The sequence below is a fragment of the Diplotaxodon limnothrissa genome, linkage group LG14 (assembly GCF_057381915.1).
Source record: "Diplotaxodon limnothrissa isolate DT_005_m linkage group LG14, D_limnothrissa_male_GT1.1, whole genome shotgun sequence".
Taxonomy (NCBI): Eukaryota; Metazoa; Chordata; class Actinopteri; order Cichliformes; family Cichlidae; genus Diplotaxodon; species Diplotaxodon limnothrissa.
Genome location: NC_140609.1, coordinates 36,760,551 through 36,832,639, shown reverse-complemented (window position 1 = coordinate 36,832,639; position 72,089 = coordinate 36,760,551). Strand labels below are relative to the sequence as shown.

The window sequence follows — 72,089 nt, the reverse complement described above, 5'->3', positions numbered from 1 at the left end:
TGTACATGGGCAGAGTGTTTAGCTGGTAGGAGCCTTAGTATCAGCATCCAAAGACATATGGGATAGCCTCCAAGCTACCCCGTGACACTGAACTGGATACCCAGTTAAGAAAATGGATAAATGGGCATTCATGGGACACCATATCTGTTTTGAGTTATGCAGAACTGAGCTCCAGTTCAGCTCCCCAGGTTACCACGACTCAACACATACCCATGTACCACTTTACACCACAGGTAAACGCGGTTGAATTAGACATTTTGTCCTCACAACCCATTGATTTCTTTTTCTATCACTTTAACAAATTACAGCTGCAAGAAGGCACTTGTCTGAACAACCAGTATCACTTGTCTGCTGTCAGTGTGTGACTGATAGCTGTGATTCCTCGCACTAGTTTGGACATCCATCATGAATTGTGATGATGTGATGTCAGCTGAATCGTTTTTGTTGTCCCGCAGTGCCTTAAAGACGAAGCCTCATGAAACTGACCCTGCTGCTCTAATCCTGTTCAGCGGCTGCTTTAAGCCTATTAAAGATGGACAAGTTAATGATGTTATAGTTGGCTCAATGACGGCTGGACTTGAGCATCAGGTGTCAACGCAAAGAAAACAAGTCTGCCCTTTAAAAAGTTGATAACATGTCTTTGACGTAACACATTACATAGCGCCTGACAAACAGCTGAGGATGTGTTTGTGATTTATTTCTAGAGAGGAGTATTATCAGCACAGGTCACATATACTCTAGATAAAAATATTTTTTCTCCTCACACACTTACGCAAGAGTTCACACACAGAGGAAATACCGCCATACCGCCACACTTTTTTACAATTGGTGGGAGACTGAGCAGATAACACAAAACTTACTGGGTCTAAATTTAGGACAGAGAGCAAAGGAAGGAAGCTGTTTCTATTCCAGTCCCCAGACTGACTGTAAATACTTCAAAAAACATCAGCTCTTAAAAAAAGGAAAACAATGAAATCTGTGATTCAGCATCACTGGTTTGTTCTGACACAGTCTGTTCACGGACCTGATGTATGAAGTTGAAGTGGATCTACTTAGTCTAAACCAGGGGTGGGCAATCTCAGTCCACGAGGGCCGGTGTCCCTGCAGGTTTTAGATGTGTCCTCGAACCAACACAGCTGATTTAAATGGCTAAATTAGCTCCTCAACATGTCCTGAAGTTCTCCAGAGGCCTGGTAACGAACTAATTATGTGATTCAGGTGTGTTGACCCAAGGTGAGATCTAAAACCTGCAGGGACACCGGCCCTCGTGGACTGAGATTGTTTAGACCAGGGGTGGGCAATTTCTTTCAAATGTTTAATAACCATAAGGCACAACAGATTATAAGGCGCATTAAGCGAAACAAAACAGTCAGATAATTCAAACTTTACTTAACTCATTCTTCTTGCTTCTTTTACTTCTGTACCATTGATTCATTGATGTTGAATTCTCTCGCAGCTGCTCTATTCCCAGGTTCTGAACCTGAAACCAGGGTTTGATCTTTGGTTTCATTCTATAATACTGGACTTATTTTTCTACAAAGGTTTGAACTTTGAGAGTGTTCAAACAAGAGAGAAAAGTGTGAAAATGTTCATGCCTGTCTGAGAAAGTGTAGTGAGGGGTTTTACAGCCTTAAAGCATCTATAATAATTCACCTAGTATTTTATTATTTTTAGAGCCTAACTCCTGTGGTAAACGAGGGACCACTGTATGTGCTTTAAAAAATTGTTCTTGTCACCACTGGAAATGCCAACCTGCTAATGGACATGTAGAAAAACATTCACTAGAACATTACCGTCCACACGAATGAACAGAAAGAAAACAAAACACTGTTTTGTCTCATGTCATAGCGTTTGCTCTGAATCTACAAGCCACTTTGCAACCCACCTCTGATACAGCTCCTTCGTGTCTGATGCCACTGATGTTTGCTTTATTTTGTCCTCACTATTTTTCTGCACATGTGAACGAAGAATCTGAGATGTCCCAGAACAGCACCATGGTGCCAAATGTAAATTACTGCAGATGGAAATAATCTTCATTCGATTGTTTTTAGGGAAATGGATGTTTGTCTTGGGGAGTGATAACAAACCTTCCGTTTGCCTGTATCATGACTTATGTACTGGACTCTAATACCGAGTTGACTCTACTGGTATGTTGGAACTGCAGGTGGAAAATCAGAAGAATTACTCACTTACATCATGCATTTAAGTATTAGCAAAGAGTACAAGTTCTCCCTGACATGTTTAACAATAATTTAAAACAAATGCCATACTTTTTGTTCAGGGTGTGTTACATACAATGTTTTTCATATATCTTTTTTCCCATAATATCTAACTCCCTTCATCTATGGCAAGGACTCCAGACCATTACAGACTACAGGACCACCAAACCCTCCCCCGCATCCTCTGATGTCTCCTTCCTCGACGAGCTCAACAACTTTTATGCTCGTTTTGAGCGAGGGAACCCCACAACCACAACCAAAGCAGACATGACGCCAGACCACCAACCTCTGACTCTCTCCCCCACCGATGTAGGAGCGGTGCTGAGCAGGATCAATGTCCACAAGGCTGCAGGTCCAGATGGCATCCCCGGGCGTGTTCTCAGAGCGTGTTCTGGGGAGCTTGCAGGAGTGCTCACAGACATATTCAATCTGTCCTTGGCCCACGCTGTGGTACCGGCCTGCTTCAAATCCACCTCCATCGTCCCGATACCCAAAAACTCCAACCCATCTTGCCTCAATGACTACCGCCCAGTAGCACTCACCCCCATCATCACTAAGTGCTTAGAGCAGCTGGTCCTAGCACACTTCAAATCCTGTCTCCCCCCCACCCTGGACCCCCACCAATTCGCATACCGCCAGAACAGGAGCACAGAGGATGCAGTCTCCATCGCACTGCACTCTGTCCTCTCACACCTGGACAACAACAACACCTACGCCAGAATGCTGTTTATAGACTTCAGTTCAGCATTCAACACAATCCACCCCTCACAACTCATCAGGAAACTGACAGACCTGGGCATCAGTTCCCTCATCTGCAAATGGTTACTGGACTTCCTGACCAACCGCCCCCAACATGTCCGGCTGGATAACCACTGCTCATCTACCATCACAATGAACACCGGTGTACCACAAGGCTGTGTGATGAGCCCTTTCCTCTACTCCCTCTTCACCCACGACTGCAGACCTGCTGATGGTTCCAACACCATCATTAAGTTTGCAGATGACACCACGGTGATTGGCCTCATCAGTGACAACGATGAGGCCGCCTACAGGGAGGAGGTGGATCGTCTGGCTGAGTGGTGCGACACAAACAACCTGCTGCTTAACACCGAGAAGACCAAGGAGCTCATCGTGGACTACAGGAGGAATGCTGACCCACATCCACCCATCCACATTAAGGGGACGGCTGTGGAGCGTGTGAGCAGCTTCAAGTTCCTGGGAGTCCACATCTCCGAGGATCTCACCTGGACGACCAACTGCTCCAAGCTGGTCAAGAAGGCTCACCAGCGCCTCTTCTTCTTGAGGACCCTGAGGAAGAACCACCTGTCCTCAGACATCCTGGTGAACTTCTATCGTTGCACCATCGAGAGCATCCTGACCAACTGTATAACAGTCTGGTACGGGAACTGCTCTGCCTCGGACCGGAAGGCGTTGCAGAGGGTCGTGAAAACTGCCCAGCGCATCGCCGGAGCACCACTTCCTGCCATAAAAGACATCTACAGGAAGCGGTGTCTGAAAAGGGCTGGGAAAATCATCAGAGACCCCAGTCACCCATCACATGGACTCTTCACCCTCCTGCCCTCTGGGAGGCGCCACAGGAGCCTCCGGACTAAGACCACCAGGTACCGGAACAGCTTCTTCCCCACAGCTGTCAGACTCCTGAACTCTGCCTCCTGACATCTGACCCACGTTAAACTCATGGACTGAACATACACACACCCACAATGGACAACTGTACCCTCAAACACACAATAATAACATGGACTGAACCACCACTCACAACCACTAGCACTTTATATAGCCTCTGTAGAAACTATCTACACCCTCACTTACCTTAACTGCACTACTGTATAGCTCTGTGTAAATAATCATTCTGTACATTCAATAATCTTTAATCCTACAACTGTTTACAACTTGCATAGTTCCCATTTCTGTATAGCTGTATATCTCAGATTTCTGTAAAGTTATTTATTTCATATTCTGTATAGTTTTTCATATTTATATCCTGTTCATAGCCTGTACATAGCTTGTACTCACTACAGCCTTTACATACTTAGTTATAGAATATTCACAACATACTTCATACCGTGTACATTATAACATACCATAATAGACCCATTTCTGTAGTATACTTACATATCTATACTATTGCTAATATATATATTGTAATATATCTATATCACTAAAGCACTTCTGGATGGATGCAAACTGCATTTCGTTGCCCTGTACCTGTGCATGTGCAATGACAATAAAGTTGAATTCTATTCTATTCTATGATGCTTATACTGAATGTCATCTGCATACACCGTAAATTCCTCATTTTGAAACAAATGGTATGTGAAAATGGAATATATCAGAAATTCAAAATATGACAATTTAGAAGTGATGCAACAAACAGACAAAGGGGAGTGATGTGACGCTCATACATTAGCGCTATATCATGCAAGCCCACACTGCGTTGATTTTATTTCAACTTGCACGCAAGCCAGTGAAGCACTGTCCCAGAAACACATATTGGCAACAAACAGTGAACAGTGAACAGTATTAAACAGATTATTGTCATGGTTGGCTGTGTGGCAGGCAGGCAAGCAGGAGTGGTGGATCCAAAATGCAGGACTCAGACACAGAAGTTCAACTTAAAGCGCAGCTTTATTGCTGGGAAAACCTCTTACTAAACTAAACTCACCAAAGGACAACAAAAACGCTGGTGGACAAAACACTGAAGCAGAAATACTGAACTGGAGCTAGAGCTGGAAACAAAACACTGGTAACACGGAGGCAAAACACACACAGCTTGTTGAGGGTACGACGCAACACTGACTCAGAGAAACACAGGGACTAAATACACTGGGAAGTAACGAGGAGAATGAGACACAGAAGGAGAGCACAGCTGGGGGAAATTAGAACTGATGAGACAAGCAAAGCAGGACACATTCACATAAGACACGGACCTACAAAGTAAAACAGGAAGGATCACACAGAGACGCAAACTTGACACAGTGGAGACAGCAACTAGGAAACACAGAGACATAAACCATAAGGCAGAGGACTCTAAGAACCGAGAGGCACAGAGGGGAACTCAAACATGCAGACAGACTTACACAGAACAGAGGGGACATAGAGAAACATGAAGGGCAAGGGATCGAAACTAGAAACTCACACCAAGTACAATAATACAAAAATCACAAAGAACTAAAACGCTGGGTCAGGAGACCCAGGACCCTGACAATTATAGTGAGAGGGTCACTTCAACCACATTCAAAACAAAAGTTTCCCACCTAAAATATCAGCACTTGTACATGCAGAGAGTTTTGATGCTTGGATATGTGCAGCTCTGTGTTTTTATGAGGGACTCTGGATTAGTACCTGCAGTATAATACACACTGGAGTGTTTATAATGAGGCTTGTCATCATTCAATCTAATAAGGACATTGTTTTAGGAAAGATGCTCCACTGGTTTTAATTTACAGATAAAGGTTAGTTTACAGCTTAGCTATTTTATCGCCTGTCTAAATGTTACATAATATCTTTTCCACTGGAAGTCTGCAGAATACGTCAGTGGTGGACTTTGCTACTGGTAACAATATGGAAAATGTACAATTTAGCATTTTAACACCCAAGAAATGCTCCAGCTTTTTTTGTCCTGTTGGATATTGAACATTGATTGTAAAAAGACTGATTACCTGAATCTTAAACCTGTAATTCGTTACAACAATCTGGAGCCAAAAGGGAAAATGGTCTTCAACAGGTAAATTTAAATGCACTGTGATTGGGTGACTATGTGCTGTCCTGTTTGAATAAGAAGACAGAAACTGTGGAGCTCAGTGGCCTCTAAACCACGGGTGGCCCCGAATCCCACCGGGTCTTTTCCAACTGCAAATTTCGGAAGTGTTGCCGCCGTGCGCCACTTTAGATAAAAGCACCAAGCAAACAGCATCATGTCCAAACCATTGAAGATGAGAGAGATAGATCCCAGTGTGTTTCCTGCCCCTTTGAGACATCAGATGGGCAAAACAAGGCACACCCGGAGGCGTTAGCCTCTGGACAGGAAATGCCTCTTATAAACAGAAGTTTGTTTTTATTTTAAACGATTGAATTTTCACATAGTGAAAGACAGTCACGGCTCAGGTTAGCTTAGGATAAAACACACAAACTATAAGCATCTTATAATTTGAACAAACTGACACAGTTTAAAAAGACGTAAAATAGTAGAGGTAGTTTTTGCAGGGAAGGAAGGAACAAAGAAAGGTTTTGATTGGATGTCTCACCAATTATTTATACTTATTTTCTATTTTTGATTTTTTTTATGTATATATAGATGCATGTGCATGTATATGTATTTATAAGTGTGCGTATCTATGCATACCTATTTCTATCTGTGCGTCTTTTTGGTGTGTTATTGGGCTTATACAATAAATTTATAGAAAGAAGAATGTAAACAAGGATTTATGAGCGAGAAGGAAAAAAACAGGAAGTAAAGTTACTAAATATTGAAGATGGGGTGTGATTAAATAACCTTGTGCTTCTCCCCACTCCTTCCTTATGTTTTATTGTGTTATTTTACCATGTTTAAAATAAAGCCTCAAAGAAAAGCAAAGCAAAGCAAAACAAGTGTACTTTCAGGTCTTTTGTTTACAGGAGTCTTCCTTCCTGTAACATCCTCTCAGCTCTCTGCGTGCACCAGAGGAAGTTCACCCTGCATGTACGTCAAGTGGTGTTTCCTCATGAGGTCTCCCCCATGAACTACCCCGTCAGCTCTTAACCCCACTTGACCCCTTAAATGCCGGTCTAAAACTGACCCCACCCATAACTGCAACCACCACCCAAAATCTGTCGCCAGGAAACTGCTATCATCATCCATCATTTCATTTCTGACGTCATTTATTCTCAGTTCAGTGTGGACACACACATCCACACACAGTAAATGTGTTCACCTAAACCAGTGGAAAAATGAAACCATTTTAACCTTTAACCTTTAGGGCGCTGGTGCAAATGTTGCTGGAAAGAAGAATCTGCCTTCTGGTTTCGCTGGTCTATTTTGGTGTTGTTGTCAAAGATGTAGCTTTTATCGTCTAAAAATGTCCAGTGCATGCATTATGTAATCCAGAGGGACTTATTTGTTTGTGATCTTCAATCACAGAGTGGGTGTGCTTTGGCTGTGATACCTCTGTACCCACTTTAAGCCAGCGTACATACCAGGCTGGTAAGCGGTGAAGTTGGACCTGGGGGCCAAACAGATCCTGTGACCGTCACACTGCAGCTGTCACTGTGTGTAACATTAAGACAGGGACTACTGGAAATGACTGCGTGCTCTGCAGCAGACGTACTAGTGCGTACACCAGGAGCTTGGTCACTTGGTGTTTTTACAAAAAAACCTTGCTGGGACATGAGTAGTTTACTGACAGTTGTTTAAAAGAGCAGTAAACTACTTACAATGTTGAGTGGTTTATTTATGATGAGGGCACTCTGTTATGTGGGCTGAACAAATGGCACTGCCAGATACACGGTTAAAATAAGTGCTCTGATTAATTTTCAAGTGTTATTTCTCTTGGGTCTCTTGACAAAACTCCCTTATAAACTTGGAGCATAACGACATGTCATGCTGCAAATAGTTACCATAAACCTCAGTGAATACTCGAGTGTTTGTAACCAGCAACTGGCATGTTGGAATAAACACTAGCAGCAGCTGTCTTACTAAAACTGTCTTTGCATTTAAACAGCACACTATTGTTATGCTCTCCAATGTCAGCAAACTGGAGTCTGCAGGCAGCTCCATAAACTATTCTGCCCAGCTCTCAGCAGCTCCTGAGCTGCCAAATGTTAAACCAACCTTTCAGAAAGACAACAATGTGTTTTCAGGCAGATTTATAGCTAAATTATACAGACGCAGAGCAAAAAAAAGGGAAAAAAAACACTGCTGCTATTCCATAACACAGAGTATCAGGAACACATGCTTTCATATTTGCTCTAACCAGCAAAAATCTTCCCCATCTTTTAGCACATTTTCCTACACAGCAACAGACTGGTATCCACAGACTGCAGTGTTGCATGAGCACAGACTTTATTAAACCACATCCACACAGCCTACCTTAATTTTCAACCTCAGCGTGTCCTCAAAGGTGACAGGCCCTCCACCTGCAGCAGCAGCAGCAGCAACAGAAGCAGAGCTTCACTCTCAGGCTCGTCCTCTTCTCTTGTTCTTATGACTCTTTCACACTCACTTCGTGTTGGTCGGCTGCTGTCATTAATTTGTTGTTGGTACTTTTTTCTCTTTTCCCCCTCTCTTTGCTTTAAACATTTGCCCCTTGTCACCAGCCAGCCTGTTGCTCCCCTCACTGAAAGCTCAGGCCTGGCCAGTGCCCCATCTCGAGGAGGGATGCATGCAGCCACCCGATTGGCTGGAGGGTAGAGATATGCCCCCATATTAGGGCACCTGGAGGTGGGGCTGAACGACCATAGTAATAAAGGAGGGAGGAGAAGAAGATAACAAAGTTTGTGTCATAGTAGACTGCAGGAGCAGCGAGTGTTTCTCTGTCTCTCAGTGCCTGCTGCAAGCTATTAAGACAGTGAATGAGAAGAATTGGAAAGATGAACTTTATCATCTTAAATCTAAAAATGAGAACTTGTTAAAGCTTGCAGAATACATGATGCCAATTATTTATAATTATGATGCCAAGGAGATAAGCAGACTTAACTCTTAGCTTCTATAGAGAGACCCCTTTACTTGTTTTAAAGAGGAATGTAAATAATGCCTATAACAATACTGAGTTAATGATATATCATTTCTGAAACACAGACAACAGGCTATAAAACAAAAGCTCAAAGGTCACTCTTTTTACTTTGAAAACGCTCCTCCTACTCATCTGCTATCCAACTGCACATTGCTGAGCTTACAAAATATGCCAGAGTCATTGATCTTCCAATAAGTTATAATGACTTAATATGCAAGAAAAACGGGACTGTTTCCAAAGAAAAGTGTATTGAGTTTGTGTAAACGCCTGCTGTGTGACATCTGAAAGGTGGATTTTCTTTCCAGCAAGACGCCAACTGTTGGTTGCTTCGGTGTTTCAGCTGAGCCAATATAAACAAGAAAACAGCTCTAATAAAAACTCAGCTCGTCTTTGCTTCCAGTAAGTATCAGGATGAATTTATCAGTGAGTGATGTTTCTCCCTAGAAGCTATTTTTATCCCAAGTGGCTGAAAATAGGAACAGCAGGCCTTGGATCTTGTTTTAGAGAAAGTGTGATGTATTTCAAGGAAGCAGCTGCTGTTGTGAGCTGGATGTTGTGTGTGTATTTATATATGCTTGTCTCTGTGTATTCCTGCCTGAATTTGAGCATTGCCGTGTGTGTATCAGAATCAGAATCAGAATACTTTATTGATCCCTGGGGGAAATTATTTTTTGTTACAGTGCTCCATTTTAAACCAACATTAAGACAAGACAGACAATACGCTAACTAAGAATAGTACAATATATACATATATATACATACATACATACATAAGTCACTTATAAATAAATATTTGGAAAAGAAACATGTGTAGTTGTAGCAGCAAACAGTGTGTTAAGTGGATGCGTTGTACAGGGAGATGGCCACAGGCAGGAATGATTTCCTGTGTCGTTCAGTGGTGCTTTTCGGTAATCTCAGTCTCTCACTGAACGAGCTCCTGTGACTGACCAACATGTCATGGAGTGGGTGGGAGGTGTTATCCAACATTGTCTTTATCTTGGACAGCATCCGCCTCTCCGACACCACCTTGAGGGAGTCCAGCTCCATCCCCACAACATTGCTGGCCTTACGGATCAGTTTATTAAGTCTGTTGGCATCTGCTACCCTCAGCCTGCTCCCCCAGCATGCAACAGCATAGAGGATCGCACTGGCCACAACAGACTCATAGAAAATCCTCAGCATTTTCTGGCAGATGTTGAAGGACCTCAGTCGCCTCAAAAAATAGAGACGACTCTGGCCCTTCCTGTAAAGTGCTGTGGTGTTTTTAGCCCAGTCCAGTTTATTGTCAATGTGAACTCCAAGGTATTTATAGTCCTCCACAATGTCAACACTGACCCCCTGGATTGAAACAGGGGTCAAGTGTTTCCTGGTCTTCCTGAAGTCCACGATCAGTTCCTTGGTCTTTGCCACGTTGAGCTGCAGATGATTCTGCTCACACCACGTGACAAAGGAGTCGACCACAGCCCGGTACTCTGTCTCATCATCCCTGCTGATGCATCCAACCACCGCAGAGTCATCAGAAAACTTCTGAAGATGGCAGGTCTCTGTGCAGTGGCTGAAGTCTGTGGTGTAGAGGGTGAAGAGGAAGGGGGAGAGGACAGTCCCCTGTGGTGCCCCTGTGTTGCTAATCACCTTGTCAGACACACACTGTGGGAGACGTACATATTGTGGTCTTCCTGTCAGGTAATCAACAATCCAGGACACCAGAGAAGCATCCACCTGCATCGCTGCTAACTTATCACCCAGGAGGGTGATATGTCTGTGTATTTGTGTATGTCTCTGTATGCTTCCTTGAATTCACTGATGATTTGCAGTAATCCAGCTGGTTGCAGAATTTATACATGCCAGCTGGCGAGCCAAAGTCCTCTCAACTGTCATCTAGAAACCAAAAGATTACCTGCTGCTAAACTCTCTTTTCCTTTACACCCACTGAGCTGTTTGGGATTCAAGGATCTTCAACACTGTGGATGTTGTCCAAATATTAATGCAGTGGCACTGGGAATGTTTTTCTCCTCTCCTTTCAGAAGCATTAAAACATCTACATCTACACTGACATTTTCTAAATAAATCATTAACAGTATTATATAAAAAAGTTCATATTCACTCCATATTTCCTTCCCTTGACATCCCCACTCATTTGAGAACTTGCATGTTAGTGTATACAAACTCATACTTGGCAGCTGCCACTTACAGAAGAGATCCAAGGTGGCACTCGTGCAAACCAAAACACAACCAACAACTTCACACTCACTGAGGTGAAACGAAGTGGAGAGGCGCTCACTCCAGTGGAAGTAACTCAGCTGCATAAAAGGAATTTGATCCTGGAAAGTAAACAACTTCATCAACCATAGCTGCAGGTTCCACTCCTAAATGCTTAGCGGTATGTAGGATAATTATGCAGATCATCACAGCTAAACTCTCCAGAGAAGGTGCTCCTACCCAAAGCATTCATAGTGAATATATTAAATGGACTGGTTCTGATATGCGCTTTTGCACTCAAAGTGCTTTATGCAGCATGTTCATTAACCTATTCACACACATTCATTTGTAAGCAACTCCGATGAATGCATTGGGAGCAACTCAAGGTTCAACATCCAGTCCCATGAAGACTGGAGCAGCCAGGGATCGAACTGACAACCTTCCAATTAGAATATGACCTGCTTCCTGTGCCAAAGCCACCATATAATATTGTTTAGTCCAAAGATATGGGCTACTGAAAGAATGTGAAAAGGGATCACGTAGTGAATAGATGAAAAGTAAAAAAGTAAAAAGACATGCTCATGGTTTACTCACATGAAAAAGGAATTCATTTTCAGTAACTGCATGGCTAAATAACCCGAGGAGCAGAGAAGGAGGGATACTGTCCATACCAAATAATCAGCAATAACAAAGTATGTGAAGAAAACTTTGGATTTAATTTACAACATGTAGAAACAGGCATCTTGCTGTACCACCTCCAAAAACATTTCTTGCCAAGCCTTCTTTTGTCCCAGAAGGTGAATTAGTTTCACTTGTAAACAAAAGGGTCTCACCCTCTAGTGAACTTTGTATAGTAGAATTATTAATTGGAAATGCTAAAGGTGTCTTCAACCAAAGTTTATGTTTTCTCTGCCTATGCTCCTCCTCTTCACCAAGTTTCAAGAAATTTAGTTTAGTGATTTGTACAATTCTCTGCTTACACACAAAGACAAGCAAAAACACTGAGAGCATAATGCTCAGCCTTGGCTCAGGTGGAGCAATTTAAAAACGAAAATGTTTTGGTGAACCGATGAAGTTCATGGATACTTGAATAATACAGTCCCTGCACACCTGCAGGGCAGCTACACACCTCTGCTCTGGACTGTGGATATGACCACACAGCATTGGGCTGACATCTTTTTAATTAGCCAAAAAAACAAAATACAACTGAAAACACCTGCAGACCATTTAAACCTCCACTCAAAGCCCAGAGCTTTATAACCCATCACCTGCACACCAACCACGTAACCCCCATAGAGCCGACCCAACCAACCAGCCCATAGCCCTGCAGATGAGCAATAGCTATCTGCATTTCCAGTAAGCCAAGCAGAGGTGGGGTTGAGGGGGGGCTTGCTGTCAGCGCAGATCAGACAGCCAACACTGTGTCAGCTAACATGGTCATTGTTGCATTTCAGCTCCAACACAAAGCCAGGATTTAGATACAGAGAAGGCCGGGGATCCTGAATCAAGGGCAGGGCCAGACAATAGCGGGATGAAGGCTGAGAGAGAAAGAAAGTGGAAGGTATCTGTAGGTATTTTACTTTGTAGTAACCCGGTCTGAAGGATTACATAGTCCTATGTCAGAAGTATCACTGAGTAAAACACATATTTCTCCTAATTTCAGCAGAAGCTTTTCATAAAACAGCAACGATCTGCTGATATGATTTTATGTTATTTGGACTGAGGGATCAGATAGAGGAGAGCAAACACGGGAGTGAGGAGCGGTGCTTCTAGAGTGGGATGGGGGTGGAGGAGGCGAGACGGGGCGAGGTGTGGCACTGGGCACGAGGTCCCACCAGACCCACAGTTATGCCCTCGTCAGCGCTTAAATGGGCCAGGAAACTGGAGCAGGCAGTGTGTAGGTATGTGTGTGGGTCAGTGTGTGTCACGGTAAAAACATCGTCTAACAGCCTGTCTGCGTGCATGGGGGTGGGGTGCTGGGTGATATCATAGCTACCACTTCTCAGAGGTTATTACTTTTTAATTTATGCCTGCTGCGGCTGCTGAAAATACCAGTTTCTGATTGGCTGGAAGTCATCCATGCACATTATACATCTTATTGCCTTAAATACAGTTCTGTTTAGCAGTTCAGCTGCCATTAGAGCATAAAAACATGATATGGCTTGAAATTTAAGTAACAGTTTAAAAATACATTAACATATCAATACAAGTGAAAACTATTCTCAACAGACATTTCTGCTTGAGGTTAGATGTTCTTCCAGGTGGACACGATAAACATAACCCAACCTGACCTTCACAGTGAAGATGCAGTCTGACAACAAGAACATTTATTTTAGATACATTTTGCAGGACTTTCAGACAGATGTAGCTGTATGTGTTAGAAGATTGTTATTGCCTATTTCTATTTATATCTGCCACCGTGTCTCTTTCTTGGTATGTCCCATGGACAGTAGCAGAAAGTCCCCCACACAGAACAAAACAGGCATCAGTGACAACAGATATGACATCGATTAAGTCAGTTACAGCATGAAAAGAGGTGGCTTGCATATACAGAGCAAACGTGTGCTCAATGCGATACCCAACTGGATGAGAAGAAGGGTATCGTCTCAGTCTGCCTGGACTTACGTCATGCTGGATTATATGTCTTGGAAACACACAGAGGAAGCAGATTGTTGCTGTTCTCTCTCTCCTACATGTACACACTTCATCAGCATGAGCAGATAAACTAAACAGCAACTGGAAAATGTTATCAGTGACAAAATGCTCACTTCCTTCCCTCAGCTTCACCTTAACTTGTGACCTGATGACCTTTCACCGCACTGACCTGACCTGAGGGTATTAATAGAGATGGGTGTGAAGGATTCAGCAGCCTTTGAATTGCATTTTGACAAAGATTGATTGTTGGATGTTTTTATGACATTTTATGAATAGGTGGATCTGCAAAAAAAAAAAGAAGAAAGAAAAAGAAAAAAATAGAAATGTGTTTTTGTTGGAATGTTCATCTTCTGTGTTTACAGGTAAAACAAAAACTTGGTTGGGGCTGTTCAATGCACAAAGTATAAGCGGTAGTGGATACTTCATAGCCCAAAATTAATGTAATCATTTACAACTTTTATCATATGAAAATTGATAAAAGCAAGTAGTGTACAAACAAAATGGCAACTACATTACAAAAGAAAACTTGTCAAGTGACACAAAAATCTCAAACAACTGTTAGACTTCATTCATCAAATGCTTACATTACTGTGATCTTGGCACATATGAATGTATCAGGTTAAAGATATTGTTATTCTATTACTAGTTTCTTCTGCTTATCTTCCCTCTAATTTGTTATTATGTAAAAGAAAAAATACATCTGACTAAAATTTTTATTCTAATTAGGATAATTTTGCAAGTAAAGCAAAATCTGCTGATTGTGAAGATCCAAAAATGTAAAACAGTCTTGCGAGTCTAACTAGAAAGTACGTACGTAATTGTTTGTAACAAGGCTGATTCTAATAATGTGCAGAATACAGTGTGAATGAAACAGAGTTACATGTAACAGGATACATTTTGACTTGCTGCCTGGCAGATCTACTAACAGCCAATGAGTCACTATCAGCTTGTCAAGCTGACATCATTTTTGTTATTTTTACAGCGATTTACAATGGACAACAACAATTTTGTGACCAAGCTTTGGCCAAAGTATCACCAAATACTGAACAAGAACAAAGACCAAATCACCATGCAGCCCACATCTTACGACTAAAAATCCAGAAAGAGCGATTCCTGTTTCAAACAGCATGCAGCAGAGGCTTATAACTTGAAATCAACCCTCAATATTTTTAAAATTTAAGCCAAAGTACAATATTTTCATTAATCACAAACCAGTTCTGATGAACTTCAAGGTAGGTCCAAGATAAGATGAACTAAATTCATCCCAAAAGTGGTAAAAAATCTTATAAACAAAGACAATAAAAAAGCAGAAAAGTAAAACCACGGAAGAGGATGTTAATCCATGGTAATGAGCCTCAATTTCATTATCATAATTTACTCCAGATATTTCTTTAAACTAAAGTGAATGAAGTGGACAATTCTTTTTCCAAATGTAACTTTTTTATTTTAACCTACTCACAGCCGGAGATGGTCCTAAAGCTTAACAGAAACAGTAGAGAATCATTCCTTTGATGATGAGCAAATGTAATTTAGTATAAAATACATTTTTTGCATCAAATACAAAGTTTGCAAAATATTTCCAGGGAGCTTGTGTTTCTCTGGGCAGTAAAGCAACACATAACTGATTCATCCTGACCTGCATCGGAGGAAGGTGTCCAGGTGACTCTGAATATTCCACGCAGACACTCACACATGGTCCACAGTGGGAATCCGAAGGAGGAAACACACCGGTGGAGCAGCCCAAGCGCAGGCTGCGGGATTGGAAGAGCTGGGAGGCAGAGCTGGGGGAGGCAGGTGAATGTTGGAGTTTATCCAGGGGTCCTTTTGACTGTTTGGGCCCGAGGGAGACTGAGCTACACGCTCGGCATCGACCACAAACAGAAAGAGAGCAATTGAGAGAGGGTGGAGAGGTCTGAGGGCTGGGAGATGGATGGATGGGTGGAGAGATGGATGGATGAATCTATGGATGGATGGTAAATGGATAGATAGTGAATGGTGAATGGAGCTACAGGAGTATAGAGGGGCCATCTTAGTGTATGGACTTATAAATGTAACGATGGCTAAAATCCCTTTTTCTTCTGCAAACCACTGCAAAGATGGGAAATAGATGTTGAATATGCACATATGTGTAAGTGTGTGTGCATGTGTTTGTGAAGGAAGAGTGACACCACTGAGATAAGACAGAATAGGGGCGTATTAGCACTAGTGGACAGTCAGCAGTTTGCTTCGACCCATCATAAAGCCCTGCTCCATTGTTTGTGGTGCTGGAGGCTTTAGTTGTGGCCCAGCAGGGCCTTGTTACTGGGCTTAGAGGGGCTGGACACTGGATACCAGTCAGACACAACGACACACAGTCAGTTGGACAACATGACCTCTGCTTATAGCAGTTCATTACGGAGTGGTCAGGAAACTCACTTAAAAGCTAAAGGTAGTTATTGCATATTGCAGATATATACAAGATATATGGTAAGCGGGTGATGGGTTTATTTCTTAACTTATCATTAATAGCACTCTTTTGTATATTTATATACCAATACTAGCTTTATTTTTCTTAAGAGGACAGATACATAGAAGCTAATTGGGAAGATGTCCTCAGAGCGTCTTGTAATGACAAATGATACACAGGACACAGGAGACAATAATAAAATCCAAATCTTAAATAAAAAAGTTCATGGTGGTCGGGTGGCAAACTAACCAGCTGATGGACAGAGAAAAAAGACAGGCAGAAGGTTATTTGTGCAGAGAACATAATGAAGCAAAATAAACAAAAAAAGTATGGCCCAAAAAACATTGAAACTCAAGAAACTGCTGAAATACCTCAACATCTGGTTGTAACAACCCAATCTGGTCAGTGACAGGGAAACACCGAGGGGAGAATGTTTACTGGGGAGAGGGATTAACTGATTGGGAGCAGGTGGTGCAGAAGGTGGGAAAACTACCATAGCAAGGAAGGGAAATTGAAAGCAGTATGAAATAAAACAGGAACACTATTACCTTCAAAACAATTACATATATGTGTAACTACTCATAATGGTGCTTAAGGTGACACAAAGAGAATTACAGAGCAGTGAATGTGTTTGGATCAGAGGTAAAAACTCTCAAAGAAAATGAGTAAGATTGACTTATAGATAATTATAAACTACTTTTGATCCTAACATAATATGTTCAAGCTCGTTCTTTAGCCCTGCACCTGTCCAACATAGTCTCACACTGTAATCTGGAACACAACACTGCAAACTATCCAGTTTAACCTGCACTTAGTGTCTAGTCTGAATAACATGGAATTATCATTATTTAATTTCCTTAAAAAATAGATTAAGAAACATCCAGATGACTTCAGCAACACATCATGTACAGCTCTAACACCTTATTAGTGAATCTAAAATGAACTATAACATTAACTTACAGTGCCAGAATGCCATTCCGCCCACTTTAACCTCTGGCTATGGATTGCAAGTTATTAGGAAACCACTAATGAACAACGATTAAGCTGTTAAGCTGCTCCTGATTCCTTCCTCACTCACTCTTTATTAATATTAATCAATTTTGTGTTCCTACTAAGAAAGTGCAAGCATTCTTTTTTCTTTTCTGACTGAAAATGAGAGCGTCTCCTTCCACAGAGACCATCTCTCACTGAAGCAGTTGTTGATTCAACCTGTGAGACTCGTGATGAAATTCTTGCAAAGAACAAGAAGCTATGTTTTTGTCTGTAGTGGCTCCTCATCTGTGGAGCCTGTTAGTCCAAACATTGTTTCTAGGCCGAGTCATTACCTCTCTCCACTGTCTCTCCTGTCTCCTGCTTATTGTACAGTCCTGCCCGCCCTCTGACTAATCAGGGGAAGATCATTACTCAGTCTGAGCCTTCTCCAGCTCCCTGGCTGCAGCACTGCAAGCTCCTGCTGCTTGAGGGTATTTTATATTGATGATGTATCGTGAGCTCAAGAAGAGAAGTTTCTTCGTCATCTCAGCTTCAGACTTTATGTTAAAGTGATCTACAATCTATCCATATGTGTGATTTTAAAGTTTGGTCAAAGTCAGGTTTTCTTGCATATACTGTGCTGGCTGAACAACACACTTTAATGCTTTTTATGCTGTACCACTGGCACAAGTGTGTGCTGCACAACTGTCAAGTACAACGAAAAATACTGTTTGAACTTATCTAGTACGAGCTCCCCCCAACCCAATTTGAAAATCACTCCTTCAACAAGAAACCAGCCCCTAGTCTCCTGCTGTGGATTGATTGAGCACTTGAGAACATTTCTTGAATCTAAACCAGAACTCTTTTGTAGAATCTTCTGAAATGATTGAAGCTCTGTTTTTTTTCTCAGGTTTTTTTTTACCAGTATTGATCCCATAATTATTATGCATACTTTTGGCGGAGGTCATCACAGCTTTCGACCATCTGAGTGTTCTGTGTCTCATCCCAGCTTCACTTACATGCAAGGTGAATGTGTCAACCACTACACCAAGGAGATACTCGAAATACTAAGGACAACGGTGGCAGATATAAAAGGACAAATATACCAAATTTGATCCCCATCCCAGTTTGGACAAAGAGAAAGACACCTGAGCTACTCTATGTATTTTATAATAAATTTTTCAAATGCACCCCCCTCAGTCACTTTTTCGTACAAAGTCTGATTTTATTCACTACTTCAAACAATTTTTTGGTTGAGTGCTTCTTTTTGAAAGGTGGTCGACTGCAATTTAAGAAAATTGTGATTTCTGCCTCACAGAGAGTATGCAATGCTTGTCAGCTTTTAGGGTGATAAATGCAGTTTCCGTACTCATTAGAAACAACATTTGTCTGCCACATGCCTCGGTTAATCCCTACAAAGTGCAGAGCAGTTGAGAGCTGAGTCATGGAGTGGTGCACGCACACACTTTGACTTCACACAAAGCTGAGAATCCTGTGGGTTTAACCGAAAGCAACTCAGAAGGATCACACAGGTTTTCTCCTCCCCATTCCTACTCACAGCTCAGCTCTTTAATCTTAAGAATTCCACTGACAGCACTCCTTTGCTTTCCCACCATTCAGACAGAGGAATCATTTGTTTTGAGCCATGAATCCTTATTGTCTGCTGCTGTCAGAAGAGGAATAACAACACAAAGAAACCAGAGCACTGTTATTTAGTTCAGTCCAATTCCGTTGTATGTGCATAGTGTCTATTCACAACGAAATTGCTTCAAGGTTGTTGATATTGTAAGGACACAAAGAGAAAAGTCCAACAATTTATGAACCAAATTGGGTGTTTGTGGTTGTTTTTCTGACAGATCTTATAGAATGTGCTCCAATAATAATGCTACCATACTATTTAGCATGCCAGAATGCATAAAAATGCAGATTATGTATTCTGTCACATGCCAGAAATACAATTACTGCATCCAGTTGCATTTTGCAGGTATATAACTCTGCATGATTCTCTGGCATTTATGAGTCCAAATGCTCCTGTATCAGCCACAAACACAGCCAGAAGGTCAAAGTGCAGTATTTCCTGTTATTGCCCTCTGCAGCGCCTGCAGTGGTGCTGCAAGAGTCTTTAAGTGTTTACTTAACTGATTGCTGTTAACACTTGATAAGGTATGGAAAAAAGCAAGCTTGTGTTAGCCTGGGAAGGCTGACACTTTTTGCCACTCATAATGCTCTCCCGGCTCTTTTTTTTCCTTATACAAGTCCTCTTGGTTTTAACTTAAGATAGCTAGAAATTGAAATTAAGTTTCTTCTCTTGAATCCACCTGATAGCTGGGTTGCATGTCCTACCTGAACCTGTATGGTTCTCTCCATGTACTCCAGCTTCCATCCACATACCAAAGGCTAATTTGGGATTCTAAATTGGGTATGTGAATGTGTATTATTGTCCCCTCTGTGTTGGCTCTTGAATAGACTTGAAACCTGTCCAGGATGTACCTGCCTGGCATAGGCTCCAGCATCCCGTGACACTAAATTATATAAAGTAGAAGAAAATGATGAAAGGATGGAATGTTGGCTGAATGAATGGCTAAGAAAATGCAGAGGAGCACTGAAAGGAATGTGTATATGAATGTGTAAAAAAATCAAAGACTGTATCTCACCGTAACCGGTCACAGCAGATGGCCCCGCCCCTCCCTGAGCCTGGTTCTGCCAGAGGTTTCTTCCTGTTTAAAGGGAGTTTTTCCTTCCCGCTGTCGCCAAAGTGCTTGCTCATAGGGGGTCATATAATTGTTGGGTTTTCTCTGTATGTATTATTGTAGGGTCTACCTTACAATATAAAGTGCCTTGAGGTGACTGTTGTTGTGATTTGGTGCTATATAAATAAAATTGAATTGAAAATTCAATTGAACATAGAATAGATGGAGGAGTAAAACATGGACAGGATGCCAGTCTCTCACAGGGCTAACACAGTGACAGAACATCCCCTCCCACACTCATGACCAACTTATAATTATCAGTTATTCTCACATGTAAGTCTTTAGACTGTGTAAGAAAGATGGGGAACTGGAGGAAACACACAGGTGCATAAAGAAGATATAAGTTCAAGCTGTGAGGTGACCACAAGAAACTTACTTGCTGGAAAAACTGACACAGGCTGAACCAGAACTACATGTACATGCAGGTTAATGCTAAAAATGACCAAAAGGTGCCTTCCTATCATTTCAATGTCTTTAAACAGGTTTGTTTTTGATCTAAACAACATTATCCTAACACTTACGATGTAAGACGACAGCATTATTCTCAAAGCAAAATCCTGTACATACAGTTTCATAGAACTGCTAGTAGACGACCGCTATTCCCCTTCATCTGTCCTTTCCCCCCCTCATCCTCGCATTTTTCCTCATTGCTGTCAATCTATCCTTTACATTTGTTCTGTTACAGTGGAAAAAGATTTAAAATTCAAAGTTGCTGGGTAATTTTGGAGGTAATTGATTCTAAATTATTTAAAATTTGGCATTGAAATCCATCTGGTTGTCATCTTTAATTTTTATTTCAGTAAAAAAAGATTTTATTTTACATTGAGCTATTGCCAGCATCACCATGTGGGAACTGTGACAGATTTTCTGAAGAGGCGTTCTTCATGAAGCCCATCTTGCAAAACATGTTTTGGCAATCCATTTCAGCGCTTCAGGAAAGTATCCTGTACGAGTTAAAGACCTTTAATGAATCACACAAGAGACGCACTGAAACGGCTTGGCGTCAGCTTTCCAGACCCATTAATGACCAACTGAATTAGTCCAATCACACTGAAGAGATTTGAGAAATGATCTAAATCGCTTGATTACATTCAAAGGCACGCAGGGATGAGGAGAAGGGACTATATAGATACTCAGAAGGATAGTTTTCCTCGTCTATGCTCCCAGTCCTGCTGTGAAACCTGACCGGCTGAAAATGAAACACCGAGATAGTAAAAGTACTTAGAACTGGATTCATTTCTGCAATGATTCAGTAATGTTAGAAATGTGCAGCTGATACGCTACTGGATGAAAATTCGTTGGTCGTCGCTCCACTTCCACTGTATAGTCAGTGGTTATCGTTTAAGGTTATGCGTTTTCGGGGGGCCAACATGTTGACTGTTATTAGTGCATCACTTGTTGGTTTGAACATACTGAAACCTCAAAATAGCACGTTTAAGTACAAGTGTACAAGATTTTAGATATGGTATAAGACTTAATGGTGTTCACCTGCCAGTGTGAGTCTGGGCTTAGCCTTTAATCATAATGATAGCTCCAGAGTTGTGTCTGCACTCCTGGCACGCAGCGTTCAGACAAAAGAAGATCCACTCAGGCAGAGTGCAATTTCCACATCCCATGGGAGGATTTCTATACAGGCCAGAACATCCAGACTGGCCAACAGCCTGTATCCACAGGCTGTGAGGCTCCTGAACTCTCTGCCCCCCTCTCACGGACAATAACCATATCCAACTTCTTAATAGCAATGAACTGGTCTGCATTGGTGCATCATATCTTTATTCTCTTCCCCCTCCTGCCCCCCCCTCTTTCTTAAATAGATAACTATCATATCTGATATCATATCTCACAGTACAATAATATTGAATGGGTTGCATTGTTGTATTTTGTCATGTTTCTCAGGTCTTTGTCTGAATTTCTACGAACATTATTGCTAAGGATTGTCTTATTGCATTGGAGTCACACTGGGTTAAATATGTACACTTGGGTTTTAAGGGGTATTTATTATTTTCTTCTTTTTTTGGGGGGTTGTATGGAAGCCCCAAACGCAATTTCATTGTTCTTGACAATGACAATAAATAAATAAATACTAAATACTAAAATACTATACATTTACTTGTGTTAGCAAATACTAGTGGTGATTTTTCCAGTCTGTTTTATCAATAAACATGAGGATTAATAAAGACACAAAGTTTATGTCATATAACTGAACATAAATTGGGCTGCTATGTTGTGATTTTGAAACTAATGCGATATAAGAGACTATATGAGATATAGGAGAAAATATTATTTTGAACCACAGACTTTGGCTGATGTTATCTTTCTGTTGCTCATACTCAATTCTTTTTGTTATCTTGGAGCCTGAAAAAATACGACTTTCCCAGTTGGACGTTGACATGACTGCTAATTGGAAGTAGAAAACAAGTAATTAGTCACTCTGACATGACATGCATGCAGCATATCCTCCAAGACGGGCGAATGAAGGCTAGAACAAAGAAAGGAGTCAGACTCTTTCAAACGTCTGACTCCTCTTCTTCTAAGTGAGTGACATGTGAGCCTCTGACCCTTCAGCCTACTCTTTCAGACCATTTCCAGGTGGTGGCAGAAATTTCTCCCTGCACTTTCTTGCTCTAGTTAAGGTATCGACAACACCAGAGAACACAGCCACGCCTGTTGCTGACACTTCCACATGCTGGTATTGCTGTTTCCTCTACCCATTTGTGTGTTGCCTTATTTGAAGGCGATTCAATCAGAGGCGCACATCCTATAAAATAAACCTGTACTGTCACTGATCATCTTCTATAATCCCTTCACCAGTTTAGACACGCCTGCTTACACTTTTCACTGCAGCAGTACCCCACTGCCATCATTTTCCCTCTATAACCCAAGGTAGGGGGACCTGCAGACCTCTGCAGTTAATTCAGAAAGCTGCTACGTGCCTGGTATCCAGCCATCTCAAGAGTTCCCACACTACTCCTCCTCTCCGATGCTCAGTATAGGCAGAAGGCATTTACTCACAAATGCACGCCATTTATTCTTCTCTCACACTGTATTTGCTTCTGTGGTTAGTTCACAATGCCTATAAATTACACACATTTAGTTTTAATGATTTAATCAGCTTTAATCACACCTATCTCCACAGGAATTAGCAATGACTTCAGCACTCAAACATCACAATAAAGCTTTTTGAGGAAGTAATTAAAAATCTCTACCCCTATCTCACCCTGCCCTGCACCCTCCTCAGTGACAACAGCCATCTGCATGTCTTCTTCACTACATCAGTGAGTCTCTTCTGTAATCTTCCTCTTTTCCTCTCACCTCAAAGCTCCACCTTCACCATCCTTTGCCCAGTATATCCACTATTCTTCATGTTCTTTAACTTTGTCTCCCGGTACTCAGTCCGAGTTGTCCCTCTAATGCACAGGTGTCAAACTCCAGGCCTCAAGGGCCAGCGTCCTGTAGGTTTTAGATGTGTCCTTGTTCCAACACGGCTGATTTAAATGGCTAAAAGACCGCCTCAACATGTCTTAAAGTTCTCCAGAGGCCTGTTAATGAACTAATCATTTGACTCAGGTGTGTTGACCCAGGGTGAAATCTAAAACCTGCAGGACGCCGGCCCTCGAGGCCTGGAGTTCCGCCACCCCTGCTCTAATGTATTCATTTCTAATCTTGTCCATTCTGGTAACTCCAAATGATAATCTGAGCATCTCCAACTCTACTTTGCCCCGAGACTCATCTCCACCCACTCTACCCCGTCCACCCACTCTTCTTCACCTCTCTTGTACTACATCTGTCTCTTTGGATGGTTCACCCCAGGTATTTAAAACAATCCATCCTCACTACTCTTTCTTGCACCTTCACCTTCCCTCTTGCCTCCCCTGCAATAACAGTTATTCTGTCTTGCTTCTGCTTTTATGCCTCTTCTCTCCAGTGCATACCTCCACCTCTCCAGGCTGTCTTCCCCTTCTCCCCACCCTCCCTACAGATCACAACATCATCTGCAAACATCATAGCCCACAGAGACTGACCTCATCTATCAACCTCCAAACAAGAGCTGATCTCTGATGATCCCAATCCCTCTTTGAACTCATCTGTCAGTCCTACCGCACAGCTCACCACTATCTTGCTGTCCTCATACATATCCTGCACCAGCCTCACATACTTCTCTGGCCGTATAGTTGTTCCCTTTATAAAAACCGTGGTTACAGTTTCTCTCTCCATCTCCTTTTATCTTCCATTTATTCATTTTTTAAAATAAAATACTGAAGTACAAACCTGGATCACCAAACCTCTAACACCAAACCTTTTCCTCAGTTTTTAATTTCCCAAAGCAGCTTAGTATCTTCACAGAAAACACTTAGAGCAAGATCAACGTCACCTCAAACAATCTGGGGCATAAATATTTCACATACAGATGCCGTCTTCCCACTCAGGAGCAAATACTGTTGTTTAATTGTCATTCTCAAGATAAAAGCAAAATGTCACACACACACAATACTTATTATGTTAGTGTTCCCTGCGCGTCTAAGCACCTTGGCACTGAAACATCTGCACAAAGAGTAGCAAAAAGAGAAAAATATATCAATCTGTCACAGTGCAGCTAGTAAAAGAGTAATTTGGGTGGTCCTGAGGTTGGCACAAACAAACTGAAGTGGCCCCCTGGCAGCAGAGACTTTTTCCGTAACAGCATTTAGTGGGCGGTGCAGCTTGATGCTGCAGTGATAAGTGCTCCACAGATAAAGATATAAATTTTGTAAGCCTTTGTACCTTGAAAAAGTTTCAAGGTACAAATCTAATTTTACAACCTCACAAAGCGAAGATTACGGACCCAAACATTAAATTAGAGCACATCTTTTTAAATCCCATCCCATCACAGGTGCACCTGAACTCAATATTTTTGAGCAGCTCCATCAAGTGTCCACAGAAGACCTAAACCCAAGCTGCCTCTCCCACCACAGACACACTTCATGGGTCACTGAATGGGTGGAGACTGTGCGTTTTTGGATAGTTAGCCGAGGGACGGAAATAACCTCCTGGGTTGGGCTCTGCTGCGTTCCATGACCACGGACGACTGCATAGTTTACACACCGGGAAGCAACATGTTGCAGATACCTAAGAGGATATGTTTCGGGTTAAGATATATTTATAAGGAACACTACTTTGCAACCCACTATTCTTGTGGGTTTGAGCAGAGACAGGTATCAGCGTGAGGTATCAGGGATACAGTTTATTGTTGGGTATTCAGACCACGGCAAGAGGAGGGGGAACATGCTGTTTCAGGTGCTGGTGACACCATCAAATGATTCCTGAAGAAGAGCAAATGTACTGATCAGAGTTTTGAAGGCTCATCAGATACTTATCTGCTGTGTAGTTTTATAAGGCATTTGTATTTTAATGCACAGAGAGCAGCAGGACTCCTTTTGTATTGGATATCCGGTAGAACAAGGACAGTTAAATCAATTCAGGATGGTTTAAGCAGAGCTCATTGGATCCTGTGACTTACAGGCGTGTTGTTCAAGTGCAAAATAACATTGAAATCAGTCAGCAGATGTTGAGCTCAGCTGTGGGAGAAAACTGTGTGAGTTTAGTGTTTTGGTGCTATGAATAATCTTCAGAAAAAGAAATTTGGCATAGCTGTTTTGAAACAATTTTTGAAAGGACTGCAAATTGAGGGGCTAATATTATATAATAATATAATAATGTAAATTTTACTTCATTACAATTTCAGTTTTTCCAGTATATTGAAAACCCTCCAATTTAAAAATGACTGTTTTGTGGAGTTCATAAAAGGTTGTTCTTCAAGGACATGTAGTATTCACATGCCTGTATATTGTATATGTATATTAAGTTAAAAACATTGTAATTAATTTGAAAGTACAGGGATCATCTTACTGCACACAGCACTTTCACTGCTGGTGTTTGTAGTGTATTTGAGTTAACAACCACAAACCTACTCAGTAGGTATGTATTTATCAAACAGCACGTATCAGCCTGGTCTGCAGTCAGCAGAGACTGGGTGTGTTCGAGTCTCACATTTGAACCCACCCATAATCAGATCTGGACTCTGATTCACTTCAAAACATGAAAACAAAAACAACTACAACAACATAGCATTAAATACACAGGCTGTAAAAAGCACCGATACTAGGATTTCCTTTTATTTCATAGTAAAGTTCAGTATTTCCATCATATAGGAGCAGCACTAGGTTATCCCCCTTTGGTAAACTTTGATTTCATTGGTCATGAGACTTTTTAGTTTAGACGTTTTATCAGAAACAAATTTTAAAACAGAATCCTGAAATTGAATCTCACAGATCGGACAAGGCTCAAAACTGCACCAACACTGCCCCCCAGTGTTAGACATCTGATACTGCAGCATCACAAATGTGAACCTTCAGGTAGAGCAGCTCAAGCTTAACTCCCAGCATGGTTTTTATGCTTTTAAATAGCAGGTAGTGAGGCTTTGCTATGTGCTTTAGCATTTCATTTGTACGTAGACATGTCTAGCAAGTTCCTCTTACTAAGTTTAGATTACTTAGGAACACTTGGGCTGTTTGAGCAAGCAATAAAATGTTGTGCTTCTCTTTTTTATTGCTTGCCTAAGCTAATTCATTTGGCCCCGAATCTATATGTGTTTTTACAAACTAGGGGTTTTCCAACATATTTGATGAGTTTACAATCCACGCAATTAATTCAGTTTGATATTTCTAGCACTGTAAACAATGTCTCCAATCATAATTAACACATTATAGGGGGATTAAATTTATTTCAAATGGTCAAATTGTGATCAGTGTGTGAAAAAAATATTTTGCACTGGAGTGGTATGAAAGAAGTTTTTATTTCCCTTAGATGCACTGCAGACTTTAGCTTTTATTTGCTTATTTCAACGCAGTCCAGAGAGGATTTTTAAATGATTTTAAATTCCAGAAAATTTCAAAAGCACTCAAACTCCCTGAGATGAACTGGGATGAAAACTCCCACCGAGGCTGAAGCTGTGATTCACTGAATTGATCCCTTTACACGAGTCACTGCAGGAGACAGCAGAAAACATGACGTTCGCCACTGACCTGACGCCAATGCTGAAACAGCGCCCCCTACAGCTATTGGGAGTACATGATAGAAACCACATGATGAAAGTTAAACATTCATGTCTGACTCCTTTGCTCCGACACTGCGGTAAAACCTTTAACAGTAGATATGGTGTGCATTTGTGTGCATGTTTTTATCCCATCATAACGTTTCCTGGTATATACAATATATGACAGTACAAAAAGCTGCTGATCATACAAACCTTTGCAGCTATGGATGTGAGGGATTCGCTGACTAAACAAACTTTACTCCTCTCACTTCAAGAAATACTAATATGCTGAATTAATTATTTATGTTATCAATCTATAACACAGACTCACTGCAGCTACCCCTCATTACTCAAGGCTGCAGTCTTTGAGGCACTGAAGAAAAGAAAAACACTTCTGTATGCAGGCTGTGTCAGAACAAAAAGACACAACCACCAGTGTCTGCACAGACACGTGGACTGTAACCTAGAAGGAAACAAGACTGCAAACCTTCACCACACCCTGAGTGTTTACTGATCTAAATATATATTTACATTTAATCTATCAGGAAATCAGCAGCTGAGAAGATCAGGGACACCACTACCTTCACCCACAGATTGTTGCAGGAGGTCCTGCTCACACTGACAAATATAATGCGAGATGTGTTAACGTCTTCATCTGCAAATATCTACAAACTAATCCTGCATACACCTTTGCCCATGCTGTGCATGTAAATGAACTCTAAAAATTCCTAAATACTTCCTGCAGTTGGCATATTTCACAGCTCACTGAGCTCAGCTGAATATTCCCAACTTCTGCTGGCATATTTCTGTAGTGCACAAAAAAATGGCCTCAAATTGGCATCTCTGTACCAGTTTAAGAATAAAGAAAAGCAACTGTTTTTGGTGCTATTTTTGGCAATCAAACTTTTGGGGTTTGTAAGTACATCAGTATATTATAACACTGTGATACCAGCCAAATGTAGTTGAAAGTTGAGCTTAACATATCCAGCCAGTATTAGCCCGTTTCATGTTTTTTGTATCCATGTGAATGCTGGTGTGAAAACTTACAGACCATAAGGCAGACAAAAATGCTTGGATAAAATCGAGCTAACAGATCAGCTTCAACGTTACTTAAAACCGGCCTAAAATACAGAGCATATGTTGGACTCTCTTTAAAAAACTGTCTGTATTCTCTCTTTTTTCTGATGAAATAAGAGTGTGGCATTAAACCTCAGCAGTCTAGCAAACACTCTGCTAATAGGTTGCCTGTTGCTGATTTTAAGCTCAGGGGTTTCCACATTACAGCTGATCAATTTTCATACGTTTCGCACTTCACTACTAAAATCAAAGTGCGCTGTGTCGAAGTCAGAAACAATGACTTTGTGTGTCTGTAATGCTGTTAAAAGTAACAGAAGTCTTTGAGGTTTGAGTGCTGGGTGAGAGGAGTGCTGTAGCCCGAGTTCCAGTCCCTCTCAAAGACAGCCTTCAACTGTGATTGGACAGTTGACTCAACAGACTGTGACGCCGTCTGGTTGACAACTAATGCTGAGCCAGCCGTGTTCACAAAGTAGTCTCCTGACCAGTTGGATGTACCTGAAAACAGAAAGCCACAGATTATATTTAAGCACATTATCTTTTTTTTCCTGAAAGACTGATTGGACAGATGATAATAAAGTATGTGTGACTAATGACATGCTTAGAAAAGCAGCCATCAGCTTGGCTTTTAACACCACCAACAAGTATTCAATTTCAGTATCATGATGCATTTTCTCATCTTGATGAAAATCACATTTTTCTGTTTTTTGGGGGATTAATTGAAACTGTAAGATAGGTCATTGAAACTGATTGAAAAAGTTCTCTATGTGTACTCTTTAAGTCATCTTAATGATTTCAAGAAACAAATTTATTAGTAAACAAAGAAAGTGTGCCTCACCTATGTATGCTATCTTGTCCGTCACCATGTACTTATTGTGGTTAACTCTTGCAAAGGGAATCTCCTTCTGCTTGGGGGTGGCAGGCACCACGAAGAGCCTCTAAATAAAGAAAACACAAAGTCACAACATAATGTTTTTACTTTAGGATAAGTGCCATAAGACGTACAACCTCCTTTCCCAGCGGGAGATGATGCTTGACCATAAGAGCCACTCACCACCTGGATGTCGAGGTTATTCTTGGGGTTATAAACCGAGGCCAGAGACTTCAGGAAAGAAAACATGACTGGCTGTGTGCTGTTCCAGCAGCTGATCAGCAGCCGCACTTTAATCCGCTTCTCATATGCAACTCGTCTCAGCTGCGTGTCGATGTCCGCCCAGTACCTGCAGAGGGCGCCACACGCACAGTACAAGCACAATGTTAAAACTTAATGTTTCTCACTTCCTTTCGGGATGATTTGATCAGGATATCCTGGTGTTTTATTGTGCAAACACGTTCATATTAATTTTATTACTGTTGATTTGACTAGAGTTGATGTAGGACCATAAAAGAAAAACAAAAACAAAACAACGATCAACTGTTTTCCTGTAGTTACATTTCACAACTATTAACAAAACTGCACCTTTTAGGATGTGAAAACTCCATGGTGGGCAGGTAGTTCATGACAGCGATGTAGACAAAGCTCTCAGCATCCTCCATCACACTGAGGATGGACTGAAGGTCTGGAGTCCTGCCGGCCGCACATAAGGACGGAGGGGAACTCTGATCGAGCAGAAAAAAGGATTCAGTTAATTTTAGCAGCATTTTTTAAAATGCAGAAAACTACAATACGCTAAACTACAAATGCACAGTAATGACTGGACGAATGCGCGGCTATGTGGGACTGTGGGTTGATTTAGTAGCCTCAGTGGGACTGTATTAAAAAAAACATTACATTTTAAAAAGGTTTTGAATGTTGAATCCTGGAAACGTGAGCGCTGTAACAGAAACCAAAACTCTGTGCTGCAGATTGTTTTCGAACAGCTTTGGAATCCCCCGGCCCTGCATCGCCCTGAAAGAGGTGTCGATATCTGCCCACTTCTGTGACTGTAACAGAAACCAAGCATTCACATCTTCTTTCAGTACTGATGGCCAACTGTAGAGGAGTCAGAAAGTCACAAATTGTGACAAGTGACAAATTGTGGTTGCACGTTGCATGTATACAAGCGCAACGCTGAAAATGTCCCTCTCTCTGCATGATGTGACCATCTAGAAACACCAGTTATTTCCCATTTGGTCAGAAAGCAAACCTTAAAACTGCTTAGAGGTGATTAACTGGCTCTTATGACTCAACATCAAAAGAAAATCCCGCTCACCGACAGATAGACGTTGGATGGCGTGTTGTTAAGAGGCAGCTGGAGGGGTGTATCCTTGTTGTACATGGTGGAGAACCTCTCTGGCCAAGGTGATGGGATTGACTTGCTCTCCCCCAGAAACCAGTAGGCTTCAAAGATCTTACTGAGGTCTGCTGCCAGGCAGCTGCAGTTGTAGACCACCACACCCAGCTCCTTCACCTGGAGACCAACACTAGAACATTACTTACGTTCGTTTTTTGCTGGTTTTGCATTTTTGAAACTTAATTTATCAGAAATATGTTTCTGGGACTTTAGCGCAAGCTTGTAAAAAAAGGATGCGAATGACAGCTCAGCAAAAGTCTGATTGAGAAATGTAAAAGGGAGATGTGGTTTACCACACTGATGGTCCCACATTAAACAAGTGTAGACTAAACAGTTCAGCATGTGACTGAAACTTTATACCAACATAAAAACTTCCTCTTGAAAGCAGAAGAAATGGGACAGAGTCAGTGTCAGTATTCGGGCGGGACTACCGACACTGACGCTGTTTATAGATTTACAGGCCTGTTAGAGAAGCTTCAGATGATTCTTACTGGTGGAGCCCCGTAATTCATCCTGTGTGAAATAAACTGCTTTCTACTTTAAGACCCCCTCCCCACTGTTCCAGTTAAGCCGTTAGTTCACAAATTGTTGTGCACAGACCCAGTGCCGGTGAAGAAAGTGAAGCTAATGTAAATATGTAATAAAATAATAGATTTTTGAGCATATATAGACCATGCTGATTTAAATATATATATATATATATATATATATATATATATATATATATATATATATATATATATATATATATATATATATATATATATATTTTTTTTTTTTTTTTTTTTTAGGGAAAATTATTAAACGTGCTGAACTTTTGATTCTTTCTTATTGTTAACGGTTGCTGGGAGTGGGTGTGTGGACTTTTTTTTAGCTTTTGAAGAGAGAATCCCACATAAGGTCTGGGCCACCTTTCTTCTGATTGGATGCCCCCGCCCTGATGGGCAGGTGGGCAGTGCTGCTGTTCTCATATTCAGAGGTAGGTGCTTAAGCAGAGGGACATCCACTCCCTTTAACGCCACACCAAGTCATGAGTAGAAAGAACTGTTTAATAATAAATATACTGATAAGTTTGCTCTGTTTACCTTTAAACACACCGACTGTACTGAGCATCCACCTCTAACAGCATTTACATGACAGTGAGAGAGAGTCTGAGTGTTTGTGTACCTGTGTGAGGGACCTCCAGTCCATGTTGGCACTGCCAATGTAAATATGCTGCTTGTCCACAACCCAGAACTTGGTGTGAAGAACGCCTGTGGTGAGCTCCTTCATGTTTACAGTCCTAATATGGGCTCCTAAAAGTCACACAAAACAAACACTTATTTCCTAAAAACTAACAATTCTGAGGGCTGGAAGCATTTTGGAAGCAATACTGGACAATGATAAATGAACATAACATATTCATTTTAGATGATTTTAGACAGAAGGAAGTGATACTCAGTATCTCAGAATAATCCATTTTGTAAATCAGAATGTTTATCAGTCTTATGCACCAAAAAACAAAAACAAAGAAATAAAAACAAAAAATGGTGCTTATGCATAGTTGTATGTTGCAATACCAGAGTTACTGTTAATGTCGCAGCTAAATAACTCCCATCACAACCAACCAACTTAACACAAGTGTCGATAAGAGGCTCACAGACGTCATATGATGTCCCACACACAGTGAGACATCACAATATGTGTATTAAACTAATTTCATAATAACTCAGACAGCTCAGATCAGTCTGACCCCTGCAGGTGTGACGTTCAAAAGAAGCCAAGAGTCACCTGAGTCGTTGAGCAGCCTGAGGTCGTGCCGTGGCTGTTTCTCCTGCGGTGTGTTAACAGCAATACGAACTGATAAATTCCCCGATAGTTCAGCGAGCCTGTTCAGAACAGCCTCACCCTGTGAGCACGGCGAGAAAATCAGGGATCAGTTATCTGGTTGTTTCACAATAACTGCTTTAGATCAAGGTCAGTCGGCACAATTAAAAGCACTTTGCATCAATTAATAATCAATCATTCTTCAGCATAATTTAATATTAGAGGAAAAGAGAAAAAGAAAACCGCAGACAACTCCAGCTGACCTGATTGGCTGTCGGCTCACGAGTGTGTGTGTCTTTGTTGGTGAGGGTCCAATAGAAGGAGGCGATGTCGACACTGCTGCGAGCCTCGTTCATCAGATTCATCCACGCCTGGAAGATGGATGGATGAGTGGTGCTGGAGTTAAACTCCAGGCCTTCGGGAATGCTCTCCACCAACACGATCCTGGAGACAGAGAAGAGTGGGAGAGTTTTTTCCTCAACGTCCAACGTCAAGAAAAATGAAATTACATGAATTCATGTCAAGCAGATAGTTTAACTAAGCTTTAAACTTTAGCTATGTTATAGAAGAGGCTGGGTAGAGTATGGATAGTAATGAAGATGCTGTTTCATGTATAGTCAAGAATCTGCACTTTAAGTAATTTTCTATTACTGGTATGAAGCTGGATAGAATCATCAGTCAAATTTGATAAAAAGTAAGAAAGTTTGCTGGCTTTGTCATCAAATAAGGTTTTAAAAAGCTTTTTGTTTTCCTGGATATTGAACTCTTCTGCATATGCAGATTAAGCTGGAAGCAGGTGTTGGTTTCTAAAGTAAACTTACCTGCAGGGATCTGTGCAGGACTCCATGTTAGGCAGAGGGAGGCTGATGTCGGGAACAGGGTGGGAAGAGGAAGAGGAGGCCCTCGGTATCAGGAGGTTACAGAGCGCCATGATGACCAGCAGCACACTAGCCACAGTGGCCAGAGCTATCAAACACCTGTAATACTGAGGAGGGAGGAGGAGACGTCCTTAGAATCTGCAGCTCTTGATCAGTGTTTATTTCTTTGTCTTTATTTTTGACATAAACTGAAAAAATCATTGCGATTTATTTATATTGACGAGTAAAAATTCAGGTGTATTTGTGTGTTAGTGCTCTAACTCACCACCTGTGTTCTCCTGTTGGATTCTTGTCCCCGGGACTCATCCTCCAGCTAACACACAAACACAACCACCACACAAGGACACTGTGAGAACATTCGATCCAGACTGAACCATAAACCTCTATCATACCAGACATCCACGGTCTCAAAATCGCCACCTCAATAACTGCTAGCACCTGCTAAAGTCATGGAAAAACCATCATTCTCTGAACACACAAAGGAAAAGAGTTCTACGTCTGCCAGCTTCCTAAACTGGCACTCATTCACCAAATGCTGTCATTAAAAAAACAAGTAACATCATTTAATTTAAGCAGTTACAGTCAATATAAACCTAAAGCAAGAGCACTTCCTGAAACACAATCCTTCACTTCCTCACATGATTTAAAAATTCCCTTGACTTCCAGCATTCGGCACGTCTGCAACATTACAGGAAAAACAACGACGTGGCCAAACCCCAGCAACATGCTTGGGATATTTTTCACAACAAAACAGAACATTGACTATACTGTGGCGCCTCGTTTATCGCAGGAGTTACGTTCTAAAAATAACCCGCGACAGGTGAAATCCGCAAAGTAGCGAATGTTATTTTTTTACAGTTATTATAGACGCTTCAAGGCTGTAAAACCCGTCACTACACACTTTATACACTTTTCTCAGACAGGCATGAACATTTTCACACTTTTCTCTCTTGTTTAAATTCTCTCAAAGTTCAAACCTTCGTAGAAAAATAAGTCCAGTATTAGAGAATGAAACCAAAGGCACCTGCGGTTGCCTTCGACAGTGATTGTTGAGTTTATTGGGGTGAAATCTTACAAACATGCAGTAATGCACTTCAGAGTCACACTGCTAGCGACCAAAGATTTATGTAAATTTGACAAGCTGAATGCATTCTGTACTGTACAGGAGACACGGCACCAGATTGATTGACAACGGTCTACAGCCAATCAGGACGCAGAACACAATGCGCTGTTAAAAAAAACAGCGAGGGCGCGAAAGGTGAACCGCGTCATAGCGAGAGACCACTGTACACAGCTTTATAACTGACCACTTAATTTTCTATGCACAGTGACCAGTGATTGCAAAATCATTAATCACTTTGTCTCACATCAAAGGGGCGACATTTGATTTTAAAAATATAAAGGAAAAGAATACAGTGAAGGTAAGTAATAAATAATTAAGCAATAAGTAACTTAAATAAATATTAAAACCGCATCAGGAAATGATTAAAAACTAGGATGTTTGTACACTGATGAAGCCCACATATTAAAGGAACTTTACCTGGTGGTACGGGATGCCGGTCTTCATGTTCACGGAAGAAATGAGCTCCGTCCTGTCAGCTCACATTCACTGTGTTGCTCTGCAGCTCTGAGACCAAACAAGAGGAACAAAACACAAACGTTACTTCAAGTCATCATGTTTCAGGGGTAAATACAAGATGACTCAACCAATCCCGAAGCTGCACCCAAGGAAACTTTGCTACACGGCTTAAAAACATTTCATTCCAAGTTTTGGCTGTAATGATATCTGTAAACAGAACCAGCAGCAGTGGATATTCATTTAATGCTATTTAATGATACATGGCTTTGAGAAAGGACGGACCTGCACAGTTTCTATCGTTCTTAAGAGGTTGTCATTAACTTAAAGTAGCAGTGTAGTTTTCAACAACACAGCAGCCTCAAACACAACCAAACGTGGGACACACACCTCAGCTTGTCCTTTACACACTCAACAAAGAGAAGGTTCTAGGTGTTTTCACCACCACATACACAGAATGAACTGCACCATCTCCAGCACAAAGACAGCTCCAGCTGCTGAAAAGCTGCCTGCAGGGTGACAGGGCCTCTGAGCTTACAGCTAGCAGCTAGAAAAAAGGACCCCCACAAACTTACAAGTACAGAGATTAAGGATTAGTGTATTTTGTACTGAAATCAAATCTGATTAAACACAAAAATGTGATAAAGACAGAATGTGATGCTTCTTTAGATCTGACTACATCAAAGACAGGAAGTGCTGTGACTTGGTAAAATTGCGATATCGCTGAGCTGGAAGTCACAAGAGTCAAAGAAGCATGTGATACTGCATTGTGAAGCAAAAGCATTTTAGCTCTGAGTCATGCACAAATATTTGGAAATCTTTCAAGTCACACTTATGAAAGTTTTTATGAAAGCAGAGCCTATTGTGGTCTATCACAGACATACTGCTATACAGGCTGTCCGACCTGCACCAAGATATTTCTCTACTACTCCCACTATAAGTGCTATTACATTACAGCACAGTGCGATGGCTGATAGCTAGTTTGTAATACACATTGCTCCAAAGTCAATTAAAACGACCGCATCATTTTGAACTTTTAATATAACACACTGAACACATTTATACACTTCAGGCCACTGGAAGTTTTCGCTCCTTATAAAGCTCAGTCACAAACAAGCTCTTTAACATACAGGACATATTTCAGGTAACCGACTCTTCCTGAAAAATGATTTCAAAGACGGGAAACACATTTCCTGCTAGAGACATATTTCTGGTCAGAGAGGAACACGTGACTAATATTTTAGTTTCACACGCTGTTGTTGTTGTTGTTTTAAGCATATGAAGAAATTTCTTAAATTAAGAAAAAGCAGATGAATGAATGTAAATGCTGAATTATTGCTAACACGCTAAAAGCAAGATGGCCCTGACTTCATTACACAAAGAGTCTTTGAGTGTTTTGTTTGTATCAAATTGTAAATTTTACTAGCTTTGACATGTTAAAATCTAATAACAGAACATGTTTAAGGGCCAAATGCATCTAAGAAACACGAGTTTTGCTGGTGACCTGGTGGATGTTCAGAAGTTTTTAAAATTTTACTTAAACAAACCACAGAAAGAGAAACTGCTTTGCACGTTCAAGTAAATTTCATACATCTGCTGTCTGATAAATCAAATACACCTAAACAGTGTATTTGATTTATCAGACAGCAGATGTATGAAATTTACTTTTCAAGTTGCTGGTTTAGAAGAAGCATAATAGTATTGAACTGGACAAAATACCTAAAACGTACAAAAAAACCTGTAGTTTACAAACAAAATTTTGTTAGTTCCATACAATGAAACTCACTAAGACCATGATAGAAAAAACAACAAAAAACAACAACTTTTCAACCTCTTTTTTTTTTGCTTTATAAAATTACCAAAAATAAGATGAAAATGCATCGACTTCTTTTAAGGTCACACAGATGCTTTGTTTTGATAATGACCAATTGCTGTTATTTGTATATAGTCTCCTACAAAGTCCTCTTCTGAAGCAGGGAAACCTCTGACCTACTACAGTTTCCCAGTTTGAAGTAAGCAGAGTACAAAGTGGGCACAAAGTGGAACAAAATATCGTGTTTTCATGTTCCTGCTATGTACACTGGCATGGTGGCAGGACAAAGACAGTGCTCTTCTGTTTCTGAGGTGAAATTTTGGAGCTGAATCACAGAGAGAATAAACTTGAGTTGCTTTGAGCAGACTCACTCTGTGATCTCAGTGGACTTATGTCAAACTCCTGTGCCTTCTGTGGGACATGACACACTGAACAATGCTGGAACATCATTATAAGAAACTCGAGTCTGGAACATGTTGAAACTACAGGTCAGCTCTAAGTGTCATACTGTTATAGCACCATATTTAATTTTGTTATTTTAACTGTACTTAATAAAGCAAACCCAAAAGCCCCTCGGCTCGAACTGCATCTGTTAGCAGTGGACAAAGAAGAGTTTGTGCATCTGCGCAGAGGAACAAATGAATTAGAATTAGAGAAAATAACTCGGTGAGGAAGAAGTGACTCGAGATTTTTAGCTCAAGTTGTAGCGAGTGTGTCAGTGAGTGCAAGGATTGCTAAATCACTAAATTACCTCACATGAATAAGACGACTGTAACCATTTTCTGACGTTTGACTTAGACAACACAAGTGTGGTTAGCCAGCAGGAGGCTAAAACATGAATGTAGGTAAATGTGGGTCACTCTGGAGTTCGGCAAAGATCAAATAAATTAAAAACTACACATTAAGTAAAGCACGAATTAATTTACGATGAGGGAAAAGTCTTTGTTTAAACTCCATAACTGCTAACAAACACTGTAGCCTGGATCTGTGTTAGTGAGCCGACGGAGAGTCGCTGACGATGCAAAACAAAAACAGTTCGCTATAAGCTCTAAAGAACATTTAACCCACCTGCTACTATGCGTCCAGGTTACTTACAGTCCCTCACACAGCAACGACGACGTGTGCAGTTTACGTACAGTGGCATTTACGGTTAATATTCATTGTTAGATGCACGGAAATACATAAAGAGAAACACTTTTACAGCACTTGTTTTGTTTCACTGCCGTTTTGGCTACATGAGTGAGCAGGTCATGTGATCCGTGCAATTCAACCAATTAGAGTGGCGTTTTCACGTGACGTACTATATCGGCCTTACTGTAATGTAATTCTCCACTTTCACCACGAGATGGCGCAAATAACACAGAGAAAGCGCTTACCCGAGTGAAGGATTGACGTTTGAAGAAAATGAATTTATAAGGACATTAAAGGCTTGTCCACTGGGTGAAGTGTTACAGGGTTTGCAGCTCCACCAGGTGGTAAGAAGAATAAACACAAACGCTAACCCCCTTAAAAACGTACTGAAATACTGGGATGGATTCAGAGCATGTTACCTTAAAGCTTTTGACCTTCTACAGCAGAAGCCGAAGAAAGAAGCAGGAACGATTTTGTGAGCTGAGGTCTAACAACTTATCTCCTCATGTCCATCCGCCAGTTGCACTGCGGTTCTTTTTGTCTTCTGACACAGGTGATTTTTGCAGACTTTAGTTTTAACTGAAGGATCAGGTCACATGCTGTATTGCATACTTCTAGCTGAGATAAGCTATCAGTGTTTGACTTAAGCTTGTGACCCCTCAGTTTTATGCAGGAGAGAACAGATAATTGCACTTTCCACATTTTCATTTAGTTTGAGCCCTATATCTTCTGGGGGTTCTTGATCCTTTTTTACTGTCTTATGCATAGTTTCCGTGTTTCACAATGACTGGTGCGGCACTAGTCACATGTTGTGTTACAGTTTGTGTGGGGCTATATTTAGGGCTGGCATCTCAGGGCAGAGTGTTCTGGGCCTGGATCTTCTGTTCTGTTCTCCATGTGCTTGTATGAGCCTCCTGCAGGTGCTCAGGCTCTGAAGACATGCATGTTAGATTATTTGGCGATTCTAATCTGGCCTTAAGGATATGGAATAAAGTGCACTGCAGTGCATATGTGTTTAAAAGTAAGCATGAAAACCTCTTTATTCATCACCAAAAGAGGTAAATAGCAACATAAATGAAATTAACAAAAATATACCCACATCAGCTGACGTAAATCCAACTAGCCAAATCTCTTGTTACTTTACATGTATGGTTTCAGTTGTAATAGTAATACTAATACATTTCTTCTTGTTTACTAGCTTTGTCAGCATATCTAATAGTGTAAAACGTGTGCATGCCTGTCTTTGTTTCTTCTTAGCTCCTATGCAGCTGTGCACAGTTTTAAGCAGGACTGACGATAAACTCCAGACAAAGCCCTGAAGGTGTTTGCACAGCCACAAAATAAAGAGGCTGGTTAACAGTTTTACACGGCAGTGTTCCCATGTCTCTCTCTGCTGTGGGCCTGATGGATCACCTGACAGAATAAAACAATGATGTGAACCCAAATACATATTTTGTATCTTTTAATTTGAAGTGCATTGATTTCACATGCCAAATGTTTTACACCACTTGGTGGCCATCTTGAAATGCCTCTGGGTACCTATTTTGGCAGGTATTTTGATGTATTATTTAATACTCAGGTTTAGCATATGAATGGTAAATTTCTTTGAGTGCCATGTTTCCAGTATATTTCTCTGCCGTGTTCCCACAATAACAAATAAATGAACACATTTGTTTGACTGTGGCTTCTGCTGCGGTTTGAGTTTTAGTGTTAACTCGTCTTCCGTCACTCACTCAAACTGCACGTGAACCCTTCGTTCCAGGGTTCTCAAACTGTGAACCACTGGCCAGTTGTTGCCCGTGGTAACATTTCCTGCAACCCACAGGCATCACAAAAACGGATATTTGAATTCATTCACCATCATTGTGGGCATTGCTCTTAGATTCCAGCTCTTTTGGCCTGAAAGCAAAGTAAACCTCTTCCGCATGACATCTGGTGTTGAGACAGAAGGCCTCATTCATAGTCATAAAAATGAGACAAACCCACACAAAAATGAAAATTAACAGCATAAACCATCTGAGGAGTACGTGGTGTGTTTATTTTTCCTGTGTGTTTCCTGTCCTCAGTCATGCTGGCTTCCTAACTTGGCACTTGGCAAAGTTCTTCTCGAAGCAAGCCTCAGCCATCTTGAAACACCTCCGTGCTCTTAATCGAGCAGCTATTTTGCAATATTATTAAAATTACTTTCATAACTTTGTAAAAATTGCATGCATAGAATCACAGAATCATCATTGCCTTGTCTCTCTCTTTTATAATCCTACAGGGGGCATTGTAGTGTAGGTACAGACTTTGGCCTTTCCTTTTGCTCCTCACACATGAGCGCTGGTTGCAGGTGGAGGCAACAGGTTGGATAACAGTAGAGAGAAGAGGGACAGAGTGCAATTTATTTACACCAGCAGCTCACAATACAGTGACTATTAGGATCCATTAAAAACAGGGGATTGTGTTCATAAAAAAGGGGAGTGGTGAATGGTCATATTTCCTTTTGTTAGCGGTGAAACCTGCTGTTTGATAAGAAAGAGGCCAGAGCTAAAAAATTCCATGATTATCACTCACACCTTTCCTCTCCTCGCTGCAGCGTTCCTACATAATTGTAGCAACAGGAATGTTTGCACTACAGAACAGCTTTACTATTGATTAGCATTTAAGTGTTCTTATTGCTGCCTTGAGGTGTGTTATGTATAAATGTGCTTTAGTGTAACCATGGAGATGGGCTCAGAAAAATCCCAGACAGTTTTATTTTTTTACAACAACAAAGGGAGAGTTATGGCGAGGTTATAAAAAACTGGCCGGCTTCACTTCCGCTGTGAAGGGCTTTCCTCTTCTGGAGAACAACTTCATCTCTTTAGATCCTTGTCTTGTTACATTTATTTGTCCCACTAGTTTCTCATTTTATCTGTTTAATCCAACCGAAGCTGGTTTATCGGATTAATCTAAATTACATTTCTTGTTATTTTAATATTCATTAACAAAGAGAATGAATTGTGCTGCTATTGCTTTGTTTTGGTGATAGTAGTCATGCTCAACATAGAATCATTCATAGAATTCTTGGTTAGTGCTTCATATATTCTCTTCAGGTGATGGCTACACAGCACCACATTTTCTTTTCTAACTTCCTGATTCTCTAGAAGCGAGGCTGGCAGGACGTTGACATCACTGCTGAGGTTTTTTCCTCTTGGAGTATCAGTGGTGGTGTAATACTACGCCAGGACTGATTGCAGTGAGTCACTAAGCAGCTCTCCATAAGAGTTGTGGCTCTGAGCTTTATTACTGACAACACATCAGATATTTTATCATTGTAGCTCTGCTGCTTTTTCCTTAAATCACTTTCATTTCCTCTAAAAAAGCTAATATTCTCTTGGGGGATCCAAAAGTAGGTTGTTGGTTTAATGCACTGCATATTCTCCCAGACAATGCAAATCTTTTTTATGTTGTATATGTCTGTATCTTGTCCGGGCCCATTCACGCTTCTGCATGTGAGGCATGACGATGCAAAACAGGTGATGCAAAAATAAATAAATCAAAATAAGAATTTCGGTGTCTTCTCGCTAACTTCACTTAGTTACACAAATAAAACTTGTGATTCTGTTTCTAATGTTTTCACACCTTTGTGGGACTCGTGTGAGATTATTCAAATAACCCTCCTGTTTTCCCGAGCAGTCTGCCCCAGGTCTGCTATTACTGGCTGTGGGGGCCATAAAACCACTGACATCACCACAGCAGGTTGATAACGGCTGGTGTTAATGTTAGTGGCGTCACCACTTTTTCAGATGGAAAAACTTGAACGCAGATTTTTCCATTCAGCAAATGTCAGAATTATGTTTCTTCAGTCTGTTACATTTCTTTTTCTTTTTAAACCCCCATTTTTATTACTGCTGATAATAATCAACAAATAAGATACTTGTATCTGCATTTAATCACAAAAAAATCTAAACTTTAGAGTTTAGATTTAGGTTTTTAAAGCTGTCCTACACCACACTATGAAAACAATCTGCAATCACTTATCCTTACACCAAAACTTGTTCTTTGTCTTCTAAAAACAACATTAATGACTGAATAATTTGAGTCACTTACACTATGAGCAAGCACTTTGGCAAAAGTGGGAAGGAACAATTCCCTTTCAACACGAAGAAAACTTTGGCAGAGCCAGGGAGGGTTACTCATCAGCTGCGACCGTTTGAGGGTGACGGGAGGAAGACAGGACAAAGACAGAGATTAATTATAACTTTTTAAATAGATAAACTGAGAAGTCACACTTAAAAATATTCGTCTTTATGTAAACTTTACACCTCCCCCAGTTTCTAGTTTAGGCACAAGCCCAGTTAAATTGAATTACCTGTAATTTTTCATACTGAAAACAAAATAAAGACAAACATTAGCAGGGGATTTGTGGAGTAACAAACAACAAACAAACCAGTTAATTTGGCTTCTTTTGGGGAAATACATTACTCCAGTTTGAGGTCTTGCACAACAATGGCCCTTCTTTTCCTCTGAATATGAGGTCTGAGAAGGTGTGGTTGTTTTATATTCACTGAGAATTACTGACATGTAACCATGTCAACAGATACGACAGAGAGCATTAAGCGTTGTTTGTGACCTTAATATTGCTACTGGCGAGCCATCAAAAATGATCCCTCCCATCGTTCTCACATCCTGTTCACTCTGCTGCAGTCAGGGAGAACAGGAGCGTTCAGTCCAGGACAACAAGGCTGTGAATATCTGCCAAACCAAGAAAACCAGAACCTGTGACTTCTAGATGTAAACTTGCTTTTTATGACGGCTTTTATTACGCTCAAGGTTTTTATTCTGCTTCTAATGTGAGCATTTTATTTGCCACTACTTTTTAATTATGCTTTCTTTATAACCCAACTTCATTTAGGACCCGTGCTTATTCTATTTATTACTGTTTATTATATGTTGCACCAAATATTTACTCGGCCTGGCATATGTGGAAATATTATTTTGTATTCATGCTTAAAATCACAAATAAAGTAAATGAGTGTTTTCAGGTTGTTTGTAGCCAGTCTTTCTAAGTTGCCTGCAAGTGTTTCTAAATGCTTTGCATACAGTTACAGTTAGATTGTAACACAGCTGTGTGTGTGCATGTGCTTAGGTGTGTGTGTGTGTGTGTGTGTGTGTGTGTGTGTGTGTGTGTGTGTGTGTGTGTGTGTGTGTGTGTGTGTGTTGGAGACTGTATCAGAGCAAAAGATGAGATCAGTGATAAGAAGCAGGATAAAGACGGTAATCGGGAACAATGCCAAAATTTAACAGGTTCATTCTCTGCCCATATTCCACCTGTCCAAAACGTTTCATGAAAGCTGGCCTGGTAGTTTCTGATGAAGGAAACACTTGCATAATATCACTGTGTCACTTAACTTCTTACTTTGTTATTGTCACCTGCTGCTCTCGGTGTTCAGGTGTGTTCAACTGTCAGTTTAGAGTTTACAGGTTACGTTAGCGGTCTAGAGAACTATTTCTTAATGCTAGCACTGGTGTTGTTTGGAAGACGTGTGTCACTTTAAACATTTTTCAGCTTCTGCCAAAAGCAGAAAATTTGAAGCTACACTCAATGAACCATGCACATAAAGTGAAATTGATTAAAAATCTAAAACTCTGTTATTAATTGAAGTATTTAAACTTGATCTTCTTCTGCAGGTTCATAAAGATCATGTTTTTGTCCCACATAGATCATTGTGGGGGCAGGTTTATATGATAAAGGTCTTATTAAGGTAACGCTAGCGCACACCCACAGGTTAGTACCTCATGTACACTGACTCATGACTTCCCGCTACGCACTCTGCTTCATTAGTCATCTACCATTGATCTGTTGTTCTCTTGCGTGCTTTCTCTCTCTCTCTCTTGCACACGCACACACACACGGACATTCAGCTTCCAGGATACGAGGAAAGCCAGTCATCTGTGCAGTTAAAGGATGTGCAGAAGGAAGCGGAATGACAGCTCATGCCGCTATAAACCAGTCGCCACCCAACCGTCTTTTAGAAAAGCTTCTCAGGTATCTGACCCCTACACATCTCCTGTACCCACTCTACCCAGATCACTTGAATTCAGTTAGCAATATAAAGCTTTTAAGCCTCCTTTAGAACAACAATACATATCCTTACTTCTCATGCTGGTGTTCTAAAAGTTAAAACTAGTCCTAAGAAACATAGAGTTACAACAGCGTGCACTCTACCTGGACCACACCTAGCTCTCCCAGTGCAATGTGACACATTAAAAAAAAACACTCCTTGGAGTTGCTCAATTCCTGAAACATGATAACATTTTATGAACAGACTAAAAACTATACATACTTGTGCATTATTCTCAGAAACGGCTGTTGCAATGTCAGCAAATCCTACTTCATCTGCAGATAAAGTCACGCACAGACGCAGGTTCAGCCATGAAAAAAAAAAAGAAATATTTCTTGATTTTTTTAAAAACCCTCTAATCTTTTTATTCTACATTATTTTACCTTGTATGAGCACGTTTTTCTGCCTAAGACTCAACACTTTGGTGGCTGAATTAAAAAGTACACGAGGTAACAAGAAAATTGATTTTGACAGAAAGCCAGTTCATTCTGTTCATCCTCCACCCACGTCTGTCTGAGCTGGACCTGATGACCAGGGGTGGGGGAATGTGGGGGAGATATAGGTGACAATGGTCAGAGAGTGGTGGTGGTGGTGGGGGTGAGTGGGGCAAGAGAACAGCCTGTTCAGTCACAGGTGAAGGCTGATAGATAACCCACATAGTGAGCTAAGGGGGGTGGCAGTAATACTCTCAGAAATGATAAAAACATTGTCAGTACCTAGTTTGGGGCTTTTCATTCGTTAATGTTCTAGATTTCAACATGAGTAAAGGTGGAGATATGTGGAGGTGTTAAGGAGCTTTAGGACACACCAATCAGCCTTAAAAGTCATACATCTTCCCACATTTGTGTGGGCCTCTGCTGCATGCCTGAACAACTCTGACCCACTGAGACAAGGACTTGACGAGATCTCTGAAGGCGCACTGTGGAATCAGGTTGAAAGATGTGATCCTCTAGTGATTGGGTTTTTCCAGGGCATTCCATAGGTGCTCAATCAGATTGGGATTTGGGGGAATTTTTAGCATAAATTACTTTTAACTCTTTCAGGTGTTTTTCATTCCTGAGTTTGGCAGGATGAATTATCCTGATAAAAAGGGCAGTCCTATCAATAAATACTGCTACTGTACTATTAAGAGGTGTATATGAGACACAGCTGGTTGTAATTTAGCCCTTTGGGCTGAAATATCTTCCAGTGAAGCCATTCCCATCACAATCCCACTGCTCCTGGTTTCTTCTTCCTCCACATTCTCCTCCATACACAGTAACAGCCACTGCTTTATTGAAATAGCAGTTTCTCTCAGCTGCTTCTGCAGCACACCGCCTTATAAAATGAAACCGTAAACACTGAGCGGCCACCACGTTTACTTCCCTGAGCTCCTAGGCTTGCAGTGTGAATGCAGCCTTTCATTTCAGAGATCAGCTACAATATGTTTAGTTTTGCTTCTGATATTTGGAGGTGAGCCATTCCTTTGTTTGTTCATAAATGCAGAGAGCAGTTTGCAGCAGTGGAAGCAGCGTTTGTACCATTTTTATTTTAAATAAAAAGATGTTGAGATATGATCTTATCTTTGTTGCTAAAGATATCAGGCCTCTCAATCGCTAAATCATGCAAGTTGTCGATTTGAATCGCGCACACTTAGTGGAAACATTCGTATTAGCTGCAATAATTCATGATTTGTTGTTATAAATGACGAAAGCTGCACGCAGTGGGTATGAGCCTTTTGTCTGCAAATGAGAAGTGGTAAAATCTTAGAAAGGACTGAGATAATATGAAGGAGTAGCCGGAGTAATTTGCTGTGGATTTCAAAGGTTTGATGCTTCAAAGACAGATTTTGTTATGGAATATTTTTAACACAATAAATGACCTTTATACACATTACTGTGAATGCCAACTGAACTTTTTAAGTGGACTTGTGGGGCTGTTGCATGTGTTTGTGCATGCTCATACTAGAAACAGCCCCGTTGGTTGTAACTGATTACCCAGTCCAATCGAATGAGGTCTGTGTGTGGGAAGAGGAAAGGAGAAGAAGAAGAGGGAGGTGGTACATCCAGAAGTATATCTTTATGTCCTCATTAGCTTAACTCCTAAAGCTTCCGACCCTAAACTTTACACCCTTACCGTGAATGTGAAGGATTTCCTCTGCATTGTTGTGTTTAACGTGCTTTTGTTCAGTTAAGACACAAGAAAAACACACTCTGCGAGTCGAACCCTTTAAGCAGGTGAAGGTTCTGCAGTTTGGACAAACAGGATTTGACCGCTGAGGGTTTCAAATGACAACATTCAGCAAAGGTTTGAAATGAGGGGACGATTTGCTTTAAAGAAAATCTATTCAAAAGTGAAAAGTAACAAGAAAACTTAAATCAGACGGTTAAAAGAAGGCGAAACTTTAACCTAAGAAGCTCTTTCTTTATGGGTGCACCATTACATGCAGGCGTAATAATCCAGGGTCACTGTGAACAATGCTGGTCTGTCCTTTTTTTGTAACCAGTGCATCTCTGTTAATAATTTGCCTCACATATATCATATTTTCAGCTGCAGAGTTGATCTTTTGGCGCTAAACTGCTTGAATAAATTCCTGATGTTAATCTCACTTCGGTCTCCCTCCTGTCTCGCTGTCCAGAACAAGGAAGTAAAACTGAAGTGCTGAGGTTAAAGGTGATATGTGGTTGTCATGGCAGCCTCTTTTAGGCCAGTATCAGGGGTCTTATCTAAACGTCTCTGTCTGACAGCAATCAATGTTAATCAACTTCACATTCCAGCTCACTCAATTAAAAGCATTCTGATAATCAATGAGCACATCACGCCTTAATTAAACTGAAGACAGAGCATTGTTGTTGTTTGTATATGACCACCACGACCAGGGCTGGACTGGGACAAAAAAATCAGGCCTGGCATTTTTGTTACAGGTGTATATTGTGCATGCACATATGTTTTTGGGTTCATTCTTAGTTGGACTGCAGCACGTGACAATAAATAAAAGCTACACTTTATTAGCAGTGGCTCATGGTCAAAGTAAATGGGCTGCTGTCAGTACTTTTAGTGCTGATGCGCAGTGACCCTTCAAACCGGCCCATTGGCGCTAAAGCGCGTCGGCCCACCGGGAAAATGCTCGCGATACCACATTACTAAGACTGTGTAGATTCAACTGGCATCCACTTCCACTGCAGCAGAGGGTCAGCGCGCTCATGTGTCTCTGTTACGTCACTTACGGTATTTTAGAAGCAACAGGAATTTCCCAACTGTTAGATCAATAACCTACAGCCATAGTACAACTGCCTCTGCTACTGATACTTCTAAGGTAATCTAATGGTACTATGACTGGTACTAACATTACTACTACTCAGTGGTAAAGCTGCTGTATGCTCTGAGTAAAAGGTAGTCGTCACTTCTGTGTCTCAAGAGGGAATCGAGTGCAGAAGTAGCCAGCATGAGGACTCTAGGAGACTTCTAGAAGTTTGATTGTACAGAAGTCTGAGAATATAAACCTGCTTCTCACTCGATTTGGTGATTTGAGTTTATGGTCTCGCTCTCTTTCATCATGAACTCTGCTTTAGGGTTGAGCACCCATGTGACTGAAAAGTTGCCACTCTATCAGTGGTGACATTGATTTTCACTCCTCACATGTCACAACTGCTCTAAAAACCAAGACAGTGGCCTCAGAATCTTTAAATGGAGAACTTCAAAGAAAGACATCATTTATATATATGTGTATATACCTATGTGTGTGTGTGTGTGTGTGTGTGTGTGTGTGTGTGTGTGTGTGTGTGTGTGTGTGTGTGTGGCTAAAACAGGTATAAGAAAACTACACTGTGAAGTATTTACATGGTTTAAAGTGTAGTTATACTTCCATACTTCACACTTTAATACTTAAAGGTTTTTAGTATTAAAAAATTCTTATTGTAGATTTGGATGGTTCTCTTTGGTTATAAAATGAAAAGCATCATCATACAACCAAGATGTAAAACATACATATATTATAGAAGTATCCAAAAATAGTTTTTAATGACATCCCGTGACATTATTTTTATGCAGCAGGAGCACCACCAACAAAGGTTGTATACCTGCTGCTTCCGTGACTCATCGAGTAACGCCACTGGCTAGCCAATCGGTGGCATGCAGTCTGCAGTTTTTGGACAGCCTTGGATCACTTGGAACCTCGGTCCAGTAGGTACTAAAAAGTACCTGGTTCCAGGTACTATGACCTAATGGAAAACCCTAAAAACTGGCCGAGCCGACCTGAGTAGGCACCAGTGAAAAAGAGGTGAACCTTTTGTATTTTTGTGATGTTTTAAATGATTAACCAACATCTTGCAGTAAGACTATAATTAAGAATGAAGGCTGTACTATTCTAACATTTTAAAATAGTGTATTTTATTGGGGGGAGTATTGGTCGTGTATTCTTACTGTACAAATGATGTGTTATTTCAGGCATGTGCGCTTCTCACCTGATAGTTACGACTATTAGAGTTACAACCTCGGTTTCTTTTCCCTCATGACGTGAACATCCTTACCTGAATTAACTGACACAAACATCAGAAAGAACAATAGTTGTGCCATTAACGTGAAGACAACAAAGCTCCAGTCTCTCTCTCCTGCTCTAATTCACTGCCCCCACCCACTAAAACTCACCCTGCCTTATCAGTGTGCGTCCTAGCCAACCCCCACCCACCCCACCTGTAGCGCCAGGCCACATCGCCACCATTGTTACTCATTAACCAGGACTTCCTTTTATCCAGGCCAGACAACCCCTAGGTCACTGCCCGACCTACGGCACTCAGGTTTCAGGTGCTGCTCGACCACAAAAATGTAAAATCAGCAGCAAAATGTTAGCAAATTGTAACTTTTAAGTTGTCACTTTGATTTCCTGTCCTTCTTCTTTTTAAATACTGATTTTCAGTTTTAATTCTTGCTTTTACTGCACCGTCATAGCCAGCAGCACAGATCTGACAGAGCAGTGATGACTCATTCATCTCAATCTGGTGTTTGATATCAATGATATCAAAGAAGAGCAAGGGGTATTAGTTAAGGGCATGACAGTGTGGGAGGTGTGCATGATAAGGGCCAGAGAGAGAGAGAAGGTAGACAAATTAACCAAAACACAACACTGTTATATCACAGTGTCTGATAAATGTCTCTATAGGTTCTTCTGTTTTATCCTCACTGTAGGTAATGTTTACACACAGTTTAGGCACAAAATGAGGACACCAAACGTCCCAAAGTCAGGAACAGTTGCTGTTGTTAGATAATTTTTCGTTTTGTGGCTCATTATGAAGGTCACAATCAATCACCTGGTTGACTCACAGTAGGTTTGAATCTTAACAGAAGAAGAATAATACACCTTGGCCATGAGCCCACAGGTATCTGCTGGCACATGCTTCATCAGCACAGATTCATCTACCATCTATATGCACTCCAAAACATACTGGCTGAAAACACATCAAATATAAGTTTGGAAAATAACATGTTTTGGACAGAGGTTGCGCATCTTCCAAGCCTGTAATATTTGTCATTAATGAGGTGTAACTGAAATAATTGGTTGTGGAATCTCGGCAAATCCTGTGCTTTTCATTCCACTGCTTTTGAGAAGGGAAAGCAATCAATGTCAGTGGCGGGCTATTCCACTGAGGCAACATCATGGTGCTACAGCCTAGTCTGTAAGTTGCTGCTGCAGGTTTTTTAAAAAGCACAAACTTTTTGTTATGTACATTTAAAAAAAAAAGTTTTTCTGCACTCAACGTGAGAAGAAAATCCCATTTCTACATTGCCTGGTTTCATCCCGGGGTGTCAAATGCAGCTGTTTTCTCAGAAGATGCTCCAATCCCCATTGTTTTTTTATGCTGTGATACACAGGATATTATAGACAATGTCCTATCACATACAGTACACTGTATGGAGTATGAGTCTAAAATCCACAGCATTGCACGCTGGCAGGAAGATGCTCAAGTCTGACCATGCTGTGATCATGCTGTATCCTGCACCAAAACACAGCCTGCAGTCCTAAACCCCCGCTGTCTAAGAACTGAGGACCAAGCTGACACAGCATGCACTGTGAAAGCCCACGACCACACACACTCTTGCAGGTAGTTAGCTGTGCAATGATGTGCAACGTGCTGTGAACAGCTGCCATTATGTATGAAGACATTGCCTCCATTACAGCCTGTCAGCGTGACTGTCGACTGAACTCTGTTTGATGTCAATGAGGATTCGCTTGATTCAACTTGGTAGCCTACTACTGTATATTCAAAGCTCCCTGCGTGGACGATTCTCCCTCAAATTGCTTCCCTTTATTTGGAGAAGTTGCACACTGATGTACGTGCAGGTTGACACTTTACATTTCCTTATAAAGAGAGGACAAGATATGTTTGATGTGCTCCTTTGGCATATTTTATTGCAATAGCAAGAGTGGAAACTGCTGGCAAGCACAGATTTCGGCCTCTTACTTGATAAGATTTAGTTTCAGCTCAATGCCCGAATGATAAAGAATTATGTTAAAATAAAGGAGCTGGGTGAGGGCAGAAGGCAGGGCTAACCAATCATTAATGCAGCAGGTATGCCCCTTGTTGTTATCAGCTGGCAAAAAGCCAAGCCCCAAGCTGAAAAACAACAAAATGGCTTATCAGTCGAGGTCGGCCCAGCTCTCCACTGCACAGGCCTTGAGACCTGAGAGTGAACTCTGACATGGGTCTGAACAGCTGAAATTAAAGGACACATTGTGAAATAGGCCTTTATGCAATGGCCTGATCAGCTTTTAAGATACAGTCCAGGTTTGAAATATTTGGACAGTTACTGCAGGCTCTAAGCTTTAGCACACAGATTTCAAAATAAAGTTGTGGACTCACCATTTACATGTAAATCCTCTGATTTAATTTGACTAGATCAACAATAGAGAAAAACTGAACAGGATACATAAATATGGCGTTATTTTTGTGCCACTATTCTGAGCGCACGTAAAAAAAATTGCAGGTGCAAGTGTTGCGTTTTGAGGAGAAATTTATTTTGAGCGAAGAAAAACTAAATTTGAGTGAACAAAATTCATTGCTGCGTGCAAAAAATGTATTTCAGTGTTTGCTATTATCCACACACACACACACAATAGCAGCCCCTCTCGCACCCGCGCTCTCAACATTTCTGCCTGTGCGCGCTCTACTCTTTCTCTACGCCGTTATATTTGTGCTACAAAACCAGAAAAAAGCCACAAAAATCTGATTGGCTGTTTTGGTCTCCAATCAGCTCGAAATGACGAAATGCAATATCCCAGAATCCATTTCGTCCAAAACTCAAACGAGGCATTGGCGGAGGAACACGGAGTGGCGGAGTTTGAAATATTACTCTTTCTGGGTCACAAAATAAACTTTTAAGATATTTTCATGCGAGAATGGTGCTGTGTAAACTTCAAATATCACCTGTTACCCACCAGCTGACCGCATAGCTGGACTGGCCGTTGGGCATACCGGATATTTGCCCGGTGGGCCGATGGTGATTTTTCATTTTTATGCTTGTTTGTCTTTGTAACGGTATAAACAATGTGGATTAGCCAGTTGGTCATGATCAACTCTGGGCTGAACCAATTACAATACATCCATATTGAAGGGAAAAGGAAAGCGATTCGTCCCGGACTTCAGCTAGAATGAAAAAAAGACACAGGCTGGAGTTATTCAGTCTTTACGTTGCACAGCTGCCTCGTCTCCCCTCATTCTCTCTCCCCCCTCTCCTGTTGCTACTTCAATCATGAAACTGATCAATGATCAGCTGATCGTCTCTCTTGTTTGTTTATCTCCCACTTTGCACCAGAAACAGGAAACCAGCGGATGTTGCGCTAAACAACAACAGCAGCACGTTCAAGCTTGATCAGCTGTTGTTATAATTTATTTAAAATTAATTTCTAGTATCAGCTGATGTTTGCTGGAGCCACAGCTGTAAAAGCTGCTGGTCATGATATCGGTTTGGAAACATGAAGGTGATACAAATCATACATATATACCAACAAGACAGTGTACATCACTGTCACAACAGCGTTTGTTTTAGTTCAAAGGAAAATATCTTAAAAGTTTATTTTGTGACCCAGACAGAGTAATATTTCAAACTCCGCCACTCTGTGTTCCTCCACCACTGCCTCGTTTTGGACGAAATGGATTCTGGGATATTGCATTTTGTCATTTCGAGCTGATTGGAGACCAAAACAGCCAATCAGATTTTTTTTGGATCCAAGTCTGCAAAATGCAACACTTGCACTTTTATTTACGTGCGCTCAATTTTTTTTTACGTGCGCTCAGAATAGTGGCACAAAAATAATGCCATACATAAACAGTATAGTTTCACTGCACTTATACTATTTTTATCGTATTAAATAAGTCAGCTGATCACTCAGTAGGATAGCGGCAAGGTTGTGGCCAAGTTAAAATCACTTGTAAACCTGTTTTTACTGTGAGAGGAAGCTGGGCTACCTGGAGAACCCCACACAGCCACAGGGAGAACATGCAAACTCCACACAGAAGGGCCTCAGCCAGGACCCAAATCAGGAACCTTCTTGATGGAAGTCAACAGTGCTAAACCCTGCACCTCCTTACTGCAACTGTTTCTGTGTCAGGCGTGTTAGTGAATGCCACAGAGGGGATTGGGAAATCAGACAGTGCTCACAGAGATATATAGTGTGTTTTTGTCTGTTTAAGGGATTTGTTAAGCCTTGATTATACTCTGTTGCGGACACGGACACGGACAGCTGGAGACACCACAGCCGAGTACTCATTCCTGTTATACTTCTTTGAAGTCCGTTGCCTGGAGCATGTGGTGGCATAGTTGGTGCATTGTAATGTAAATTCTCAAAGGAGGAGTCTGCACAGTCACAAAAAAGAGGCCAGGATGTCCGCACGGACCCTAACACTCACCGTCTAATTCACGGATGTGGAAAGTAGACCAATCAAGGCCTAAAAATGATGCATTATTTAAAAAGTTTCAGCTTTACCTTTTGTGTGTGTCTTTATCAGGCCATGTGGAAATGTCTTTGGTTGTTTTTAGTAACAGCCATCATGAATTTTTCCTACATCACAACCCCACAATTCAGACATACACATGCAGACACACAAAAACCCTCGTCTCTCACCCTTGTCGATCAAACAAGGGTGGGGTGTGGGCAGGGTCACTCTGAGGCTTCTAACTGATCCCATCAAAACCCATCAACTCTGCTTGCAGTGTGTTTGCACAGTAGTAAAAACCTGAAAGAACCCCACCCCGTTGTCCCTCCCCTCTTTCTCCTTCACAAACCCTCCCTTCTTACCCAGACCCTCTCAGGACACCCAGGTGTGACTACATACAAAAAACACACAACATATATGCCTCACACATCACTGTGTCATCATTCATTACTTGTGTTCATGTGTGTTAATTTCATGCCGATAAAAGTGAACGTGTATCCCACCAATTCGGTTCTCAATTCTTTTTTGTTTTGTGTGTGTGTGTGTGTGTGTGTGTGTGTGTGTGTGTGTGTGTGTGTGTGTGTGTGTGTGTGGGCTGAGACCCTCGTCCACAGCACTGACAGATAGAGCCGGTGCTATTAGCTCAGTGCCAGGTGAGTCTGTGAGTAAACAGAGCAGACAATAGATCCAGCCCATCTCCTCCTGTCAGCCTACCTCTCTCAAAGCCAGCCATTGTTCTGCACACACTGCGTAAGTGTGTGTGCGCGTGTGAGCCATTTAACAGAGAATATATCCCACTGTATACAGGTAGACACACACCTATATGCACAATGCATGAAATTATTCACATGCAGACATACATGTTCAGGTGCAGCTGTTAGGTGCATTAGTCTCAATTCAGCAGAAGAGGGTGTATGATTTATGATAAATGGAAACACTTTAGTATTTAATTTCTGTACACAAAAGATAAAAAACAAACTTTCTTTGAAGGATAATTAAGTAGCAGTCAGTAAAGAATAACACTTCTAAGGAGCACATTTATTTATAATGTTTAAAGAGTGTTCTGTAGTCCATGTGTATCTTGTTTGGATAGCATATTTGGATGCAGATTATCAGGGAACGTTTTCAAAGCTCTTGGACAACCTGGTAAAGTTATTGTTTATGGAACTATCAACTATCTTTGAAACCCATTGTGTGGTCTTTTATTTAGCTCCTTAACCTTAGGTATTCACAACAGGAAACCTTCAGTGGAAACCGTCCTATTAAAAAATGGATAAACAAAAAAAAAATATGTGAACATTACATCAGGATGTTGACAGTACATTCATACATGACACGCGGCTTTAAAATTTTAAATATGGAGAATTGCTAAAATATTAGCGAGCATTTCCTCTAAGCTATCTGGAGAATCGGGACACAGCAACAGAAAAGGAAAATGTTAAGGCTGACTACAAGTAAATAAAAGACCAAACGACCGTAGCAGATCGGAATCAGTAAGGCCACATGCTAACACGCAGCAGTGACAACGGGGAGCAGCAGGGAGGGAGATACCCCCCCATCAAGACTCATCTTACAAACACACAGAAACTGCACATCCTACCACATCCACCCCACCTTCTGAAATGCACATGGAGAGTCAACCCATCTGATCACCAGCCAACGACAACCCAGACACGGCTCGCTTGTCCGTGTTACAAGCAGCCTGTTGGGTGCATGTGTTGGTGTACATGAGTGTATGAGGTGTAAATAGTGAGTTTGACTGTGTGAAATCTAGAGTAGTATTAAAATTGAGAGGAGCAACACAAGCTCAAAACTGCTGGTTGTCAGCTTTTTATGCCAATTGCCAGTTGGATAATCAGCCACCTTAAGCAGAGATTGGAGACTTTGGAGACTCGACAGCTTAGTAGTAAAAGAAGTTATGCTTCTTTAAATTCCACTTGAAGTCCTCTGTGCTGGGTGGATGCATAGTTAGTCCATTGTAATGAAAAATTTCTGTGGACATCCACGTGCCTGCCTGTTTTTTGCAACCGCTCACTGTCAAATGATGAAATTTACATCACAGGGAGCCAAACTGACTTGTGGATGTGTAAGGTATAAATTTTGCTTTAGTGTTCGTGTTGGTTGTTATACAAAAGGAACTCTAAAGATAAACAGTATCCAGTGGACCACCCAGAAATGTTCATTTATAGTCACCTTCTGTATCAAATGTTTACAGGCTTTGTTTTTCAGTCATTAGTCTGGCGGTTGGTTGGTGTAGTATTAGAGATAACTGCCACATTTTGCTCTTGTCAATTGGAAAGAAAAGTTATAGGTGGCGCTCTGTGTCGAAGAAACGTTCAGCCCCTGGTGTTGCTGCCATTTTTATAATAGGGTGTGAAACAGATGCCACTCCCATTGCAAACAAATGCAAAAATACACAGGCCTCAGGAAATAACGCTACGGTGTATACACCGGCTGAGAAAATCAAACCAATTACATCTCCATTTCAGGATGAACAATATAATGCAGCACTTTGTATCAACTCCAGCTGACTGAAGTCAGGTGAAACAATTTCCACAAACATGTAAAATGAATGTGTCCCCACATGCTGTCATTTCACAACGCACATCTGCAGCGTTAAAATAACATGTTTATGTTAATTTACTCCTTCATAACTTCATAACATTTTTTTAATTAACTCATCCATTTAGATAATGGAGTCCAAGAGGTCTGTGCTTGATTAATCTGTTATTCAGCACTAATCAACAGGTGTGTGTGTTGTGTGTGTGTGTGTGTCAGTCCATATAGTTATGGATGCAGCTTGCTATTCAAAGTGGTTAGCCTTGACTGATAACTAGCCTCTCAGCTAAATGGGGAATCCAAAAACCGACGGGTGTCATGATAGCAGCGTTTGTCTTGTTTTCAGTCATAGGAGTTTCCTCATGATTGCTATTAGAAAGAATGCAGGTTTAAAGCTCTTCCATATTGCAGATTTACAAGTTTTGTTCCCTGTTTCGTTTTATGTGATATAGGCCATGGAAACAATAACTCCAGTTTTATACTTTTCACTCCCATATCCATTTCACAACAACACTCGCCAGATCATCGGGGTGACTGCGAAGTTCTCTCAGGAAGACTGTCTGTGCCAATCCTAAAACAATAAAAGTGCTGCAGCTGATGAGCTTTTCTGTGGTCGTTTAAACAGAGGAGAGAACATCCCTGCCTGAGGTTAACATCCCTGCCCCTCCTTAGCTGTTCTCCCCCGCCCAGCCACCATATTGTGCAAACACACCATGTAAACAGCTGAGAGGAGCATGTGCGTGTATGAGTGTGCGTGTCTCCTGTGCATGTGTGTGCTAGGAATAGTGAGAAGAATGACTGAGAGAGAAAATATGATGAAAAAGCACAAGATGAGAGGGAAAGAAAAGAGATCAGGAGGATTAAAAGTTACAGATAGTGAGGCCCAAACACAGAGGCCTTTGTCTCTCTTATCCCCACCTCATAGGTGTCTCACACTTTAACCCCATGACTTCTTCACCTTGCAAACCCCCAGTCACCCCTATCCTTCCCCCTCCTCTTCACCCTCCACACCCTACCCCATTCATCCCTCCATTTTGGCATCCCTCTACCCTGCGCTCCATCCTAGTGCAAACACTCCTGAGCACAGCAGGAACAAAGCACGGATGAATAATGGCAGTGAAATGTCACCGTTTCTTCATAGCTGCCACCTCCTCCCCTCGCTCTGCGCCAGGGCCGAGCCCAAGGTTAACCATTAACCACCCGGCGGCACAGCACCTGAACATGGAACAATGAACAGAAAGAGGGAACGAAGGAGGGAAGGTAGAAACTAGATGGAGAATGAGTAAAAGTACCAATTCTAGTGTGAGACACAAACGTTTTCCACCATGAATGTTACAGAGTCACTCTAGATATTTGTTATTGCTGTGTGAAGCAATGTAGCACTAAAATGAAAGTAAAGCTATAAATGTTTAAGTCAGTATTTTACATTTTAGATTTTCAGATATATTTTTAGCCAACAATTTGACTATAGATGCAGTTTATTAGTTTGCCTATGAAATAAAGTCCAATATATGACAAAAAGTCTGGATTTTATTGTAACAGCGAATTAATTCAGCACTCTATACTTTTATTTATTCATTTTTTTGCATTCCCATCTTAGCTCTGCTCTCCTGTCTGTGCAGAATAATAGAGACACATATTAAACTCGCAGCACTCCCTCAGCTTTACCTCTTTGCCACTCTTATGTCACTCTTGCCTCGGATGCCGACTCCACCTCTGCTCTCTACTTTATTCACTATAAATACCTCCATGTGTTCCCTTTTCTGCCTGTCTCTCTCCCTCTCTCTCTGGCCTCTAGCTAACACTGGTACCTTTGTAGGACTCGCATGTCAGATGAGACTAAAATTAAATGTGCTTTAATTGCAACACGGGCCCTGCTATGTGCAAGAGCTGAAGAGAATTTATGGAGGCAACATGGTATTTTTAGACTGTTACTGTTTAATGAGAGAAATATAAGTAATCAAGGTGACATTTCAACAAATCAAAACCCCAGAGGGCTTTAGGAAGGAGCCACAGCAGGTCTGTGTGTAGAACATGAAATGGTAGCAGGTTAAATAAACAGAATCAGAGGAATGGTATTAATCCCTGCAGGGAAACTGCTTTTTAAGAGTTGATCAAGACAGTGGAAGTTGTAAATTTATACAAGAAGTAAAAGAAATGTGGGTTTGAATGGTCTGGAGTCCTGTGGTAACAGAGTGGATGATGTCACACGTGGTTGCCAGGTTAGTGGAAGGAGGGATGTAAACATCAACCAGTGGAATGTGAAAACTCACTGGGTTTGTCGTAGCAGAGATATTGAGAGAGACATTCGGTGGGACGTGTCACTCCAAGAATCCTGCTTGAAGAAGCTTTTTAAAACCTCGCTTTCGAACCGGTGGTTCTTAAGTATGGCTTATGTGCCTTATGTGTCAAGATCAGGGTAAAATTTAATTGAAATAATGCTTCAAAATAATAGACCAAAATAAGCTGCGGAGTGGCAATATTTGCTTCCAGAACAAGGGTGCCAAACATGCGGTTCAGGGCCCACAGCTAACTTGCAAGAGTGTCCAATTCACACAACTTAGTATTTAGTCAATGTACTAATAAGTCAGTATTTTACAATAAAATCCTGGTGTGGTGATGCTTACCTCACAGGAGTATTTTTAGGTAAATAGTTGGAGTCCTAAAGACATGCAAAGCTACTGTGATTTTCTTTCAGGAACTCTACACGTCAGGGTTAATGCTCTTTTGGATTCACTGTGCACAAAGTACAACTGTACTGCACATATAATGGCAACAGATGTACTGAATGTGGAAAATTTGTAGAGCTTTACCTAGGGTTGGGAATAGAGAACTGGTTCTTGTAGAAACCAGTTCCCAGTAGTTCAATTCCTTGGAATCTTTGCATATTGATCCTGCTTACTTGCACTTGCACTATAATCATCGTGTGTGGGTGAGGAGGTAAATAGTGGGGCAGTCTGCAGCGTGGATGTGACATTTTATTTTTACTGCGCAAAAGGATGACAACGCAATGGTGAAGAAGAAACTGCATCGAGGACAGAAACAACACAACTGCGTTATGCTGCTAACACAGCTTGAACTCTTTGCTAGCTGCACAGACAGCATGCTAACACTAAGCTAGTCAGGAACCCAGAGTGATGTTAAAGCTGAGTGAACGCCGACCCCAGCCAAACAGCCAGACTGTGAAGTTCAACAGGTAACAAGCTGCAGCTTCTACCTATTCATGTTCCAAAAGTAGAATTGCTGTGGTGATCACTTCTTTGTGCTGGTTTCCATCTTTGCTTTGTGTTGTCAGGTTTGTGTTCATATGGAAATACCAAGAGAAAGATCATATGTGTGCCCTCAGGGATTTGTGTTGATGTGTGGGACTGTAGTCCATGAATGTTAATTATTAAAGAATACATTTCATGTCATCTTACAGCAAAATCTATAATCCCTAGTAGTGCAAAGAAAGTAAATTTCTGTGTAATATGTGTAATAACAACAAAGGGGCAATACCTCCAACATCCACAAACATTTGATCACGCAGCATGCAGGTAATTTGCACGAATGTAATGTCTTTGATATGCTGCTTAGTAATGGTGGTGACTCTCAAATCTGAGCCAGTGAAAACCCAATGAAAATCTATAAGTGATATTGATAATTACATATGAATCGCTAAATTCTCATCAATTCTCATCCCTCTCTTGTGCACCTAATAAATAAAGCATTGCTATGATTATTATGCAGATATTTTCCTTGTGGTCCATGAAGTGAAATGAGCTCGAAACCCCTGCTGTAGAAGTATCTTTAATTTTGTGCAAAGATATTATATAAGGAGCAGAAATTGAGCATCAATCCTGAATCAAAGGCCTCTTTTCCACTCGATCTCCTCGGTTCAACTCGATTCGACACGATTCTTAGGGTTTTCCATTAGGTGGTAGTACCTGGTACCAGGTACTGCCTTATAGTATCTGCTCGGTTAAAATTCCAGGCAATCTGAGGCAAACTGATAATGTGACATCAACAGACTATAGTCGACTGGTAAGTGACCTTACTCAATGAGAGCATCTCATTCATGCAAATAGAATCTGCCATTTTTGAAAAAACAAAACAAAAAAGGTGGTCTCTGAATCTGATGAAAAGCTATACACCAAGCAGCGGGTATACCTCGCCCTGACATCCTCTATTGTTGTGGTGTTTGTGTCACATACATTGCTATAGCGACCCCGTGCACATTAGGTGGTACCCGATATTAATGCAAAATGTTCAAAACTGAGTCGAGTCAAACTGGAAGTGGAAGAGTGCTATTACTGGTAGGGTGAGGAACTTGGTCCTGGCCACAAATCCACATTTAAAATAGTCAGTTAGTCAGTTGAGGTGGTTCAGGCATCTAACTCTTCTTTGATGCCTTCTTTGTGAGGCATACCAGTAGGCCCTAGGGCAGACCCAGGACATGCTGGAGAGATTATATCTCTTGGCTTGGGAACACCTTGGTGCGTGTGTGTGTATTTGTGTGTGTAGGTGTTTGTGTGTGTGTCAGAAACCAGGAAGTGCTATAGGTGGTGACTGGGAGGTCTTGGCGTCTCCTGCTTAATGCTGCCACTGTGACCCAGATCTGGATAAACAACAGAAAATTAATGGATAGTTAGAAATGTAAGGTCAAACTGAACATGGGTATGGGTAGAGTTTTAAAATACAAAATGTTTCCTTTTGATTGCTGATTTGAAAAAATCCATAAAATATTTAAAATTATGAATAAGTGCTTAAATCACAGACATACAGAAATAGCTCAGTCTTATGGTTGCCCTGAATCTGGGACAGTGACTCAAGAGAGGGAAAAACTTGTTCCTTTCCTGTCCTAATCTGTTTGTTTTATTATAAAATGCATTTGAATCATCTTTTCATTAGTAATCTGAGGGCTATTGTGTTAAACATACTGCACAATGAGCAACCTTGTCTCCACAAAGAAAGATGGTGTTGGTCATAAACAAATCACCTCCAGTGAAAACCAACAGGTGATACCATACTACAGTACATCCATTTATATAAAAATGTACGAGACCACTCATAAAAAACACTCCTCCATAGCACCAATATTGTTTAAATTTCTTACTTTTAATAATTTAATAAAAAGTAGAAATGCAGTACCTAAATGTTAAACTGAATCATGCACACCAGTATTAAGAGTTTAGCTCAATTCGCTGTATGTTCAGTGTCCCAGCATCGTATAATAATTCATCTTTACTGGAAGTTATGCTGTTGTGCCCGACGAGTTCATTACGTTTACTTGCACACCAGAAAATTCAAGGCTGAAGTGTATGTATGCAAACATACAGGGCTGAGCTCAAACAGCACAGGGCTTCAGGTATGTTCTGGATGTCATGCTTTCAGCTATTTCAGCTGTTATTTAATGATGTAAAATGGTGAGGGTTACAGTAAGGGTGTCATTACTTGACAGTAAAGTGTGTGAAACGGTAATTGAACTAGTATTTACTTTTCTACTCCCACTGAGCACTGTAAACACTTTTTATATTACAACATGCATTCACCCATTCAAGTGCACATTCACTCAGCACTTTGTTCTGTGCATTTTAAGTGCATTTGATCTGTTATGCAAACACTTTCACTGTATGATGGATGCATATGGGCAATAACTGGTTAAAAAACTTGCCCAGGGAGTTGGGGATCAAAGTGACTAAAAGAAATTGTGTTCACTGTCAATTTATGATACCAGACAAATTACGGTCAGAGAACTGTACCCACTACTAACCTGCTGAGTGCTGATCTAAGCAGCCACCATACAGAACACACACAGGAGGCAGGAATGTGCATAGATATGGAGGTACAAGCAAATGCATCCTTACCTCTTACTTAGCTTCCCAAAAACTAATGTAAAAAGTATTAAAAAACTTCATTTGAGTATAATAAAATGTGTCTGATGATGAGTATTGTAACTGTTTATTTATCTTCAAGTGGTACATGTAACTACTTCAAAAGCCACTGAAGTGTTCAAAGTTGGTCGACTAAAAATAACGTTCAGAACCACAGTTGCTTATTTATTCTGATCTGTAAATTTTTTTTCCTCCGTTAAGAAATCAGAGGGCTCTTTGACTCATAGTGGTTTTATAGAGAACCACCATGGTAACCAAAGCTCTTTAAAGAACCTTCCCCTTTCTGGGTGTACGACAAGAGGGTAGGTGTGGAGGAGAGGGGTGAGACGGGCGGGGTAGCGGTGTATGGCCAGAAGAGGAGGGGCGGAGTAGAGGGAGTGGACTGAGTTGGAGGGAGCACTTGGTAAATAAGATGTCTAATTCATGGAGCGGATGTTTTCAAGGAAACAGACTGAGGATGTAGCTGCACTAACTGTACCCTCTGGGTCTCTCGCGCTCTGTTTTTACTAAGGAAATGAACTGAACTGGACCTGTTCTGTGTGCCTTTCACTGAAACCTCACCTGTACCTGCAGCAGGACACTTTCTCCATTGATACAGTTAATTTCCTTCTGTCTCCATACAAACCTCACTGGCAGAGTAACAGTGAGTCCACGTCCAAAAAGATCCCTCTCATTACTCTCGCTTTACAGCCTCCAGACTCAGAACTGCAGCCAGTGCTGGTCTCAGTAAAACAGGAATATTATTAAAAAGTGAGATTTTAAATATCAGTCACCACCTCGGATGTGTTTGCATTTTAACAGTTTGTTAAGCTGCCGTGAAGGACCAGAAATGAGAAGTGAGCTAATTACATCTAAAGACGTATGAGGCGGGGTTTTTTTCAATTTGTGAGCCAAACTGAAAGAAAACAGAAAAGTCTGTAATCATCCAACAACAGAAAACACTTATTTAAAGATTTTTCAAGTTGTGAAGACTCTGATATGTAAATCTTTCAGAATCACAAAAAAACCAACGTTATTTAATGAAACTCTTAGAACTCCAAGGGGAATGTAGAAGAGTCTGATTATTATAAAACTTGGACATGCATCTAAAATCAAAACGTCTGTTCATTCCTGACTTATAACTAATAAATAATAGCAGACAGCACTTTACAGTGTAGAACAAATAAGTACACTTAATGTAATCTTCATACTAAACTAAGTTTTTAATATCACGATGTCTAAAAGGAGCCAGTAATATGGGCAAACCCAGACTTGAAAACAATCCATACCACAAATAAAGAAGCTGCACATTCACATAATGGTTATTTATTCCAGTTTCAGTTTTTCTGTTTACCTGAGTATTTATTTAAACTATTAATAGGGAAAACAAGGAAAAACTTGACTCCTCTGTCTCCCCAGTGGTGAAACGAGCTTTCCTTTCCACCCGGACCAGATTCGCTGCCAGACGCCTGTCTCCTCACTGAATCGCATCCATTCACCCACATCATCATCATCTTTGCTCTCATCGCTTCTCCTTTTTCAGTACACCTTTTCTCAGTAGCTGCAGTAATGTTCTTTTTAAAAAAGTATAAGGAAGTATCACAAAAGAGATACAGTTGTTGATAATATCATGCAGTTGTTTTTATTTGGTATAAACTGCTTTTTTGCAAAACTTTACAAAGAGAAGCTTTAAATGATTTACAGCTATTACACTTATCCTAATCGTTAATGTATAATAATTCTATTTAACAAGATACTATCAAGTGTTGTTTTGGAAAGCAGGTATTTTGAGACTAATTTTGAGCTATAAAAATTAAAACTTGCAGTGCAACTTGGACGAGTCCCTGCAAGATTTGCTAAAAGAAACAAGCGAAAAAACAGGACACTGTGTCCTCCTACATTAAATATATCAGCCCCACTGAAGCAGTGAAACTGCATTTAAAAACAAGAAGCCATGTTGATGCGTTCGGTCTGCTTTGGGTCAGTTAAGGTATGTATTTCTTTTTAAGGCCTCTGAGAACTGCTCTGACCTTTTTTCACTTCAACCAGACCCTTTTAAAACGGACTCTCGGCTTTCTATTTATCCAGCTATTTATGTCCAAACGTGGTGAAGGAGTGTGTGTTTTCACTCTCTCTGTGTGTGTTTGTGTGTTTAGTGAGCACGTGACCGTGTGTGTCTACATATGCACATATATGTCTTTTTCTGTGTTGTATCTGTGTTGTCAGTGTGCTGCTGAGGTTTGAGTGGGTCTTCATCTTCACTTGTTTGTCTGTGTGCATGTGTGTTTTCTCAGCATAAACCATTAAAAGGGAAGGGAAACTGGTTGTGGAGGGAAAAGTGAATGAATGGCGGTGTTATTTATTTGGTTTGGCCGAGAGCAACTTTAGCAGTGAAAAATCACCCGCCGTATCACTAATTCCGTCCTGTCGGCTGCTGCCTGTGGGACTAATGGACCCGAGAAGGGACAGAAAGGAAGCCTGTGTTTGTGTTTGTGTGTGTGTTTGTGCGTGTGGCAGAGTCTGTAGTCCGTGTAGCTTTTTTCACACGTGCATCGCAGCCCTGAGCTTCTCTAGAGATTACCTGATGGACATAAAACGTTTTCAGCCAGCTCCGTACGAAGTGTGCTTGATGACAGGGTTGCAATTATGCGAGGACAGTGCAGGTAATAGTCTGGTGAATTTGTCGCAATGAAGCGATCATCCTTTGTCCCACCTCGTGCCCCCTGCGTGGTTTTCCAGGTGTGAGATCTCGTGCTATGTGATAAACGTGATAAAGGACATTAACTTTTCACAGAGTCCCAAAATGATGTCTGTGGTATTTTGTAGACTTCATGATTGTCTCCATGCATGTGTGAGTGTAAAATGTGTAGGCAGCAGTGTGCTTTAGAGCAAAAGAGGGAAAGTAGATGTGACTGTGATATATGTATATGATCTATTTATGGCATGTATGTGAGAGCCAAAGAGAGACAGGAGTGTGAAGCAGATTTCAGCAGTCTTCTCAGACCATACCTGCTAAAGTCAGATGCATCACACTCACTTCTTACATTAGGCTAAACTTTCCCAACATTTTGATTGGCTCAAAGGTCAACATTGCTTCACTGAGATAGCTGAGAGTCCAGGGCCTTTGACCATGTATGTAAATAGTCCTGTTATTTTATATTAACATATTCACAGCTACAATATACATATGATCTGCTTGCAAAATAAGTAGATGCATTATAGAAGGATTGAGGAAATCCTATGAAGTACTCTGCAGGGAGCTTTAGAGAGAGAAAACAAAAGGTTATGTTGAAACTGACCAAAACAAGCCTGCTCAATTTTACATGTTTTTTTAATGCAACAACTTAATATATATTTGATGGTTTTGCAGGGATTTGACATATAAAAAATAATGAATGAGCTTACAATTCAATTCAGTTTTATTTATATAGTGCAGACTAGCAACAGCTGTCACCTTTAAGTGTTTTTTATTTTAAGGCCAAGACGCTACAGAGAAGAAAGAAAGACATCCACAGCATGTCTTCTTTCCTGTCTTCCTTCTCTCACCCCAACTGGTCGCAGCAGATGGCCCCGCCCCTCCCTGAGCCTGGTTCTGATGAAGGTTTCTTCCTGTTAAAAGGGAGTTTGTCCTTCCCACTGTCACCAAAGTGCTTGCTCCTAGGGGGCCATATGATTGTTGGGTTTTTTCTCTGAATGTATTATTGTAGGGTCTACCTTACAATATCTGTTGTTGTGATTTGGCGCTGTATAAATAAAACTGGATTGGATTGAACTGAATTGTCCACTGGGGAAACTACTTTTATTGTATGAGTTACATATTTGTGTGGGTAAACAATCAGTATGTAAGTAGAACACTACTACTAAAAGCCTATGATGTGAACTATGGGCAACCACTGCAATCAGGTAGTGATGAGCAATCACAAAGCACCCAGATTTCACATAGTCAGCAACCCCCGACAATTATTCACCAACCGACTGGGGAATACACAGTTTTCCATAGTGACAGGTCTCTATAGGTCTCTATACCAGTGTGGGCAAAATATATTATTTTATATTTGACTGTATGAATGGGTGAAATGCCTTGTGATAAAAACACCCCCCCCCCCCCCCCCCCCCCATCTCTCTGCCATTTAATTTCAGCCTTACAATGCCCGAGAGTTCAATCAATTTGAAACTCTCATAAGTCATGTAATTCTTTTAAATGGGCGACGAGTTTTAATTAACTGTCTTTACGAGCAAACAAGCCATAAGGGGTTTTGTTTGACCTGTTAGGCTCATTCAACTTCAAACAAAACCCAGATGGAGAAAAAGGAAGGCAGGTGCTCGTCAGGTGATAAATGCTTCATTTCAAAAGGCAATTTACAAACTGCTGTTTATCTTATCTGCTGGGTTTTCATGTAAAGAGCAGAGGAAGATGAGTCATGCTTACTATAGAGTTCAGTTTTCAACACTGATCTGCTGGCATACAAAAAGTTATATTTAAAAAGTACTTTCATAACAGGGTTTTTGGGTGATACACTTATTTGCATGATGCGTTACATTAACCAACAAACACTGATTTATTTAAACAAGAAAAAAATGCAAAGTATTAAGGCGAAATCGTGCATTGAGACCAACTTCATATTAAAATATTTCATTTAAAATCAGGCTTATGATGTCGTACACAGTTATGGAAGGTTTTCTTCCTCTTTATTGTTGATTTTCTTTTTGTAAATATGTCATAGCTCCTCCCAACTTCTTAATTTATGAACGTTGCTAGAAGACAAAAAATAAACTCTGGGATGGAAAATTTTCAGACGTACCTTCACCTTCCCTTCACCATTATTAGCATCTAGAGGAAACCAGTCAGACCAGTTATTTCCCAGTCCTGTTCTGTTTGCTTTCAGCCAGCATCTCGCTTGCTGCACCTACACTGTTAGGTGAACTTTTATTGAAACCGCTGAAACGTTAATGTTGTCTCATGATCAGTTTATCTTCTTAGCAACTATGAAGACAGGATATGCTTCGGGATGCTTGTGTTTTTAAGCTGAAATTGGAAACGTCCTCATCAGAGGCTCACGCTGAATGGAAAAACACGAAAGTCACAAAAATCTGAATCAATTACTGTAGACATTGTTTAGCTGTAAAAAAACAACAACACACTTGTATCTTACTCAGTCACAAATGTGCAGCCTTTTTGAAAGGTGAATTACATTTTTATTTTCAGAATTAACAAATCCACTATTGGATTTTTATTTGTGACACTTCTAACGTGACTCAGTTTAGCTCTTCTCTGTTGTCTTAAGTATCTAACTAAACCCGTCCTTCTTCCTTAAGTGCTGCTTTATACTGGGCTCAGACTACACAGTGGTATTGTCTGTTATTTTGGTCCCTCTGTGATGTTAGTGACTGAGACTCAGACTGAATGTTGCTCCCCAATCCGTCATGCTTGTTTGCCTTCAGGAGGAGGTATGTGACCAAAGTGGTATGTGTGACAATAGCTGCCCACCAGTGTTCACAGTTCCAACATAGCTACACTTGCAACATCATTTCTCTTTGGCTTTTGTCATTTTTAAAGTTTCAAAAAACTAAAAAGTAGAAAAAATTGGTGACACAGTCTGTGCTGTAATTGGTTGGTATCACAGCAGTCTGTGACCTACTGAGACTCAATAAGCTCTGTCAGATTAATATTCCTCAACACAAAAGTGTGAAGACTGTGAAGAATCCCAGATTTTACCAGTATCTGGAGAAATCTCTGCATGCAAAGGGAAAAAATCTGTATATTGGATATAATTTATTGCATTCTGGATGCTTGTGATCTTCAGACCCTGGGATGGTGCTGCATCAAAAACAGGGTTTAACATGATTCTGTCATTAAAATGACTGTGTGGGCTTGAGAACACTTCCAAAAATCATTGCCTGCAAACAAAGTTTGCTGTTCCATCCATAAATGCAGGTTAAACCTCTACCATGCAAAGAAGAAGCCCTTTGAAGTGAAGCTCATTTAAAATGGACTGGAGCTAAGTGGAAAACGGTTCTTAAGCCAGACAAATGTGAAAAATGTGGTTCAAGGTTACTTTATTTATATGTAAATTTATTTATGTAAATTTGCTTTACAGAAAACTGATAGCATTTGGCATCCCTTCACAAAACACAAACACCTATTTAAACCTGACAGACAGGTATTTGGTAATATTTGGTAAATTGGTTTCTTCATCCTCTGCATCCTCATCCTAAAAAGGAAAGGAACCACCCAGCTTCCTATCAGGGCTCAGTTCAGCAGCATGGCTTCAGCAGAAGAGTCTGGGCGCTGTACTGGCCTGGCTGAAGTCTCCACCTTTCACCAGCTGAAAACATTTGACACTTCGTGAAATGAAAAATAAAGCAAGTGTGAGCCAGGACTGTTAATCAGCCAGAATTCTCTGTCAAACAAGACGTCCAGGAGATTCTTGTCTTCTTGTCCTCAGGTCCTCTTCATTTACAGGGGACGCTACATGGTGGTAAACATAGATATGTTGCTGCCAAAAAGAGATAATGTTTTTGTTAAAATTTAGATTTTTCTGAGATTAAACATTTGAAATGTTTTCTATTGTGTTTCTATTGTAAATAAATTATGGGTTTATGAGATTTGCAAATCATTTCCGTGATCGCCAACCTCAGAAGATGTCATACGTTGTCAAATCATCAGTGTGTTTAACTCATTTTGAAGTGTACAAGGAAATGATGGAAGTACCCATGCTGATGTCATGTATAAACATCATTATGAGGATAACTATGCAGTATATACACTGTATGGATGTGTATGGGACTGAATCAGTTAGAAGGCAGAGTTTTCACTGGGGTAAAATGGCTGCTCATTCATTCATATGTGAGTTCATATATATTGAGGTCAAATTTTTGCAGATGCCTGGTTTTAACACGGTTATAGAGATACGCTCAGCTACTGCTCAGCCAGGCCTGAATGAGTCTATAGATACAGACGCTTCTGGCCCGACGAAGGTTCAGGAGAAATTACGATGGGGTGAAATGCAACCTTTATGAAAGAAACATTGAGTGAGCTTGATTGCCTGAGATGATGGAGTTTGGGCAGAAAGCAGAGAGCGGCTCAGTGTGGATGGCAGTAGACGACAGGAGAGGCAGCTAAAAAGCAGCGGGCCGTGTTAGACGAGACAAGGTTTGCATCCGTCCATGGACACCTGCTCAGGTACATAAACATTCAAGCGTGCTAATTCTCACAAAAGCAAACTCACCGCCGCTGATGTCGTTTTTTTTTTAATTAGGAAAGAAAGAGAGAAAAAAAAGGGGGCAGCAACAGACAGAAGAGACAGGGAAGGAGAGGGGAATAGGGAGAAAAAGGGATGTGCTGCAAGTGTGTGTGTGACTCATGCGTGAGTACACATTGTTAGCACGGTGAAAATCCTCACAAGTTCCTGGAAGGAATTAAAATGGCTGACGTGACACCAGGATGCAAGCGTGCTCTGCATGGCTGGTCCCACCCCTCTCCTGATCCATGTCAGGGTGTGTGTGCATGTGTGTGTATGCACATGTGTGAACGTCTGTGTATTCATCCAACTGCTTAGCAGCACTTTTCAAAGCTGCTTCCATCTGAAACAGTATTTTGGTGGGAAAAAAAACAACTTCAAGTAGCAATGATGCCAGCGTAGTATTCCCTATAGTCAAAAAAGTTTTTAAAAGTGCAGAAATACTATTATTGTACTACTCTCTCAAAGGCGGGATTTCCTATGAAAACGCAGCTTTTTGGTCAAATGCAGTGGTGTCTCACAGTTGCACCCAAAGTGTCCTTTGCACCTGTAACACACAACTCTCCCATCTTGCCACACATGGACTGCTGCAAAGATCACAATCATGTTGCACTTAAAAGTATGGATAGGTGTTATTTTTTTTACAGAGCTAATGCTGTAAAGAGCCGTCTTTGAAGTGAAACCATAAACTTTTCCTAAATCCAATCAAGCACATTTTAGTGCTGCAACCGAGACTAAATGGTGGAAGCAAAGATAAAACATCAGCAAAAATGAAACAAGTGAAAAGAAAGCAAAAGTGGGAGCTTTCAAATGGAGACAGCTTTAAATCACTCATAACAAGCCTCCTAATACAGACTTTACTGCTCTTTAAAAGATTAAAACGCTCTTCTTCTGGCATCTAATAATGCACGTGCTGCTGCATCAAAGCACTGGTGCCAAATGACGCACTGTGCACGTCTCTGGGTTGCCAGCAGCACTTGACAGAAGGGTAGTATTTGATACCCTATGAGAACATGTGCTGGACACACAGGTCTGTGTACAGTTTCACTTTTGACTGCTCTGCTAATGATATAAGTAGCAAACAAATCACCATTTTGTTGTCAAACTGTAGCTGATTGTGTTGAGATTAGATTTTGGCAAACGCAGTTCCTCTTTCAAGCATTTTAAAAACACAAACCAGGAAGCTTCTGCTAGCAGAAACCATGTCCCTCGCCTGCAGATTCTGCATGTTAGCATCAGATATTTGTCATAGAGATTGCTTGTCTTCTAGCAACGTCACAAGATTGTAAGCTGAAAGTTGTTCCGGGAAGGCAAATAAAGAAACAGCCGGCACAAAACAAGCTAAGGCGAGATATGATGCTGATCGATGCTCTCAAGCAGATCACTCTGTTAGAACTCAATGTTCCATTGAAGCACCACATTTAGGAGTCTAAGAAGAAGAAGAGAGCAGAATATGTGGAGGCTGTGAAAGGGCAGGCTGAAATAGTGGGTGGCAAATGAGGTGCGTGCCCACTCAGGTGGGATGGAAAGGGTTTGCAGTTCAGCCCTTCTGAGCAGCCAAACACACGCTGGGCAACGTCAGGGTCAGAAGTTTTAGGGCGATTAATTTGGCACCAAGTGTTGCGTCGATGTCAGGACAGGATTGACATACAAGCAGAAGCTTTATCAACCCCACTGAGTCTCTTGACTGAGGTTTTGTAATGCTCAAACATCACCGCTGATGAGTCCAGGAGTATCAAAGTCATGCTAAAAGTGGGATTTTGCAACTCCGCGATGTCCTTGTGATTGTGACACAGCACATTGATTAATACCGTGAATGTTTCAGCTCCAGGTTTTTATTACATTTTCCATGTCCCAGGTTGCCCCTACCGCTGCGCAGATGCCTGGCCCTCCCTTCAAGCTTCCTCCGTGTTGATTTGATCTTTATTTGGCCTTTTTACCACAGCTCTTTGAATAAAGCTACTCAGCACCTTTACGGGAAGCACACAGCACAACATCACAACTGGTCCCCTCATGCTTCCAAACCAAGCTTTTCCAAATTGGTTTTCACAAAACCTGCTAATTTACAGGGACGAGTTTAGAAAATGTCTCTCTCTCTCTCCTTCTCTCACTTCAGGATGACTTTCAGTAAGAGTCGTGGTCCCAGAGAAGGTGATTCTAAATTTAAACCTGCAAAAAGGTAGCTTTGTAAACCCAGATGTGGCTTCTGTGGGGATCTAGAAGGAGAAGATGGGGGAGGAAAGCTTCAGAGACCAAGATGAAGAAGGGCTGTGAATCTTGTTTGCTCAAAACTTGTTAGTAATCTCGACAAGAATCTCTTCTTCTTGAGGTAATATAAAAAAAAAACTGTTTACTTTTACATCCTAAACACAAAGGAAGCGATATAAGAGAAACACACATCAACGCAATCTAAAGCTGATTTTTTTTTAAAGACTTTCAGTTTATTTCGCTCTGACTTATATAACTGCTGTGAGCATGTTCCTGCTGAGGTCTCTGAGCAGCAGCAGTGCCTCTGCTGATGCAAATACATGCAAGTGTTTTGTTGCAAAACCAGTTTTTCACATTTTAGCATCTTAACCTTAGCCAGATCATGCCCAGTTTTCGTGCTAGGATGTTGCATCCGTGTAAAATTAACTTTATGTGTAACATTCATTTTAGAAGTCAATATTTTGTTTTCTTTTCTTTTCTTTTTACAAAAACGTAAAATGAAAAATGATTAGACAACTGCTTTATCGGTGGCCTAAAATTTAAATATCTCAACTTTAATAGCCCCCTCTGTGTTTGCAGTTCACTGTTAAAATGCACATGAAATGACAGAAATCAACAAGTGGCAACCCCCCCCCCCAACCAAAACACAATTTAGAGATAGAAACAGAAAAACAGTGAGAGAGGGTCCAGAGAGAGGGAGAAATTCCCTGGCCATGGCCTACGAGCCAATGGACGGGCGGTGCTTTCTTCGGCCCATGAAAGGTGTGATTGTCTAGTGGCTTCCCCGAGCCAGGAAAGTTCCCCCAGTGGCGGTCGATGGCCCCTCTATCTGCCAGGAACGCAGGGCCACAGAGAGAAACCCAGTACCGGTTATGTCAGATACCACGCCTGGGCCGGAGGGGCAAAGCAGGAGGGTTGGGGGTAAAAAAAATCAGCTTTTTAATGTGTGTTGTAAATACTTTAGAGAAACACACACATAGACTGAAGAGACACTAGACACACACTTACGGGAAGAAAGCCGGGCCCTAAATGAGGCCATCGACTCGGAGCATCTGAATGAAAAAGGGCAGCTCTCCAGGTGTTTATTTTGATGGCGGGGAAATAAGCCCGAAATTAAGAGATGAGAAAGAAAGAGAGAGGCAGAGAGGGGAAAGTATTTTAGGCTTGGACATTCCTAACCTTCAGCACGTTTAAGAAGGCAAGAGAGACCATTTGTAAGCCCGGCATTTTTGACAGACATGTTTTCTTTTTTAGGAAAGATTTAAAGCTGCGGGACTTTGCAGTTAGTTCACCATTCACTGCTTAATAATTACAGGGGCTTGTGAACATTGAAATAGACTTAAAGCCTAGGGGCTAACTGATGTTGCTTTGAATGTACCGGCTATGGATGCTTGTGTAAATGATGCAAGATCCCTCTGAGACAGCCTTATGTGGACAGGTTGTGTGTTAGCTATTGGAGTGCTGTTTACACTGGTTTTATTCAGTTCAGTCACCTCGAGGCATTTATATTGTAAGGTAAGCAACACCTGACAATGGCAGGAAGGAAAACTGAGAAGAAGACAATCATGTGAGTCATTTTTAAGCAACCTGCCTGCTATTTGTAGACAACGTGACTTCATTGTTTGTTGCTCTGTCT

At 41.0% G+C, this 72,089-nt stretch overlaps 1 protein-coding gene across 1 annotated transcript; it reads right to left on the bottom strand.

Moving 5' to 3' along the window:
* Positions 1–27,481: 27,481 nt before the first annotated feature.
* On the bottom strand, positions 27,482–37,725 carry pld3 (phospholipase D family member 3). The gene is made up of 12 exons (XM_085370593.1): positions 37,533–37,725; positions 34,616–34,702; positions 33,341–33,388; positions 33,019–33,182; positions 32,461–32,641; positions 32,162–32,279; positions 31,559–31,686; positions 30,311–30,508; positions 29,578–29,717; positions 29,173–29,338; positions 28,957–29,056; positions 27,482–28,616 (listed from the first exon to the last, which is right to left on the bottom strand). The coding sequence occupies exons 2-12, from the start codon at positions 34,640–34,642 to the stop codon at positions 28,423–28,425; spliced, it is 1,464 nt and encodes a 487-aa protein (XP_085226719.1). The 5' UTR covers positions 34,643–34,702; positions 37,533–37,725; the 3' UTR covers positions 27,482–28,422.
* Positions 37,726–72,089: the final 34,364 nt, after the last annotated feature.

Excerpts from the sequence above, each read along its gene's own strand:
- pld3 (XM_085370593.1), bottom strand. The coding sequence starts at position 34,642 with ATGAAGACCGGCATCCCGTACCACCAG. Across the intron at positions 32,642-33,018 it reads TCCTGCACAGATCCCTGCAG|GATCGTGTTGGTGGAGAGCA; the intron begins GTAAGTTTACTT and ends CTCTGTCTCCAG. Across the intron at positions 29,718-30,310 it reads CATCCAACGTCTATCTGTCG|AGTTCCCCTCCGTCCTTATG; the intron begins GTGAGCGGGATT and ends CTGCTCGATCAG.